Source organism: Tachyglossus aculeatus, chromosome 10, assembly GCF_015852505.1.
Source record: "Tachyglossus aculeatus isolate mTacAcu1 chromosome 10, mTacAcu1.pri, whole genome shotgun sequence".
Taxonomy (NCBI): domain Eukaryota; kingdom Metazoa; phylum Chordata; class Mammalia; order Monotremata; family Tachyglossidae; genus Tachyglossus; species Tachyglossus aculeatus.
In genome coordinates this window covers 46618932-46691020 of record NC_052075.1, presented here as the reverse complement: position 1 = coordinate 46691020, position 72089 = coordinate 46618932, and the positions used below count along the sequence as shown (strand labels likewise).

General features: G+C 43.2%; 1 protein-coding gene across 2 annotated transcripts; it reads left to right on the top strand.

The window, feature by feature from the left end:
• The first annotated feature begins 40242 nt into the window (after window positions 1–40242).
• On the top strand, window positions 40243–71128 carry SLC35B4 (solute carrier family 35 member B4). 2 transcript variants are annotated; one of them, XM_038753183.1, is made up of 10 exons: window positions 40243–40340; window positions 49409–49522; window positions 52556–52658; window positions 54425–54474; window positions 57377–57458; window positions 59303–59363; window positions 62500–62609; window positions 65052–65127; window positions 66981–67056; window positions 67969–71128. In XM_038753183.1, the coding sequence occupies exons 1-10, from the start codon at window positions 40264–40266 to the stop codon at window positions 68213–68215; spliced, it is 996 nt and encodes a 331-aa protein (XP_038609111.1). In that variant the 5' UTR covers window positions 40243–40263; the 3' UTR covers window positions 68216–71128. The 2 variants fall into 2 exon arrangements, with proteins under 2 accessions (XP_038609111.1, XP_038609110.1); XM_038753182.1 differs by lacking the exon at window positions 40243–40340 and adding an exon at window positions 51822–51945 and having other exon boundaries at window positions 49458–49522.
• The last annotated feature ends 961 nt before the right edge of the window (window positions 71129–72089 follow it).

The window sequence follows — 72089 nt, the reverse complement described above, 5'->3', positions numbered from 1 at the left end:
TTTATTCATTCCCCACTCCCATGATTTTAGGTAAGTATTTGTGGCTCAATTTCCGCATCTGTCAGATGGAAATATAATAATAATCCTTGTCCTGGGATGAATGAGATTTTGAGAAAATGCTCTGAGCTCAAGATAAAATTAAGAACAAACTCTCATTAGCCCAGTACATTTGAAAGCTGCAGTCATCTCATCTGTTTCCTGCTGCAGGGGCAGTTTGTGGTCTTTTAATAGCCCAGCGGCTAATTACTCTATCTTTAGTGCGGACAAGTATAAAATTTCTCATGTTTACTGTCCTCTTCATTTTGAAGCTGGAAATCCGGCACTGAATCAGGACCATTGCAGGCATCAACCTGGCAACTGGAATGATGGGGAGAGAGATTTCTTCTCCATCTCACAAAGTCTTAGAAACCGAGGACTTCCGAACTTTATCTACTTAGCCATCAACTGTTTCAGTGACCATTTTGCTCTTCTGTCATAAGTACTCTCTCTCTCTCTCTCAACAGTCCAGGTTCCAATCAATTTGGAAACCCTGCATAACAGAACTGCCTTCCCATTCAGTTGAAATTTAGCTCTGGGTGGAAATTAGTGGTGCAGTAAATGGCCCCTTATTGGGGAATCACCATTTCCAAGGAAGAGATGCTTTTGTGAAGACTGGCCTTCACTCAGTAAACTGCATCACGGCAATATAGTGAGAGAAACATATTTTGTTTTTAGGAAGAGAAGATGTGTGCCTCACTGAGTCAGGCCCAAAACTGCATCCCCCACAGTGGAAAAGAGAACACTTTTGTAGATTGTAAGCTCGTTACGGGCAGGGAGCCTGTCTACCAACTCTGTTGCATTGTACTCTTCCATGAGCTTAGTACAGTGCTCTGCATAGAGTAAGCACTCAATAAATATCAAGATCAGCCTGCGGGATTCAGGCTAGTGAGGGGTGGATTTGAGGGAATTGCGGGGGGCTTGGCCACTGAACCACCCTACAGTGGCTCTACATATGAGATGAACTGTGCATACACAGACGTCCTTTTGCCTCTTTTGGTATTTCAAGTCCCAGAAACCTTCAGGACCATTGCACCTATGAGACACTGTGCCTGTGTGATCCCCTTTCCCTCTCTGGGAAGTGAGGTGGGAGGGTTGGCCGAGAGGTTCGTACTTCATACTCCTGGGACTCAATCAGACTGGGCTCTAGGATTTGGGCTCATGAGAGAACCTTCCTGATTGGTCTTCGTGTTCACCACCACATTTAAAAAGTTAGACTAATTACGAACAACTAGAAGATCCTGAGAGAAACAATCTTTGTATTTTATAAGATACACCTGGGACCCTTCTTGGTCATGCTGAAATCCCTCGGTGGCCATATTTGATAAATATCACTCTCCTGACAACTAGGAAAGGGTGGGTGACTCCTTAAGGAAATTAAACCAAAAAAACTATTTCGATTGTATTTCACTTAATATATTTTTCTCATTTTGTTTTTGTGATTTGAACTATCTGCAGGGAAACTAGATATTGGTTTCACAGTTCATCTGTTCCTGCTGTTTATGCTTCACCTCTCATCCTGATCTTTTATGTGACAAGGCAATTAGTTGCTGTGGAGATGACTGTGAGCTTCCAGAACGGAAGATTTCATAATTTCAGGTGCGGGATGAGTAACAAGAACAAATGAATAGCTAGAAATAAAACAAAAAAGAGAACAATTCCACCCCACTCCAACCCCACCGCAGAAGCCCCACTGGAAAAAGATGCCATAATAAGAGCATTACTCTAAACAGGGATTTTTCTCTTCTGTGATTCTTCTTTATTTCATCTCCAGATAAATGAAGGCCTCCATCATTCCATAGGTAGTTGATAATGCCCTCGGATAGGAGGATTGGGTCAGTCCTGAGTCATATTCTGGGGTGTCACTCATCATCATCAATCGTATTTATTGAGCGCTTACTATGTGCAGAGCACTGTACTAAGCGCTTGGGAAGTACAAATTGGCAACATATAGAGACAGTCCCTACCCAACAGTGGGCTCACAGTCTAAAAGGGGGGAAGGGAAGTTGTCTTGTCTTGTCTTATCTTTCCTCCTTGTCTTGGGGGGAAGGGAAGTTGCGGTCTTCCTTCCCCATTCCAAACTGGAGGTTCTGATAAAAGCCAATGAGGATTTAGAATGAGTAGGGGGGATGTCTAAATGCCTCACTGTGCCTCAGGACCCCCAGTTGAATTTCAAGACTACCCAGATGCCTCAGAGGCCTCTCAATCAGACAATGGTATTTATTGAGCACTTACTTTGTGCAGAGCACTATACTAAGCACTTGGGAGAGTACAATACCTTTGTAAGGGGAGTGGCCCAGTCCAGTAACTGTACAGGAATGGAGTCTAATCAAATTATTTCATTGTCTCCCCTATTAGAATTTAAGCTCCTTGAGGGCAAAGATCACATATACTGACTCTGTTGTATACTCCCCAAAATGCTTCGTATGGTGTTCTGCCCATAGTAGGCACACAAATCATCATAATAATAATTATGGTGGTATGTTAAGCGCTTACTATGCGCCAAGCACTGTTCTTGCTATTGCTTGATAAAAATTGGAATTTCCCAGCAGAACCCATGATGTAGGAGACAGATCTTATTCCTCAAACCTAAGCTCCGTCACCTTCCCCGTTCCTCAGATGGTGGGCTTCCAGCTCTTCAGTAGATTCATTTTTTCCTGCCTCATCCCAAGGGGGAGGGGATTTGGAGCTTCTCTCAAGCTGCCACCCCACCGCTCCACCCCAACACCCAACCGGGCTGCCCCTGCTGCCACGGACAGAAACTTGTTCTAGCCCGGACTGTTGATCTGGAACTGCAGCTGCTGCTCGAATCTCTTTGCCCTCCTGAGTCATCCTGCCTACTGTGGGTGGATGGACGTGAGCCGCGATAACATCCCAGAGGACTGTTTCCAGGACGTCCCTCAAAAATAGGTCAACCAACAGACCATTTCTGAATGTTACAAGGATCCACCTCTGCCTCAGACGGTGAGTCCTGGGTGGGATGGGCACTGTGTCCGATCCGATTATCCCATATCTACCCTGGGGCTTATACACAGAGAAAGGGCTAATAAATACCACTACAAAAAATAATAAACCCACAGAGATCAATTAAGGGTTTTTACAGCAGGAGACACGACAACAACCTCCATGTTATGCCATTTCCTTTTCAGAATTTATGAATACTGCCCTCTACCATTATGCTAATCCTCTACCATTAATAATCCCTCTCCAATATATAACTGTTCTTTGAGTTTATCAGTGTGTGCGAGTAGGGATGAAAGGATCAAAATGCAATTAGATGATCCCTTCCACAGTGAACACAAGAAAATTGCAAAGATAATGCTATATGCCGACCAACAGCTTTGACTGATAAAATTCTGTATTTTTATAGCACGTCTGCACTGACGAATGCTGAAATTAGTTCCTGTCATTTGTCCTCTCAAAGGAGCCATCTCCATCTTCCTGAAGCAGTGTGGCTTAGTGAATAGAGCACAGGCCTGGAAGTCATAAGGACCTGGGTTCTAATCAAGGCTCGGCCACGTTTCCTGTGTGACCTTGGGCAAGCCGTGTAACTTCTCGGGATCTCAGTTACATCATCTGTAAAATGGGGATTAAGAGTGTGAGCTCCATGTGGGAAAGGGACTGTATCCAACCTCATTAACTCATATCTACCCCAGTGCTTAGAACAGTGCTTGGCACATAATAAGCACTTAAGAAGTACCATTATTATTATATTATTATGAGGAAACAGAACAAATTACAGGAAGTGACTAATCCAAAGTTCCCCAGGAAACCACTGGCAGAGCCAGAATCCAATTTGTCCTGACCATCACACCCCCATCCCATTTATCTTCGGCCAAATGAGGGACTCTTGTCTGATGAATTAGCTATCCAATGAGCCATTTTATTGGGTTTAATAGCTTGGAAAGTGCCCTATGAACACTTCTATGGTACTGGCCAAACAAGAGACTGTACTACAACCCCATCAATAAACACTTTCATTGTGAGTGTGAATAGCAGAGCAGGTATGAGTAGTTCTTCAAAAAAATGTGCTGCCATGGCCCATTGAATCAGTGGAACAAAGAAAGACACAAATGAATTGAATCTTAATTCAGGGGCAAAAAGGGGTGTTCTAGTGTGTATTTAGGACATCCCGTCCCCAATGGAATTTGAGACATCTGGATATTTCTTAAGGATCTGGAAGCTCTGGAGGATTAAGAACATGCTTTGATCTCCTTGGAAGATACCTGCACTATTAACTATAAGTCTCCTTTTCCCCTTTCCACCCCCGCCTCCGAGAGACAGGGACAGTGCCTAATTTTTCACGTGGGTATCTTTCCCAGCACTTGGCACAGTGTTCTGCACACAGTAGGTGCTTAATCAATGATATTTACTGAGTGCTTACTATGTGCAAAGCACTATACTGAGCACTTAGGAGAGTACAACAGAATTTAGCACACACTTTCCCTGCCCATAACAAGCTTACAGTCTAAAGAGAAGCTTACTATTACTACTTCTTAGTAAGAGGCCCTGATAACCTTGCCCAAAATATATGAGCCACTTTCTGTGTAATTCCTCTTTGCACAACCTTGTGAAATTACAATTGTTGAGTCCTCGGATGAGAGGGCTGCCCAGAGAAGTCAAGACACTTGACCAAAGTCACACAGCAAGTTGGTGATAAATTTTCCAGCTATTGTTAGGAACCCAAAGCCTCCCCAGTTCCAAGGCTCCACATCTGGGGGCCTATATGCAGGTGGCGGTGGAACCCTCACCAATTGTTTTCGGCTTTCATTTGAGGACAGAGTCTTTAGCTTAAAGACAACCATTTTTTTCCTACAACTTTCAGATTCTTCTTCTAACAATTCCAGGAACAAACGGAAAGCAAAGGAGCAGGTTAAGAAAACACCATCCCTACCTAAGGTTGTGGGCAGAGGGTCGGTAGTTATGGCAATCCAAACAGTAGTCATCCTCACCCGGTGACACCACCCCCCGCCCCCCAGGCACCCAGGAATGTATTTGCTCTGGCTTGCCTCAGGTCATGACATATTAAGGGTGGATTTGCGGCACATGGGCTTGGTTACCCCAGACACAGTTTGGATTTAATGGGCTCGAGGACAGCTAGAAGTACACATGGCTGGCTACTTCACCAGGGCTGAGACGGAACCACTTAAAAAGTTTGGAATTTACTAGACTGCCCTTCCCTGGGGGCCCCACCAAGGACCTTTTGGCTCCAGTTGCAAAGCTGGCAGGATGCTAAACCATAATGTCCTCACATATGTGGTCTGTGTGAATTTTATTTTTACTTTTTGTTAAAAGGAGGGGAAAGGACTCCATGGAAAATGGTAAGGTAAGCTGAATATGTTTGGCAGTCCCCTGCTGACCCAAGCCTGTGTTCTAGGCTTAGGAGAGCCTGAAGGCACAACAAATCTTTCTTTTTTCCTGGCCCACACCTCTGTTTCTCCCTTCTCCATGGGCAACTGTGTCTCTCACATCTGCCTTTTGGTCTGGGTCTAAAAACTCAGCTGCCACGAAGGTTGTTCAGTGAAACCTCTCTAAAGTGTGTTCTTCATTTGCTCTGCTGGGGCCACCTATGGTCCACAAGAACCATCTTATGGGATGTACTCTCACTTTGCTTCTCCAGCCTTCACTTCCAAGCTGGGGGAAGAATTCCTTCCACAATCCATCTTTCTTTGAAGGGCTCCCTAATGACTGGATGCAGGGGGCAGTTGGTACAGGCCCACTGACCTCAGGTGGAACATCTCAGTAGTCAGGGGACTGGCCATAGAACCAGGTTTTATTTCTGGTTTGGCCTCTTTCCATACCTTTACAAAGCCCTGAAGGCTTCAGTCAGTCAGTGGTATTTCTTGAGCATTTACTATGTGCGGAGCACTGAACTAAGTGCTTGGGAGGGTACAATTGTGGGCAGATATTTCCTGCCCACAATCAGCCTACAGTCTAGATCTTTCTAGGTCATTCAGGTGAAGTTCCCAGTTGCTCTTCCATTGGATGCAAGGATTCCAGGTTGTCCAACGTGGGGTTCACAGCTTCATCCCCATTCTACAGATGAGGTAACTGAGGACCAGAGAAGTGAAGTGACTTGCCCAAAGTCACACAGCTGACAAGTGGCAGAGCTGGGATTTGAACCCATGACTTCTGACTCCAAAGTCCGTGCTCTTTCCACTGAGCCATGTTGCTTCTCTGATTCTCTAAATAAAGGCCTAGGTTGACTTAGGTCACCTATCATTTTCTGATTTCTTATCCCCCAGCCACGCATAGCAGCTTGGACTAGTGGATAAAGCATAGTTCTGGGAGTCAGAAGGACCCAATTTCTAATCCTGGCTCTTGCAGTGGCTTGCTGAGTGACTTTGGGTAAGTCACCTAATTTCTCCATGCCTCAGTTTCCTGAACTGTAAAATGAGGATTCCTATTCTCCCTCGTACTTAGATTGTGAGCCCCATGCGGGACAGGGACTGACTCTGAACTAATTCATTTGTACCTTCCCCAGCACTTAGAACAGTGTTTGACACATAGTAAGTACTTAACAAATACCATAAAAAATGTCACATAACCTGTCTGATCTGACATCTCTTCATCTGCAATACGGGGAAAATCCAACTGTCATGTTCCAGCCCCCTCAAATACTAGAGGAGAAGGAAAAGGAGAAATGGAAGAAACTGAAAAAAATCAGCATGGGACACGTTTAAATTCCATTGCTATGGGGCAGTCTAGTGGAAATTGCCATTCCCTGCTGCTTACAGATTCATTTCAGCCGGAGTCCTTGAGCTGCTTTTCCTGAAATTGCACATCAGTATTGTCACTGAAAAGTTGTTGCAAGACAGCTTCAGAGTCATTATGCCTTAGTCTGCTCAACATCTGCCCTCCTAACCAGCTTTCTCTGCTGGCAAGGAAGACCACTGGCCAGCATGCACTCAATGACACAGCACAATAATTCCCTGAAGTTTACCTCCGTCCCTGCTATATCAGAGGCCATCGCCTTCCAGGGAAGCATGCAGGGGAAAATGATGGAGAAGTAGCATGGCCTAGAGCACAGAGCTGGGTGTCGGAGGACCTGGGTACTAATCGTAGCTCCGCCACCTTTCTGCTGTGTGACCTCGGGCAAGTCGCTTTACTTCTCCGTGCCTAGGCTACCCCATGTGTAAGATGGGGATTAATACTGTGAGCTCCATGTGGGACAGGGACTGTGTCCAAACTGATAAGCTTGTATCTACCCCAGGACTTAGTTCAGTGTCTGACACATAGCAAGCGCTTAACAAATACCTGCCCAAACCAAAAAAAAAAGACCAAACCAAAAAAAAAGAAACAATCCTTAGCTGGCCTCACTCCTCTTCCTCTTCAAGATCAGTGGGAGACACAGTGGGCCAGGTGATCAATCCATCGCATTTATTGAGTACTTACTGAGTGCACAGCACTGTACTAAGCATTTGGGAGAGCACAGTACAACACAGTAGGTAGATATGTTCCCTGGCCACAACAAGCTTACAGTCTAGAGGATGCCTGAAGAGAAGGCATGTCTCCTGTCAGGATCTGACCAAACTCTGGCCACAAGTTACATGAAACAAAGCAGCTAGGCACAATTTGGTTCAAGAATTTCCCATCCCCTGCCCATCCTGAGAAGCAGTGTGGCCTAACAGAAAGAGCACAGGCCTGGAAGTCGGAGGACCTGGGTTCTAAACCCAGCTCCACCATGTATGTAACCTTGGGCAAGTCATTTAACTTCTCTGTGCCTCAGGTCCCTCATCTACAAAATGGGGATTCAATACCTGTTCGCCCTCCGACTTATTCTGTGAACCCCACGTGGGAAATGACTAACTTGTATCTATCCCAGCACTTAGTAGAATGCTTGATACATAGTACGTGCTTAACAAATCCCACAATTACTATTATTATTATAATTACCCTGCTTCAGATTTGACAGCACTTGTAAAGTCTCCACCAAATCCCAGCACCTGAATTTTACAAATCCCCATACATGATTAGACATTCCCCTCTCTCTTGGGATACGAGCTGACGGCAGAGCCAGAGACTGGAGAATGAACTCCCCTCAGGGATCAAGTGATCTCTCTCCCGGCATGACACTGATTATTCCAGCATATGTTTCAACCCTTGGGCTCTGGAGAAGTATCATACCATCTTTGCCCAGACCAAGTTCTAAGAAAATACAGTACGTTTCTCTCGCATCAAATGAAGCAAATGCATTTTCTATTGAAAATAGCTCTTGAAAAAAAGCAATCTCAAGGGGATAACAGGAAGACCATTAAAAAAAAAAGGTGGCTTCAATCCATTTTTTATTAATCAGTTACTGCTTAGATTATAAGTCTCTCCACCCACTACCAAGGCACAAGGAGTATGTCTACCTCCCATCTCGGTGTTCCTTCCCAGGGCTTAGTACAGTGTTCTGCACACAGTTGGTGCTTAATAAATACTACTGCTACTACTACAGGCTTAAAAAAACTACTAGGTCTGAGATTCAAAATTACCAAATTAGAAACTTTCTGTGGGCTTGACTGATCCCAGGAGCCTGGTGGCTTCAAAGGTTGAGATAGGATTATGACTCTTAATCTCTGATTTTCCAAGATGCCTGTGGCACTTCTGGAAAACCCATGGCAAGGCTTGGGGGCTAAATGGTGTTGAGTGGGTGAGCAGCGTGAGTTGGTTTGTTACTGACTGAAAGGCCATTGTGATGATGCTCAAACTTGTGTGGTATCATCAGGGTGATGAAAATTGAACAAATCCAATGGATTTGAGGGTTTTTTTTAATGCTGTTTGTAAGCACGTACTATGTGCCAGGCACTGTACTAAGCGCTGGGGTAGATACAAGCTAATCAGTCCATGTCCCACATGGGGCTCATAGTCTTAATTCCTATTTTAAAGATGAGGTAACTGAGGCACAGAGAAATTAAGTGACTTACCCAAGGTGTGTCAGCAGACAAGTGGCAGAGCTGGATTTAGAGCTGTTTCTCTAATTAAGGTTCTCTGAATTCTGTTTCAACATTAACAAACATTTATTGATGCAAATTACTATAGTGTCACAATCTGTATGACTCCAGAAATTAGGGGGAGGCTAACAGAGAGGCCTTCCCACCTTCCATTTCTTATCTCTCTCCCTTTTTACCACCGAGAACTCTCTGGCCAGCAGTTGCAAGCTGAACATACAACATCTATCATCTCTGACTATCCTTAGGGGAAGTCTTTGGAGAGAGATTTTAATCTCCAGAAGCCTATCTCTAGAACTCTCTGGGGGTGGGGTGAATATATATGCAACATCAACATTCCCTCACACATACAAAAAAAAAAAAATGGGTTTTGAAAATTCTGCTCAAGATATAATCATCTCAAGACTTTCTGGGGTTCAATAGTTTTGAGTGACTTAGAAGAAAAATCTCACCCACAACCTGGAGACTTAAGTCTAACAATTGGATCCTAATGAACTATATAAGCATAATGAAGCTCTGAAAGCATCATTAAGAAGCTGAATAGATGGTTAAATGCAATTATCATTGTATCCACATTTACACAATTATGCCTATTCATATATATGAATAGTAGTTGTGTAATTGGGATCCATTGATGGCGTCCAGTCTAAACACATCTAAACCAAATGGACTGCAAATTTCTATCACCCACGACAAAAGCACGTTTTGCCCAACTCAGAACTTGTTCAGCTCCAGAGAGGTTGGCATGCTACATTTTTTTTATGCTCAAGTAGGCTTACGGTGAATTCATCACACCTTCCCATTTCCAAGTCATAAAACTTCATCGTACTCACCAGCATTTCAGAGTCAGTATTGTGTTGTAACAGAAAAAGTTGGAAAAATTAACATGATTCTACATTTTTGGCAACCACACTTCATATAATTTCAGCAAAGCACACATTGACCTATTGAATCTTCCATTTAACCTACTAAGTGACAGTAGTATCTTTTTATGTTATTTGTTAAGCTCTTACTATATGCCAGGCCCTAAACTATGTGTGGGGGTAATAACAATAATAATGATGACATTTGTTAAGCGCTTACTATGTGCAGAGCTCTGTTCTAGACAAGCTAGCTGGGGTAGATACAAGCTAATCAGTCCATGTCCCACATGGGGCTCACAGTCTTCATCCCCATTTTATAGATGAGATAACTGAGGCACAGAGAAGTTAAGTGACTTACCCAAAGTCACACAGCTAACAAATGGCATAGTAGGGATTAGAACCCAGGTCCTCAAACACCCAGACCTATGCTCTAACCATTAGACCACACTGCTTCCTTCTCCTACCATGCAATACTACGCCATGGAGCTAAGTAGAAATGCATCAGCATCTGCTAGATGTTGTATTTCTTGAGGCACAGGAAATTCATTCAATCAGTTGTATTTATTGAGCGCTTAGTTGTATGAAGCACTGTACTAAGCTCTAACAGGCACATTCCCTGCTCACAACGAGTTCACAGTCTGAAATGAAAATGGGTTTCAGATCCATTAAGCCAACACAGTAATGGCTACTTACCAGAGCCATTTATCTCCCCTGCTAGATGGAAAGCTCCTTGAGGACTGGGATTCTTTTTACTTACTCTACCATCCTCTCCCAAGCACCTTGTACAGTGCTCTGCACACACTAAGTGCTCAATAAGTATCACTGACTGATTGATCAAACTCCCAAAGCAAGAGGGCCTTTCAAGACCATACAGTTTACTGCAAAACAGGCCACAAGATTTCATGTGCAATTCATGTCAGGTTGGAAGCTTGGAAATCTAAGTCCCCCAAACGACAAGTACTGCCCAAGAAGTGTCTTCCTGGGACCCCAAATAAACTGATGAATTTTAGCCAGCTGCAATGAAGACGTAACACCAAGGCAAAGTCCAAGAACAATATACACAGATCATGTCACCCAAGCCCTTGGACAGTGCTTTGTATCCTGCATTGACAAACAGAAAGTTCTTCCTTTTAACTAATCCCTCCCATTGCACAAGGCTTTTAATGTCTTGAAAGACATTTTCCTGGCTTAAGTCTTCACGTCCCTTCACTGGAACCTGGGATAGGTGTGAAAATCAATTTCTGGATTGATGACCCTTTCCGCAAGCATGAATCAAGTACCTCCCACAAGGAGTTGGTGCAAGATTGCAATCATATTTCTCAAAGGCTATCCAACCCTCAACGCACAGACCATGAGACAAAAGATAACATCTGCCCCTCCATCCATCCACCGATTCCTCCTTGCAACTTTTAAAAATCTTTATCGAGGGAATCCATAATTTAAAAGGGACATGGAGAATTTGGTGGAGTCCAGAGGAAAATAACAAAAGTGATGAAAGTGTTGGATAGTAAGGCCTCTGAGAAATGTTAGAATAATTGGGTAATTTAGCCAGTGAAAGAGAAAGTTGAGTGATGATTCTCAAATTAAGAATTGTCCTAGGGAGGATGCTGACCATCTGCTTCCCATTTCTACAGAGATTAGAATTAGAGGGAAATGTGCTTAGAACTACGGTAAGAGAGGTTTTGGATAGATAGAGGGAAGAACTTTTGGACTTTCACAGGAGGGAGACATTATAATGGGTTGCCAAGAAAGGTTGTGAAATTTTCTTCCCTGATGATCTCTAATTGGTGGACAAATATTTGTTGGGAATTGTTCAGATACCTCCATGCCTAAAGCAGCAGGAAGAATTAGATCAATCCATCCATCACGCGTATTCATTAAGTGCTTTGTGCTTTCTATGTGTAGAGCACTGTAATAAGCACTTGGGAGGGTACAGTATAACCGGGTTGGTAGATGTGTTCCCTGCCCACAAGTAGCTCACAGTCTAGATAGGGAGACAGACATTCAAATAGATATGTACGTACATAATCAATCATATTTATTGAGCACTTACTGTGTGCAGAGCACTGTACTAAGCACTTGGGAAGTACAAGTTGGCAACATATAGAGACAGTCCTTACAGAACAGTGGGCTCTCAGTCTAGAAGGGGGAGACAGAGAACAAAACCAAACATATTAACAAAATAAAATAAACAGAATAGATATGTACAAGTAAAATAAATAGAGTAATAAATATGTACAAACATATTTACATATATACAGATGCTGTGGGGAAGGGAAGGAGGTAAGACGGGGGGGATAGGTAACACATAAGATGACACTGAGGACCCCTCCAAGTAGAGGATCCTAGGAGTAGAAGTTAAGGCTCAAATTGTTCAGAATCTGGCATTCAGACACACACGATGTTGAGCCCAATCATGCTAGGCAGAGTTCCTACAGAAAAACATTTTACTCAAACAACCGGCATTACTTCCAAGGGATCTAGAACACACTAAACACATCAACCTACTCCTGCTTCGGGGTTGACCTCTAAGAAGAGGAAAGGACATTCAAGAGAAATACATTTCCTATTAAATTGTTTATCCAAATGCTTGATTCCAAATTTGAAAGAAGCTCGGCTAATATATTTGGTACCAAAAATACACTAGGAAATGGAGGGGAAAGAGAGTACCAGTAAGTGATTTGCTTTTGCCCTCAGTAAAAAGGGTGAGCTCTTGTCCTTTGCAACTGCTGAGAGAGGGGAATTGCTACAATTTTTTTAATCGCATAAACGCCTGACCTACCAGAATACTACCTGGTTCTGGCTTTGGAATGAGAGTGAAGGAGCACGTGACCTCATGAATTCCTGGGGTCTAATAGGACTCACTGCCTCTCCAGCATTCTGGGGAGTCAGAAGGCCCAGAATATGGAAAAAAAGAGTGAGGAAAGGGGCAAGGCAACATAGCTCAGGTTTGCCTCCTGAGAAATGTAAAGCAAAAACAACCTGGGCATTTAAAACATTCTTCTAGACTGTAAGCTCATTTGTGGACAGGAAATGTGTCCACTAACTTTGTAATACTGTACTCTCCCAAGCACTTAGTCTGGTGTTCTGCATATAGCAAGAGCTCAATAAATACCATCGATTGATCGATACCTTTGCCCAGTGAACCACTGCTGTCAGAGCACTTGCCTGTCTGTCTTGTTGCCTGTCTTCCCCTCTAGGCTGATTTTCTAAATTGTAAGCTCGTTATGGGCAGGGAACATGTCTACCAATTCTGTTGAATTGTACTCTCCCAAGCACTTAGCCCAGTGCCCTGCACACAGTAAGGACTCAATAAATACCATTTATTGACTGATTGAGCCAGACAGGAGTGTGGGGACTTAGACTCTGTAAGACATGGATTTCCTCAACAAACATTCATTCCCTCGCTGTCCATAACTCATAGAGAAAGAAGTAGGTAGGTTTCAACAGGCAGCCCTATATTCCCCCTTCACACCCCCAGCTTATCCCTGTGAACTAATGTTTTGGAAATGGATAGGCATTCTGAGTAAGTTCATGATCAGTTTAGGAATTTCAGGTGACATTTTGAGTTGTCGTAAAAAATGAGGCACCTCAGTGTTAAATTGTTCTCTTGGTCTCAGATGGGTGGGGTCAAGGGTTTGATAGCAGCCAGGCTGCAGCTCTAACCTCCTAGAGTACACTGAAAGAACATATTAAAGCACACCTAGGTTAGCCATCAATGCACTTTCTTTTAAAATATTGAGTTTTGTTGGTGGGGGAAGTCCATGTCTACCAGAGCAATTCATCTCATATTCGTGTTACTGGAATTTCATTTAAAGATCTGGGCCTGCCCTGAAGCACCAGAGGGGAAAGGAATAGGGCCGCCCACAGACAGACTATCACAAAGGATTCAGAAACACCCCCAACACAGACATACAGAGACCTCCAAGAGTTCAGCGATCCAGAGATTTAAATCAACCGTACTTACGGAGCTCTTACTATGTAGAGCACAATACTAAGGACTTGTGGGGGTACAATATTTTAAACCCCGAAACAGACATAAAGAGACATGGGAAAATGTCAGTCATGGAGAAAGACAGAGGCATGTAGGCTGACTGAATTAGCCAGAAAAATAGAAAGAGAAATACAGAGGCAAACAGAAAGAAAAAATGAGTAAAAGCAGGGTCCTGGGTTGCCACTGACACATTTGAACAGCAATGCGCAGTCAAAGTGAGATAGCCAGTGGTAGTTTAAGACAAGGGACTGGGTCCAAACACATGAACTAATTAAACTGTTCTGGGGATGGCTTGGTGAGGCAGATACAGGTAGAAACCCAGAGGGAAACATGGGCAAAGTGATTCATCCATTTATTCAATCATATTTATATGTGCAGAGCACTGTACTAAGTGCTTGAATTCAGTAACAAATAGACAATCCCTGCCCAACAACAGGCTCACAGATTCAGAAAGAGAAAGCAGAGAGACAATAAAGGGAGAGAAACAAATACAGAAAGGGACAGAGGCAGAGTGCGGTAGATGGATATGGGTGAGAGAGAAAAATTGATTGAGATACATTTTAAAGAAACTCAGATAATGATAAAGTACATCTATTCTTGAATGTGCTGAACATACCAAAAGGTACTTTAACAAAGGAAGGGAAAAAAAAATCCAAGAGCACAACAAGAAGTGAGTCCCAGGAGACACAGAAAACTAAGGTTTGAGCTATAATAAAGATGTTAGATTTTGAGTGAATGACAAAGGAGAGGATTGAGGAAAAAAAAAAAGATAAAAAACTTTAATAGGTGAAAAAACACCTGGCAGGAATGGCACCCAAAAGACGCTTTTATGCTGTCAGTGTTTCATAGGTTTTGGCTGGTTTTTATCGCTGCACATAATTTCATCAAACACATAATATGCATTCATCAACTCGTATCAAATACTCTTTGAAAAATACAGGTGTATGCAGCTGCTAGCTCACTGAATACACCATCAGGATGAAGAACAAAGGATATTATTCCCTACTTGGAATGTGAGCCCCCAAAGGGACAGAGACTGTGTCCAACTTCATTAACTTTTATCTACTCCAATACTTACAGTAGGGTTTGACACTTAGTAACTTCTTAAATACCGAAATAATCATATTATATAATTCTAGAACTGGAAGGAAATTAACCATTTAGTCGATTCCCCAGTCTTCAAGTGAAGACATTCCTTAACTATTATTACAAGCAAATGACAATCTACTGCATTTTCAAAGTCCTTCCCACAAGATACTTTGGTAACCCTGATAGTCTAATATTTAATAATTGTTGGGAAATCATTCACTGCAGCCAAGAAAATCTCTCCTACTGCAGTTTAAGACCACTTCCTTCTGCTCTGTTCACAGTAGAAATTAAGAACATTTACATGTCATCTTTCAGACTTCTTCTCTCGTTCACTCATCCATCTATCCATCCATTCATGTTTGCTGAGTATCTAACAGGTACTGGGCATCTGGGCTCAGAATCTCAGGGATTGTGTCTCGGGACTCCAACGGCAGAATTGCCCAAAAATCAGATCCTGCATGGGGATCTGAGAAGGAGATGGGAGGGGAAGATTGTAAGAAATATCTTAATAGGAAAAACCGGAACAATAACTTTCCTGGAAGCCTTTCATTTTTCATGGGAGTTGTAGATTAACAGGCCTCAAATCTACCAGGTACTTGGGTAAGGGTACAAGAATCAATCAATAGTATTTATTGAGCACTTACTGTGTGCATAGCACTGTACTAAGCACTTGGGAGAGTACACTATAACAGAGTTGGTAGACATGTTCCCTTCCCACAAGGAGTTTGCTGTCTAGAAGGGAGTTTCATTCTAGAAGTATGACAATTCAGTCACAAGTCCTGATCCACAGGTTAATAAAAATAAAAGATGGAGGTGGTTGATGGTCTCTCCTGTGGGCCTTGGTGGGCTCCAGAATTAATTATCCCAGAGCCATTAGCCTTTCCTCAGAGAACCTGTTTCAATTCTTTACTCATCTGCTAGTTGTCCTCTGAATTCCCTCCAAGTTCTCCATGATTGTCTTAATTGTGCATCTGTAATAAGAACACAAGCCATCCCTTCATGCTTTACTTTTATTTATACCTCCATCTTCTTAACACTACAATTTTGATTCATGTTCATTTTGGATCCATTGAGACCTCAAAAACTTCTTCTCCCATGTTATCTAATTAATCATTCTTGATCTTGTATCCGTACACTTTGTTTTTCCTCTTTCAAGGACTCTCTCGTGCTTGTTTCTCCTGAGCTTTGAACTTGCTTCTGTTCGTTTTTGATCACTTCTCCGATTTAACACGGCCATTTTGAGGTCTGATCTGCTACAGTTTGGAGTAGGTCTGGACAAAATGCTTTACTGCTCATCACTGAAAACCTGCACTCATAAATTTGTCTAAGAGCCCTGGTAGATGTTGGAAGTGGCTGTGAGAGGCAAGGAAGAAAAAAGAATGAAGAGAAAAGAAAAACTAAACAAGCCTGATAGAGCATTCCACCTCTAAATCTCAGGAATATATGTTTACGTGTTAGTGTTGCACAGCACTCCCTATTAATTTTATGAAACACAGGGAGGAGAGGAGTATTTGATATTCTAAAAAGCTACAAGCCACTGAATGCAAATGTGCCCTACTTGGCAATTCTAAGTTACAGAACTGCTGGGAATTCTTTGACTAGTCAAGCAGAGTCTTCCTCCCACCTCCTCTCCTTTTAAGGTGTATTTACACTCCAGGAACCACATATCCTTAAGCAAGAAAATTCAGACATACATCATTTTCAGCAGGCAATAGAGCAGCACCGCCCTTCAGATGAAGGAAATATAAAATCCATCATTGCCAAGGACAGCTCCTGCTGAGTGTGGGAGCCTGGGGGTTAGGAGTAGTTTCTATTCCTGGCTCTTCCACTCACTCCCAGTGTGGCTTCATCACTCTGTGCTTCCGTTTCACCAACCACAAAATAGAGGAAGATCAAAATCTCACTCACCCTCTTCCCTTTCAACTCTAACTGGCCACAACCCAGCTGGAAGAAAATGTGGGTTCTCTGCCCTCCTTTCTGATCTCAGTCCTCTTTGTCTACATGCCTGAACTCCTTCGGCAGTGGAGTAGTTCATGGTCCTAGACCAAAATACACAAGCATAAAGGTTCACTTATATCCCATAAGGTCTTCAACGCAATAATAATAATAGTGATATTTGTTAAGTGCTTAATATGTGCCAAGCACTGGGATAATAATAATAATAATAATAATAATAATCGCATTTATTAAGTGCTTACTATGTGCAAAGCACTGTTCTAAGCACTGGGGAGGTTACAAGGTGATCAGGTTGTCCCACGGGGGGCTCACAGTCTTAATCCTCATTTTACAGATGAGGTAACTGAGGCGCAGAGAAGTGAAGTGACTTGCCCAAAGTCACACAGCTGACCATTGGCAGAGCCTGGATTTGAACCCATGACTTCTGACTCCAAAGCCCGTGCTGTTTCCACTAAGCCATGCTGCTTCTCTAGATACTATACAACCAGATCAGACACAGACCCTGTCTGCCATGTGGCTCACATTTTAATCAGAAGGGCGATGTCCCTCAGAGCTAGGGCAATTAGGCAGGATGATGGTCAGATCTTGGAGATTTCCTCTTTTTTTATAGTATTAAGCACTTACTATGGGCCAAACACTGTTTTAAGCACTGGGGTAGATACAATCAATCAGTTGGGTCACAGTCCCTGTCCCACATAGGGCTCTCAATCCAAGTAGGAGGGAGAACAGGCATTCAATCCTTACCTTATAGATGAGGCAACAGAGGCACTGAGAAGTTAAGTGACTTACCCAAGTCACACAGCAGACATTTGGCCGAGAGCCCAAGTCCTCCGATTCCAAGGCCCATGCTCTTTCCACAAGGCCACACAAGTTCTCCTGGAATCATGCAGTGCTTCCTGCCTCAGCCAGATCAGCCCCATTCCCCTGAGTTGGTAACTATGGCAGAAAAGTTAACTGTGACATCAACCTCAGGTGTAGGGCATATCCTTCTGGTCTAGGGCTTACTAATTGATGTGTTACTGGGAGTGTCTCATTGAAATTTAGCAGATGTGGGAGGAAAGAAGAGCCTCTTAAACCCCTCCCCCAGACAGGTCATTTGAATGTAACTGATGGAATTCCTAATTTATATTCCATAAGTGCTTACGAGGTCCCAGACATAGTGCTACGTGCTGGGGGAATTAACACCAGAAAACAAGATTGGGCAAAGCTGCTCCCAATTTAAGAGATAGAGCATGTATCTTATCCCCATTTTACAGCTGAGGAAACTGGGGCACAGAGAGGTTAAGTGCCTTGCCCAGGATCACACAGCACACCATTGGCAGAGCTGGGACTAGAATCTGTGTTTCCTGTCAGCACCTGCTCTTTCCACTAGGCCACTTTAATCTCCTCCAATTTGCCAAGGTTGATGAGGCCCATTATGATCCTTGATTTTGCATTTGGGTTTGTTTGTCTTCACCGGGTCTTCTAAGCTCTAGAAACTCTTCGAAGATACATTATTATTATGATCAATCCCAAAAAGACAAGAATAATCAAACTTTTCACAATCAAGGGAGAGTAAATTATTAGTCCTTAATTCCAAAGTACCCATGCTTGGTCTGAGATCAAACTAGGCCAATCTAGATAGCATTTGCCCATTACTCTTGCTTTCCTCCACTTAACAAGGCTTCTTTTAGCATTTTCATTTGCATTTTCTTTCAGTTTGTCAGCATGAAAAGCAGCAGCGAAGTGATGCCTTAAAGGTCAGCATGGTACTTCACAAAGACTGATGAGACTATTTTCTAAACAGATTAATCTTTTGTGTTAAATGTGAGAGTTAACTTCTCTTGCTCCTCCTCTCCCCCTCCCCCCCACCTTTCCCTCTATCATTTCTCCCTCTCCAGCTACCAGGAATAGCTTTTCAGGATTCTTATCCATAATTGACTCCCCAAGATTTTCCAGACACTAATTCTTTATAGCATTCTTTTTCCCCTTCCTAAAACAAACAAGCATCTCCACCCATTCCTGAATTTCCCTAGAATATTCAATGTCTACCTGCGTTAGAAGGATAATACCTGGTTCATTTCTTCAGCACTGCAAAATGTCACACCTCCTTTAATTCTAATCCTGGTCACCTGCTGGGTGACCTTGCCAGTCACAACTTCTCTGTACCCCAGTTTCTCCTCTTTAAAATAAGGATTAAATAGCTGTTCTCCCTCCTATTTAGACTGTGAGCCCCATGTGGGTCAGGAACTTTGTCCAACCTGATTATCTTGCATTGAATCCAGCATTTAGTACTGTGCATGGCACCAAGTAATAATGATGATGATGATGATAATAATAATGACATTTGTTAAGCGCTTACTATGTGCCAAGCACTGCTTTAAGCATTGGGGGAGATTCAAGGTGATCAGGTCGTCCCACTTGGGGCTCACAGTCTTAATCCCCATTTTACAGACGAGGTAACTGAGGTACAGAAAAGTAAGTGACTTGCCCAAAGTCACACAGCTGACAAGCGGCAGAGTCGGGATTTGAACCCAGGACCTATGACTCCCAAACCCTTGCTCTTTCCACCAAGCCATGCTGCTTCTCTAGTAATAATAATTATGATAGTAAGCGCTGGGGTAGATCCAAGCAAATCAAGTTGGACAGAGTCCCTTGTACCACGTGGGGCTCAGAGTCTTAATCCCCATTTTTACAGATGAGGTAACAGACACAGAGAAGTGAAGTGACTTGCCCAAGGTCACACAGCAGACAAGTGGCGGAGCCAGGATTAGACCCTAAACAATAATAACAATAATAGCATTTATTAAGTGCTTACAATGTGCAAAGCACTGTTCTAAGCACTGGGGAGGTTACAAGGTGATCAGGTTGTCCCACGGGGGGCTCACAGTCTTAATCCACATTTTACAGATGAGGTAACTGAGGAACAGAGAAGTTAAGTGACTTGCCCAAAGTCACACAGCTGACAATTGGCAAAGCTGGGATTTGAACCCATGACCTCTGACTCCAAAGCCTGTGCTCTTTCCACTAGGCCATGCTGCTTCTCTACTGAAAGAAGCTGAAGTTGAGGTACTGGCTGGCACTTTGGGTGAGGTTTTGGACCATTTTTACTACTTAGACCTGAATGGGAAGAGCTCAGAGGAGAATCTTAATGGGACTGAATGACAGTGCTCCTCTACCTCCTCCTGACTTCCATTTCATCCCCCTCCCAGACTTAGGAGTGGTTTTTGAGAGCACCCCTACTCACTGACCAGGGAAGCATCTGACACTACATTTACCATTTTTATATCCCCTTCCCTTAAACTTTGATTGCAACAAATGAGCCAATTCCATATTCTAGGCCAAGTGATAAATCAGTCAGGGAGACATCTTTAGGGAGTAAAACTGAAGTGAGAGCTTGGCACATACATTTTGGATTTAGCATTCCCCAAATTTCATCTCCACTATCATGGCTCTTTCAACCCTCTCCCCCAGCTCAATGCACGGCTTGGCTGACAAAACCAGAGTGAGGCATTCATTCATTCATTCAATCGTATTTATTGAGCACTTTCTGTGTGCAGAGCACTGTACTAAGCGCTTGGGAGAGTACACTACAACAATAAACTGACACATTCCCTGCTCACAACCAGCTTACAGTCTAGAGGCTGTAGAGGCTTGAAGGAAGATTAGTGGGACAGAAATGACACTGCTTCAATCTCAAGCATGGTTAAGGCCCAACTAAATATCCACTGCTCACCTCCCTGACAAAGCACTACAGTTTCTGGTGAGAACTAAAATTGACTATCATCTCTAAAGGAAATATGAGGAGGGATTTCAACTGGAGCGAGAACACAACTCGAATGAGCCACGTGAGGTTGAATGCCAGATTCTTGGGCTTAATTCATTCAATCGTATTTATTGAGCGCTTACTGTGTGCAGAGCACTGTACTAAGCACTTGGGAAGTACAAGTTAGCAACATATAGAGATGGTCCCTAGCCAACAGTGGGCTCACAGTCTAGAAGGGGGAGACAGAGAACAAAACAAAACAGATTAACCAAATAAAATACATAGAATAAATATGTACAAATAAAATAAATACATAGAGTAATAAATACATACGAACATATATACAGGTACTGTGGGGAGGGGAAGGAGGTAAGGCGGGGGGATGGGGAGCGGGAGGAGGGGGAGTGGGAGGGAGAGGAGAGGAAGGAGATGGGCTTAATCTACTCAGAAAGAGAATTATGAGGAGTGGTATTTATTGAGCATTTACTATGTGAGGAGCACTGTACTAAGTGCTTGGGAGAGTACAACAGAAACAGCAGATCCACTGCCTGCCCATAACAAGCTTACAGTATAGAGGGGGAGGCAGACATTAATAATAATAAATAAGACTGTCTTCTCCACTTTGTTCAAAAAATTGAGTTACTAACAGTCTCCAATCTCCTCTAAGAAGCCCTGCTCTTTCAGGCTGGGCTTATGTTAGGTTAATAATATATTAGGATAATAATAACAGGTTCCTAACTCCTGACAGTCTGGGGAACTTTATCTCCAGCAAAAAATAAGCCTTCATTCATTCAATAATATTAACTGAGTGTCTGCTGAGTGCAAAGAACTGTACTAAGCACTGGGGAAGAGTAGGATAGAGGATAAACTAGGCAGGCTTTGGTCCGCAGGAGGCTCTCTTTGTAAAATCTAAGCTTCATGAGCGAGTTTGAAAATTCCCAGGATAACACTAGCCAATCATGTGTACGGAAGGATCAATTCGCTCCATTCTGAGCCAGCAAAGTTCTTCCCAGTGTAGATGAGGAAGCAACTTGAAAAAAACTACACCTGGCTTGAGGGTCCCACAGCCAGGTTCTCTCTGGAGTGGGGAGAGGATGGCTCTGTCAAATGACCCTGGCAGCTGGCCCTGCTGAATAAACAGCAGGTTGAGAGTAACACTCTTCACAAAGACAGAAGGAAATCAACCTCAAACGTGCTTGCATAACCCGAAGATGAATACGGGTACTATTTCTCCCTAGTGTCGTCGCAGGTCCATGATAAAATCACCAATCGCACTTGCTGTACCGCTTACCTAGTAGGACTGATAGCATTTATTAAGCATTTCCTGTGTGCAAGGCACCATACTAAGCACTGGGAAAGAATGGGGAAATTAGACACAGTCCCTGGTCCTCAAGGGGATCACAGCCTTAGAATATACAGGGGGAGAGAAAGATGTCGACAGACACAAAAGGAGAATGAAACCATAAAACAGATATGTATGCCTCCTTGGATATCACCCATTCAGCATCTACTTAAACCAGGTTACTCTAAGAAAGGTAACTGGGCATTATAGACATATGGGTCACTGCTACAGCAATCAAACAATGGTATTTATTGAACGCTTACTGTGCGCAGAGCACTGTAATAATAATAATAATGATTATGGTACTTGTTAAGCTCTTACTAGGTGCCAAGGACTGCTCTAAGTGTTGGGGTAGAGAAAAGTGAATCAGATTGGACACAGTTCCTGTCCCACATGGGGCTCACACTCTTATCCCCATTTTACAGATGAGATAGGCACAGAGAAGTGAAGTGACTTACCCAAGGTCACACAGCAGACGTGTGGAGGAGCCAGGATTAGAACCCAGGTACTTCTAACTCCCAGGCCTTTCTAACTCCCGGGTCCGTGCTCTATCCACTAAGCCATGCTGCTAGCTCTTGGGAGAATACAATCCAGTAGAGTTGGTAGACACATTCCCTGCCCTCGGTTTTATACCAGGATGTAGTCCCTGACAACCCGCTCAAGGTCCAATTGGGTAAATGGTTTTCCATACTGACACACACCATGGGACACAGGAAATAGAGCTGATTCCCTTAGCTAGCTAACCAAAACCCAATTTTACTCTCAGGAAACACCTCTACTGATTGATGGGTTCTCTGGACGGGCTCACTACCATTCCTCCAATCTTCTCCTGGGCTGTGGGGCCCACTGTCTGTGGCAACATCCCTCTCCCCATTCCAATGTTCCAGCTGGAAGGATTAGGACCCCTCCGATTATAGTCCCACCTTCAGGGACACTAGGGAGAAATGCAAAAATCAATTTCGATGTCATTAAAGACCTACCAACCAACGCAGGCCATCTTGATACACTCCCCAAACCAGATCTTTACAAAGAAATCACTTCTCGTATGAATACAGAGCTTCCAGTTTTAAAATGTTCATCCATCGATCATTTTTAAATCAACAGATATTTGCCATTTTTTCCCCTATGAGCGTATTTATTAGTGAAGCCAGCTGGAGGGCAGAATGGGCAAATTAGCATGACAAGGGGACCCCAGGTCGATTTTACTAAAGTGAGAGGGAAATTCCCTTTTGGGGGAGAGTTTTTAACTCCGAGTAGTCTCAGAGGCCTTTGAGCCCAGTTATTAAGGCCATCACAGTCCCCAAATCAGATAAGAGAATTATTCATTCATTCGAGCTGTGACATAAACCTTTAACTTTAATTTTAAGATTCAATTCCTGGGACAAACAGCAGTAGGAATAAGTGTATGCCTTTATGTGTCTTCAAGCACAGAATCCTAGAAAATAGCCCGAATTCCCTTATTTCAAATGCAATCTGTTCAAATCCAAGCACTAGCCAGAGGGCTTGAAAGCAGAGAACTGGATGAAAAAGAAAGAAAAGAAAATGGGACCATTTTTATCATCACTCAAATCAACAAATCAATCGTGAATGTCCTTGGCTTGGCTCAGAAACAGGTTCTCTTTGATGCTTTATTTTCAGAATGGTATTTTCACTTGCTCCATGTTTTCTTTCCCTATATTTGGGATGGAATATTTCCGGGTGAAATAATAGTATGATACCAGGGGTTGGGGGGGACCAAGTCTCTGGGGCCTCAGTTTCCCTCTCAGAAATGTGAGATGCAAGCAATGGTAAACTGTAAAAAATTAAGCAAATGTTCAACATTGCTGATCTTAGAGGCATATAGTCTTCGGCCACTGACCAAACTGGAGGGATGTTCTTAGTAGTTGTAACTTTCTCATTGATCCATCCCATGCCATTCTCTCTTAAGTGGCTCATTGTCCCTGGAGAAAGCTTGAGAAATCTGTATTGTATGAGGAAACTTCAACTGATGGGAATGGATGACAGCCTCACTGCAGAAGTCGTGGAATAGCTGTCACATGGGAAGTGGCGTGGCTTAGCAGAAAGAGCGCAGGTCTAGCAGTCAGAGAACGTGGGTCCTAATACCGGCTCCGCCATTTGTCTGCTCTGTGACCTTGGACAAGTCACAATTTCTTTTTGCCTCAGTTTCCTCATCTATAAAATGGGGATCAAGTTTGTGAGCCCCATGTGAGAGACAGACTGAGGCCAACCCGATTATCTTGTATCTACCCCAGTGCTTAGAACAGTGCTTGCCACATAGTATGCTTAAATATCACAGTTATTATTATTATTATTATCATTACGTGCTTGTATCTTTAGTTGTAAGCCCTCTGGCCATGTGCTGTGTCACGATTTGGTGTTTGGGCACTGCAGTGCACTCTGCCATCAATCAATCAATCAATTACAACTGCCCAATTATTCAGAATATCCATGTGTCCAGATTGGTCAAAGTTCCTGCACTCTGGATCCTTGAGTTTTAACTACCTGGTAGTAACGATAACTCATTCGATCACTTAGTTTCTTGGAATAATGGACTTTGTAACCAATTCATATCATTCTATTAACCAATGACAGAAGATCCCAGGCACCCAAAATTAATGGCATGAGAGGAATTGGTTCTTCCTGCCAGGCATTTTTTATTGTGTCATAGATCATTACCTTATACAGCTCTCCATTTCTGCCTGGAGGGTCTCCTCGAAATCTCTTAGCCGTTCCCGCAAGTCTCTACCATGTGGAGAATGAAATCTCTTTAATATCCTGGACCCCAGGAGACGATTCCTCAAGAGATTATTATTATGGCTCACTAGGCAAAGCCAGGGCCTGTTGATATAGGGGCCCTAAGATCAAATCTCATTTCTGCCCCTGACATATAGCATGGTAGTTGCTTTACATCTCTATGCCTGTATTCCCATCTCTAAATCACTGCAATACCAGGGGTCTTGGGATCTCTAAGGCGGTCAAGTCCTACAGCTTCCCTTAGGGTGACCACTGATAGCCCTTATAAATGCTGGATGGCAGAAACAGGACACGTATAACACTGACAGCATGAGAGGTAGTGTGAACTGGGAGCCAGAGCACCTGGATTGTAATCCTGCTAAGAGTCAGGGAAAATGCACTCTAATTTCCAGCTCGGTTGAGGCCTTCCCAGGTATCTTTGAACAAGTCACTGACCTTTTCTCCACCTCAAGTGTTCCCCATCTTAAAAATGGGAGAATACCACGATCGCTGCAGTCCTCTCGGGAGTTTTGCACTTGGGAATTAGTGAATCATGGCTCTAATGGCTTCAAAAAATATGAAGCTTCAGTTTGCTGCTATTGCTTCTATGCTGAACATAGTTCTGGACTCCTATCTTCTTTGTCACAATGTGAAGACACTAGCAAAATAGACAAGAAAGGGGTGAGGACAGCAGTGGCAGTGAATGTGGAGCTAGGGGATGGTAAACTTCTTTACGAACACCTCTCTACCCCCAACCCTCAGGGAGGTGGGAAGGTACGTTGCTAGTGATGTCACTGATGACAACTTATCTGTTAAAGTAGTTCTTTAATGGCATTTGTTAAGCTCTTGGGTAGTTACAAGCTAATCAGGTTGGACACAGTCCACGTCCCACATGGGACTCACAGTCTTAATCTCCACTATACAGATGAGGTAACTGAAGCACAGAGACATGAAATGACTTGCCCAAGGTCACACAGCAGACAAGTGGCAGAACGGGAATTAGGTCCCTCTGATTCCCTGGCCTGTGATCTATCCACTCAACCCCACTGCTTCTCAACAAGACCCCTGACTGTCATGATATCGTGATTACTGCATTCTGCGGCACGAGACGGTTTCATAAATTGCAACCACCTTCCAACAGAGCTTTCTCTCTCCTGTAGTCGGGTATGCTTTTACTTGTTTGGAGGTAAGACGTCTGCAAGACTGAGGGAGAGCGCCACTTCCGCGAGATTCTCAAAAGGAAAGAGAGCTCCAGTTGTCAGCTCCCTTAATTCATTCAGGGTGACGTCAAGTTTAAGAATCCTGGTCAACTGGGGAAACCACCAAAAAATGAAATTCATTTCATTTCTGGAGCTCTCAGTTCCTTACATAACCACTCAGGCTGACAAGCAGCGACACAGAAGGGAGCTGTAGGTTGGGCTCATTTAAGACATTTGACTTGGAAAACAGCCCCCGTGACCTTTTCTCTGAGACCAGGGACTAGGCAACGCCACTCATGAGGATAAGCCGACTTCAAATTTCAGTTCTGAAATTTTTTTAGCAGAGCCTATCCGTATTTTTCATTCAGCTGCTCTCTCACTGCACTACATAGACTTTTGGAGGCAACTTCAACTCCTAAATATTGATCACTCTAGCAGGCTTTGTTGCTTCTGAAACCAGTTGACAGATTTGGGGTCCTTGGGGTGTTTTCAAACAAAAAAAATTATTACCGAATGAAATAAGAAACGATGCCTGAAGAAGGTCACCTGTCAGGGATATATAGAAACTATGTAGAGTCATTTATTTACTCAGTCATATTTACTGAGCATTTACTCTGTGCAGAACACTGTACTAAGAGCTTATTTATGGTTTCATGGTGTCCTGCTGATTCTTCTGCACCGAGATGCTGAATGAATACCGAGAATTTGAAGGTTCATAGGTACATACGTAAGATGGGAAATTATTCTGCTAATTTTGGGAAAGGTCACACTTTAGCTAGACCAGAACACTCCTTTAGTGAAGCAGCATGACCTAGGGGATAGAGAAAAGGCCTGGGAATCAGAAGGCCTTGGGTTCTAATTCTGGCTCTACTACTTGTCTGTACTGGCCTCTGACTCCAAAGCCCGGGCTCTTTCCACTGAGCCTCACTGCTTCTCGCTTCTGCTTCACGCTGCTGCTTACTATTCATTCATTCAATAGTATTTATTGAGCGCTTACTGTGTGCAGAGCACTGGACTAAGCGCTTGGGAAGTACAAGTTGGCAACATAGAGAGACGGTCCCTACCCAACAGCGGGCTCATGGTCTAGAAGGGGGAGACAGACAACAAAACAAAACTTATAAACCAAATAAAATAAATAGAATAAATATTGTACAAGTAAAATAAATAAACAGAGTAATAAATATGTACAAACATATATCCATATATACAGGTGCTGTGGGGAGGGGAAGGAGGTAAGACGGGGGGATGGGGAGGGAGGAGGGGGAGAAGAAGGAGGGGAGTACTAGCACCTACCATGTGCAGAGAACTGTATTCAGAGTTTGGGAGAGTACAAGGGTATTAGTAGATATGTCTCCTGCTCTCAAGGAGTTAACAATCAAACAGGGGAGATAGTATGATTAAGGTATTTGTTAAACACTTCCTAAGTCACAAGTACTGTTCTAAGCGCTGGGGTAAATACAAGTTTAATCAGGTCAGACATAGTCCCTGTCCCAACTGGGGCTCACATTCCAAGTAAGAGGGAAAACAGACACTAAAATTACAGATAGGAGGAAGTACTATCAATCAATCAATCGTATTTATTGAGCACTTACTGTGTGCAGAGCACTGTACTAAGTGCTTAGGAAGTACAAGTACTAGAGTATATAAGTAGAGCTAAGCACATAAGTGTTATGCGGGGGCGGGGTGGGCCTAATGGTTGACGCGGTTTGAAAGTCCAGATGTGGGAGCTAGGGGGATATCAAGCAGGGAGATGAGAAATTAATCAGAGAAGGCTTCCTGGGGGTGATGTGATTTCAGAAAGACTTTGAAAATAGAGCAAAGGCCCATCAGATTTGAAGGGGAAGGGGCTTCCAGGCAGGAGGGAGGCATGAGGAAGGGGTTGGCAGGAGCGAGATAAGAACAAGGTGTCCTACAGAACAAAGAGCAAATACAACCTTTACTCCAGTGAAATAGAAGAGATATTACAAATCTTTCGGCCCGACTAGCATACAACTGTTCCTTATAGAACACTTCCAAGGGGATATAATTGCAATCACTATTATCAGTATACTAAAGTTTTACAACCACTAACTGTGCTAGGTTCTTGTGCCTATAGTAGCCGGATGTACAGCTATTGATCCAACCTGCCTAAGGTGTACCAAAATTCCTTCTCTCCTCATTTCCCTTGGGGAGAATAGCTACTCATTCTAGAAAGTTTTTGTTTTCAAATCATCTAAATTTTCTTCCCATCTGGACTGTGTTAGAGAGAGGCTAAGACTGGAAGCTCAGCAAGCTGAATTTTATTTCTAGATAGTCCACTGATTCTGCACTTGACTTCGGTCCTTTCACCTCCCCCGGTCTTGTTTTCAAAGCCAACCCCAGCTATTGGGGAATGACTATGGAGAGAGAGCTCCTTGAAAAAATCACTGAGGTTCCCCTGTCCTGAAGGGAGTAATTGCTCTTTTGAGAGGTCACCTACCCCAAATCCGGAACTTTCTGTTGAAAAGCCTGCTGGATAATCATGGCACTTGCGATTAACTGGGACAAGTGTCATCTCCATAGCGATGTTTGCACTGGTTAATTCAGGTCTGTGCACTGTAATTGCCGTTTACAATTAAGCCCTGGTATCGCTCTTGATAATGGTGATAGTGGTGCTAAAAAAAACTTCAGTGCTAAAGCCCCAAAACGTTCGAACCCACACAAATATCTGGTAAACTGAGATCTTGGAGACAGGAAAACTGGGATGCCTCATCTTTGAAACCTGGCTCTTCTGTCTTGATCTTTAAAATAGAGACAATTAGATAAGCTCTCAGATGATGCTGGCCAAAAACTGTAGACGTGGTCTTATTTGTATGAAGTAGAATAAACCTCCACTTCTACTGCAAACATCAAACTTTAAAACAAACAAAACCCTTAAGATCTGGCACTCTCACTATGCATTTTCCTCATTTTGTTTTCCAGAAAGGCTGAAGCTGAATTTTCAGCTAACTCAAAGGGGGATACTCTACAGAGTGTACGGATTATACATGGGCGTAATATGTTTCTTAAATTTCTTTTGAGAAGGGTATGCTCTAGGTGTGATATGAATACATTTAGATTATTCATTTCGCTTCGTAACTCCCAGTTCTATTTCTCGGAGAAAACCTAAACAATTTTTTTCCTGCTGGCTGTTTATACCTTTTGTGATCTCCACAGGAGTCCCTAGATTCCCCCTTAGTCATCATTTAGTCAAGTGACATTTATTCAGCCCTTTTAATCTTTCCTCATAAATCAGCGCTTCCTCCTCCTCCATCTTTCTTTAGCTCTTGCCTTCACTCTGCTCCCATTTGTCTTTATCTGGCTGGTAACGAGGAGTTCAGAGCTTGGCCTAGCATTCCAGGTGTGCTCTCAGCAGACTCATACATTACTCCAAGTGTTGCTTAGCAGAGTCATTTCCATTTCCTCCTGGGCACAACTTTTCAAACAAGGCAGAGAGAGTGCAGAGGAGGACAACAAAGATATTACCAAGGCCTGGAAAATAAGAGCTAGGAGGAAAGATTACGTGTTCCCCGGGGGAGACCTTAGGGTTGTCAGCGGACGCTACTCTAAAAGAAGGCTGGGACCAATTCCGCCCAACACTCTCAGAGCGGGCAGGAGGAGCAATGGGTTTAAACTTAAGTGGGAAAAATTAACCTTACGTGCTATTAAAAACTTGCCCCTGGGCTTGACCCTTTCTGAAAGTTATATTTTCTCCCACTGCAAGGAAATCACTACAGGGCAGGAGAAGCTGGCCTCATATTTGCAATGCATGTTGGACAGCCAAGCTCCCCTTGGGTTGAGCAGAAATGGCTCCTGTCTGTACAAATGGATGCAACCACATAGACACAGAAGCAAGGGAATTGACATTCACGCTTTGCAACTCGGTCCAAGGAGGTTTCTTGAGGAAGCATAGCACTGGTGAACTAAGAAGCACAGGTGATGAGATCTGAGGGGCCAGTCTACGGTCCGACAACCCATGATCCCACCAGGGACTGGATAGAGAGCTCCCAGAAGAACAGGAAGCAGTGTTGCCTAGTGGATAAAGCGCCTGGGAGCCAGGGGACCTGGGTTCTAATCCTAGCTCTACCACTTGCCAGGTATGTCACCTTGGGCAAGCCATTTAATTTCTCTGGGCCTCAGATTCCTCATCTGCAAAATGGAGAGTCAGTACCTTTCCTTCCCCCTATTTGATTGAGTTCCACCTGATTAACTTGTACCTCCCCCAGTGCTGACAAATAGTAAGGACTTAATAAATACCATTTAAAAAATAAAAAGCAGGATGCTTTGCCCAGTATGAGACTACTGACGGGATGGGACAAACGTAAAGCTCGGTGGAGTTGAGCAGTTAGTTGCCACGGCCTTCTCTTCCCTCGCCACAGAATTGTTGGCTAAACAAGCCATTAGGTAAACTTTCCTTTTTAGGAGGGTCCAATTCAGAGTGGATCTTTGGTGGAATTTTACAAATATTGGATCTCCCTCTCTACTAGCTAGTCAAAGGCCCATACCTGAGTTTCACTATTAGCTATAACAGCAACTATTGTTATTATGGTATTTGTTAAACACTTACTATGTATCGAGGACTGGGGTAGCTATAAGATAATGAGGTCAGATAGAGTCCCTATACAACATGGATCTCACACGATAGCAGACCTGAAATTCCTTTTGCTCAAGTCCTAATTAGAAGGGCACTGTGAAATAATCATTCCCGGGGTTACTCTTCAAAATGTCAGAGATGGAGAAATCCTGCCTGGATGAAAAGGGACAGACTGATGGTCTTTAAGGATGTGGCCTCAATATTCCTTATAACAATCTCACTGCTGCTCTTTCTTTACAACAGGAATAATAAAAAAGACAGGGAGGTTAAACCAGGGAGAGAATCCCATCTCCTGACAATCTCACTGTTTGTATCTGTCATCATCTATGCATTTGGAGCTTGGACATTTGGCGTTTGCCTCAGCCTCACAGCACTTATGTACACAGCTACAAATTATATTATAAATTATTTTATTTGTATCGACATCTGTCTCCCCCTCAAGACTGTACGCTCATTGCGGGCAGGGAACGTTTCTACGCATTCTGTTGCACTGTACTTTCCCAAGTGCTTTGTACAGTGCTCTGTACACAGAAAATGCTCAATAAATACCACTGATTGATTGATCATATAGCTTGGGGAAAATAGGATGGGGGGAAGAATCTGGAAGTGTGCAGTCAGTCTAAACTGGGCCTTTAGCGAAGTGAGAGAAAGAGTTCAGAGCGGTACTTGGATCTGCCTCCCAGAGGGAAGAAGTTACAATATTTGAGGAATCATTTCTCCCTCTTGATGTAATATTAGTGCTCAACTCCCATTAACATTAATGGGAGTAATGAGCCTGCAGTAAAAGGGAAATAAACCCCCTAGTGTTTAATGAACTGAAAATAAGACACTTCCTTTTATTTTAGATATGTAGCGAGTAAATTTGAATAATGATATTCATTTGCGGAGCATAAGATCTTTCCAGCCACTTAGTATTGTCTCAGAGGCTCCCATGGAACTAACTAAATGCACTGTGACCAGTACGATTAGTTCTTAGGATAAGACACTTAAAATGCTGAGTTGCTGTATCTTTGGGTCACCGGGGCAGATGCTAGAAAATGGAACTGTCGCAACACACTTCATTCATTCAATCGTATTTATTGAGCACTTCCTGTGTGCAAAGCGCTGTACTAAGCACTTGGGAAAGTGTACTACAACAACAGACACTTTCCCTGCCCACAACGAACTCACAGTCTAGAGGGGGAGATAGACATTAACATAAACAAATAGAAAAACAAATACATTACAGATCTACACAGATAGATACAAATGTGCTGTGGGGATGGGAGGGAAGATGGATTCATTCATTCAGTCGTATTTATTGAGCGCTTGCTGTGTGCAGAGCAGTGTACTAAGTGCTTGGGAAGTACAAATTGGCAACATATAGAGATGGTCCCCATATAGAGACAGTCCCTACCCAACAACGGGCTCACAGTCTAGAAGGGGGAAGGAGCAAGTAAGAGCGGTGCAGTGGGAGAAGGGGGAAATTAGGGCTTAGGGAAGGCATTCTGAACAAGTTTTATTATCACCAATGGTATTTAGTGACATAGAAATTTTAAACCTAATACAAAATAGAAATCAGTCTGGAAGGAATCACTTAAAAGGATCCCAACATGGTGATGGAAACAGGACAAATCTTCCTCAATTTATAAGATGCTGTTTTTACCAGTCTGGGTCTGAAAGATGTTTTAGACATAGACTAGTATTATACTGCAGTCCTGAATGGACACGATATTAAACCTTATTCTGTTCATTAACTGTAGAAAAATCCATTCTACGATGATAATGTTAGAGAAGCAGCGTGGCTAAGTGGAAAGAGCACGGGCTTGGGAGTCAGAGGGCATGGGTTCTAATCCCGGCTCCTCCACTTGTCAGCTGTGTGACTTTGGACGAGTCACTTAACGTCTCTGTGCCTCAGTTACCTCATCTGTAAAATGGGGATTAAGACTGTGAGCCCCAGGTGGAACAACCTTAATCTATCAATCGTATTTATTGAGCGCTTACTGTGTGCAGAGCACTGTACTAACCGCTTGGGAAGTACAAGTTGGCAACATATAGAGACAATCCCTACCCAACAGTGGGCTCACAGTCTAAAAGGGGGAGACAGAGAACAAAACCAAACATACTAACAAAATAAAATAAATAGAATAGATATGTACAAGTAAAATAAATAGAGTAATAAATATGTACAAACATATATACATATATACAGGTGCTGTAGGGAAGGGAAGGAGGTAAGATGGGGGGGATGCTTAACCTTAAGCGCTTAACAAATATCATCATCATTATTATAATGTTAAGAATTATGAAATTCGCTGGACACGGTCTACCACTGGTTGGCCTTCTGTCTGTCTGTAGAACCAGTCTGCAGAAGATCTGACCCAGTCCATGAATTAGTATCTGTCTACAAGGGCAGCAGCTAAAACCCATGTACAAATCATCCATTAAAGTCTTTTGGATGCACAAACAGAAGCTCTTACCATCTGCTTGCTCCCTCTTCTTCTTTCAGGCGCAGCAATTACTGCCAGTCAGCCATATGCGATGTCCAGGGATCAGTGAATAGGCAGGAGTAGAGAGAGGGCACAAACCGCATTCCAACCTATTTTCAGGAGGTTGGCTGGAACTTTCAGCAGCTATAACAAATGAAACGAAAATGAATTTGCAACAGCTGCACATTACCGAGAATCGGATCAAACCTCAAAGAAAATTTGGAGAACTAGTCTGCTTGGGAACAGTTTTGATGGTCGGGTATATATTTTTCCAGCTCATTTTCAAGCAAGACGTAAGTAGGAAAATGAGATTTTTCCCGAGTAACGCATTCTTCCAGCCTTCCTTCTCATTGCCCACCGACTTGTTTATTTCACAGCCCGTTTCAACTGGCTGCTTTGGAACCTCACTTGACGTTCTGCAACATTTTCTTATATACCCACCTCCCAGTTGTCAAATCCTTTTCACAGGGGTCTTATGAGGAAAATGGATTAAAATGAAAAATAGATAGTGGGGTTAGAATGGAAAGTGATTATGATGGGAATAAGTGACTAAGTGCCAGCAGTCAACATTGGCAAGATGAGTGATTTCCAATAGTTTGACAAGTAGAGCGCTAGGGAGAAGATCAGAGAGGTGGTTAAGGAGGGAGGAGTCGAAACTTTTTGGTTTTTCTACCAACTCTACCTACTCTATTGGACTGAATTCTCCCAAGTGCTTAGTACAGTGCTCTGCACACAGAAAGGGATCAAATTCATTCATTCAATCATATTTATTGAGCGCTTACCGTGTGCAGAGCTCTGTACTAAGCGCTTGGGAAGTCCAAGTTGGCAACATATAGAGACGGTCCCTACCCAACAGCGGGCTCACAGTCTAGAAGGGGGAGACAGACAACGAAACAAATTAACAAAATAAAATAGAATAAATATGAACAAATAAATACACAAATAGAGTATACAAACATATATACATATATACAGGTGCTGTGGGGAGGGGAAGGAGGTAACGCGGGGGGGATAGGGAGAGGAAGGAGGGGGCTCAGCCTGGGGCACTCAAATATTATTGATCGATCGATTAACAATCAATCAATCAATCAATCGTATTTATTGAGCGCTTACTATGTGCAGAGCACTGTACTAAGCGCTTGGGAAGTACAAATTGGCAACACATAGAGACAGTCCCTACCCAACAGTGGGCTCACAGTCTAAAAGGGGGAGACAGAGAACAAAACCAAACATACCAACAAAATAAAATAAATAGGATAGAAATGTACAAGTAAAATAAATAAATAAATAAATAGAGTAATAAATATAAATAAATAAATAAATAAATGCACAAGCAAAATAAATAAATAAATAAATAGAGTAATGAATATAAATAAATAAATAAATAAATTTATTCATTTAAGGATAGAAATTTAAGGATAGAAATGTACAAGTAAAATAAATAAATAAATAGAGTAATAAATATAAATAAATAAATAAATGCACAAGTAAAATAAATAAATAAATATAAATAAATAAATAAATAGATAGATAGATATAAGTAAACAATGATTATTTTGTTTATTAACTGCTTACTGTGTTACTGCCAGTCAGCCATATGTGTTGTCCAGGGATCAGAGAAGATTAGAGAAGCAGCGTGGCTCAGTGGAAAAGAGCCTGGGCTTTGGAGTCAGAGATCATGGGTTCAAATCCCGGCTCCGCCAATTGTCGGCCGTGTGACTTTGGGCAAGTCATTCCACTTCTCTGGGCCTCAGTTACCTCATCTGTAAAATGGAGATTAAGACTGTGAGTGGTTACTACGTGCAAAGCACTGTTCTAAGCGCTGATAATAATGATGGCATTTATTGAGCACTTACTACGTGCAGAGCACTGTTCTAAGCGCTGGGGGGGGGGGGATACAAGGTGATCAGGTTGTCCCACGGGGGGCTCACAGTTTTAATCCCCATTTTACAGAGGAGGTCACTGAGGCTCAGAGAAGTAGTGTTAATACAATACACTACACTACTATAGAGAAGCAGCATGGCTCAGTGGAAAGAGCCCGGGCTTTGGAGTCAGAAGTTGTGGGTTCAAATTCCGGCTCCGCCAACTGTCAGCTGTGTGACTTTGGGCAAGTCACTTCACTTCTCTGGGCCTCAGTTCCATCTGGAAAATGGGGACGAAGACTGTGAGCCCCCCGTGGGACAACCTGATCACCTTGTAACCTCCCCAGCGCTTAGAACACTGCTTCGCACATAGTAAGCGCTTAATAAATACCATCATTATTATTATCGAGCAGCAGTGGGAATGGGAGAAGTCGAGAGGGGAAAAGATAAATTATCTATTTCATTTCCCTTTGAAATAATAATAATAATAATAATAACAATAATGGCATTTGTTAAGCGCTTACTATGTGCAAAGCACTGTTCTAAGCGCTGGGGGGATACAAGGCGATCAGGTTGCCCCACATGGGGCTCACAGTCATCATTCCCATTTTACAGATGAGGTAACTGAGGCTCCGAGAAGTTAAGTGACTTGCCCAAGGTCACACATCAGACATGTGGCAGAGCCGGGATTCGAACCCATGACCTCTGACTCCAAAGCCCGGGCTCCTGTTGCTTTCTCTCTAGGTAGGTCAAATTGATTCAACTCCTCTCCACAACCAAACTGGGGGCAACCAACCGAGGAAGCAGTGTGGCTTAGTGGAAAGAGCCCGGGCTTGGGAGTCAGAGGTCATGGGTTCTAATCCCGACTCCACCACTTGTCAGCTGTGTAACTTTGGGCAAGTCACTTCACTTCTCTGGGCTTCAGTGACCTCGTCTGTAAAATGGGGATGAAGTCTGTGAGCCCCAAGTGGGACAACCTGATCACCCTGTATCCCCTCCAGTGCTTAGAACAGTGCTTGGCACATAGTAAGCGCTTAACAAATACCATCATTATTATTCTCTGTGCCTCAGTGACCTCATCTGTAAAATGGGGATGAAGTCTGTGAGCCCCAAGTGGGACAACCTGATCACCTTGTATCCTCTCCAGCGCTTAGAACATAGTAAGCGCTTAACAAATACCATCATTATTATTATTGTTCTCTGTGCCTCAGTGACCTCATCTGTAAAATGGGGATGAAGTCTGTGAGCCCCAAGTGGGACAACCTGACCACCTTGTATCCCCTCCAGCGCTTAGAACAGTGCTTGGCACATAGTAAGCGCTTAACAAATACCATTATTATTATTATTCTCTGTGCCTCAGTGACCTCGTCTGTAAAATGGGGATGAAGTCTGTGAGCCCCAAGTGGGACAACCTGATCACCTTGTATCCCCTCCAGTGCTTAGAACAGTGCTTGGCACATAGTAAGCGCTTAACAAATACCATCATTATTATTCTCTGTGCCTCAGTGACCTCATCTGTAAAATGGGGATGAAGTCTGTGAGCCCCAAGTGGGACAACCTGATCACCTTGTATCCCCTCCAGTGCTTAGAACAGTGCTTGGCACATAGTAAGCGCTTAACAAATACCATCATTATTATTCTCTGTGCCTCAGTGACCTCATCTGTAAAATGGGGATTAAGTCTGTGAGCCCCAAGTGGGACAACCTGATCACCTTGTATCCCCTCCAGCGCTTAGAACATAGTAAGCGCTTAACAAATACCATCATTATTATTATTCTCTGTGCCTCAGTGACCTCGTCTGTAAAATGGGGATGAAGTCTGTGAGCCCCAAGTGGGACAACCTGATCACCTTGTATCCCCTCCAGTGCTTAGAACAGTGCTTGGCACATAGTAAGCGCTTAACAAATACCATCATTATTATTCTCTGTGCCTCAGTGACCTCATCTGTAAAATGGGGATGAAGTCTGTGAGCCCCAAGTGGGACAACCTGACCACCTTGTATCCCCTCCAGCGCTTAGAACAGTGCTTGGCACATAGTAAGCGCTTAACAAATACCATCATTATTATTATTCTCTGTGCCTCAGTGACCTCATCTGTAAAATGGGGATTAAAACTGTGAGCCCCACATGGGACAACCTGATTCCCTTATATCTACCCGAGCCCTTAAGCAGCATTGTGGCCTAGTGGCAAGAGCCCAGACTTGGGAGTCAGAGGATGTGGGTTCTAATCCTCGCTTCCCCACTTGTCTGCTGTGTGACCTTGGGCAAGTCACTTAACTTCTCTGTGCCTCAGTTAACCTCATCTATAAAATGGGGATTAAGACTGTGAACCCCATGTGGGGCAACCTGATTACCTTGTATCTACCCCAGCGCTTAGACCAGTGCTAGGCACATAGTAAGCGTTTAATAAATACCATTACTGAGAAGCAGCGTGGCTCAGTGGAAAAAGCCCGGGCTTTGGAGTCAGAGGTCACGGGTTCAAATTCCGGCTCCGCCAATTGTCCGCTGTGTGACTTTGGGCAAGTCACTTAACTTCTCTGTGCCTCAGTTCCTCATCTGTAAAATGGGGATGAAGACTGTGAACCCCACGTGGGACAACCTGATTACCGTGTATCCACCCCAGTGCCTAGAACAGTGCTTGGCACATAGTAAGCGCTTAACAAATACCAACATTATTATTATTATTATTCTCTGTGCCTCAGTTCCCTCATCTGTAAAATGGGGATGAAGACTGTGAACCCCACGTGGGACAACCTGATTACCTTGTATCCACCCCAGTGCTTAGAACAGTGCTTGGCACATAGTAAGTGCTTAACAAACACCAACATTATTATTATTATTATTCTCTGTGCCTCAGTTCCCTCATCTGTAAAATGGGGATGAAGACTGTGAACCCCACGTGGGACAACCTGATTACCTTGTATCCACCCCAGTGCTTAGAACAGTGCTTGGCACATAGTAAGTGCTTAACAAATACCAACATTATTATTATTATTATTCTCTGTGCCTCAGTTCCCTCATCTGTAAAATGGGGATGAAGACTGTGAACCCCACGTGGGAGAACCTGATTACCTTGTATCCACCCCAGTGCTTAGAACAGTGCTTGGCACATAGTAAGCGCTTAACAAACACCAACATTATTATTATTCTCTGTGCCTCAGTTCCCTCATCTGTAAAATGGGGATGAAGACTGTGAGCCCCACGTGGGACAACCTGATCAACTTGTAACCTCCCCAGTGCTTAGCACAGTACTAAGCGCTTAATAAGTGTCATTATTATTATCCTCCCCAGCGCTTAGAACAGTGCTTTGCACCTAGTAAGTGCTTAACAAATGCCGCCATCATCATCATCATTGTAGCTACCCTGGTGCTTAGAACAGTGCTTGGCACCTAGTAAGCGCTTAACAAAGGCCATCATCATAATCATTATTATTATCATTATAATGATAATAATATATATCGTTATTATAATGATAATGATAATATATCCTCCCCCTTTTAGACTGTGAGCCCACTGTTGGGTAGGGACTGTCTCTATATGTTGCCAATTTGTGCTTCCCAAGCGCTTAGTACAGTGCTCTGCACATAGTAAGCGCTCAATAAATACGATTGATGATGATGATGATGATATTATATATAATTATAATAATATAATAATAATAATGACATTTGTTAAGCACTTACTGGGTGCAAAGCACTGTTCTAAGCACTGGAGGGGGATACAAGGTGATCAGGTGGTCCCACGTGGGGCTCCCAGGCTTCATCCCCATTTTACAGATGAGGGAACTGAGGCTCAGAGAATAATAATAATAATAATGGCATTTATTAAGCGCTTACTACGCGCAAAGCACTGTTCTAAGCGCTGGGGAGGTCACAAGGGGATCAGGTTGTCCCACGTGGGGCTCCCAAGCTTCATCCCCATTTTACAGATGAGGGAACTGAGGCTCAGAGAATGATAATAATAATGATGATGGCATTTATTAAGCGCTTACTACGCGCAAAGCACTGTTCTAAGCGCTGGGGAGGTTACAAGGGGATCAGGTTGTCCCACGTGGGGCTCCCAGGCTTCATCCCCATTTGACAGATGAGGGAACTGAGGCTCACAGAATAATAATAATAATAATAATGATGATGGCATTTACTAAGCGCTTACTACGCGCAAAGCACTGTTCTAAGCGCTGGGGAGGTTACAAGGGGATCAGGTTGTCCCACGTGGGGCTCCCAGGCTTCATCCCCATTTGACAGATGAGGGAACTGAGGCTCAGAGAATGATAATAATAATGATGATGGCATTTATTAAGCGCTTACTACGCGCAAAATACTGTTCTAAGCGCTGGGGAGGTTACAAGGTGATCAGGTTGTCCCACGTGGGGCTCACAGGCTTCATCCCCATTTGACAGATGAGGGAACTGAGGCTCAGAGGATAATAATAATAATGATGATGGCATTTATTAAGCGCTTACTACGCGCAAAATACTGTTCTAAGCGCTGGGGAGGTTACAAGGTGATCAGGTTGTCCCACGTGGGGCTCACAGGCTTCATCCCCATTTTACAGATGAGGGAACTGAGGCTCAGATAATAATAATAATGGTGATGGCATTTATTAAGCGCTTACTGCGCGCAAAGCACTGTTCTAAGCGCTGGGGAGGTTACAAGGGGATCAGGTTGTCCCACGGGGGGCTCCCAGGCTTCATCCCCATTTGACAGATGAGGGAACTGAGGCTCAGAGAATGATAATAATAATGATGATGGCATTTATTAAGCGCTTACTACGCGCAAAATACTGTTCTAAGCGCTGGGGAGGTTACAAGGTGATCAGGTTGTCCCACGTGGGGCTCACAGGCTTCATCCCCATTTTACAGATGAGGGAACTGAGGCTCAGAGAATGATAATAATAATGATGATGGCATTTATTAAGCGCTTACTACGCGCAAAATACTGTTCTAAGCGCTGGGGAGGTTCCAAGGGGATCAGGTTGTCCCACGTGGGATTCCCAGGCTTCATCCCCATTTTACAGATGAGGGAACTGAGGCTCAGAGAATGATAATAATAATGATGATGGCATTTATTAGGCGCTTACTACGCGCAAAGCACTGTTCTAAGCGCTCCGTAGGGCACCCACCCGGCCGCGGTGCACGCTGGGAGTTGTGCCCACCCGGCCGCGGTGCACGCTGGGACTTGTAGTCCGGCCGGCGCCCACCCGACCGCGGTGCACGCTGGGAGTTGTGCCCACCCGGCCGCGGTGCACGCCGGGACTTGTAGTCCGGCCGGCGCCGGGGCGCCCCGGGGAGTGAACGGAGCCGGGTTGGAGGGCGAACTACAGCCCGTCGGCGGAAAAGGAAGGGGGCGGCCGGGCCGGGCCGGGCCGGGGGGGCGCGCTTCGAAGGGGGCAGAGCCGAGCGGTTTCAGGAGGCGGCCAGCGGTGTGTCCGGGCCCCCCCGCCCCCCGTCGGCCATGCGGGCGGCCTGCGCCGTGGGCCTGGTGTTCGCCGGCTGCTGCAGTAACGTCATCTTCCTGGAGCTCCTGGCCCGGTGAGTGACGGACCGCCCGCGCCCGCCGTACCTCCTCCCGCCCGACGGGGGCGCCCTCCCCATCACCCCCTCCCACTCTGCGCCGCCTTTAGAATCATTACGGTAGTTCGCCTTTAGAATCATTACGGTAGTTCGTCGTCTTCTAACCGTCGCCGCCTTCATTCATTCATTCGTATTCATTCATTCAATCGTATTTATTTACTTCGTCTTATAAGTCACCGCCCTTATTCATTCATTCATTCGTATTCATTCAATCGTATTTATTTACTTCGTCTTGTCACCGCCTTCATTCATTCATTCGTATTTATTTACTTCGTCTTATAAGTCGCCGCCTTCATTCATTCATTCGTATTTATTTACTTCGCCTAAGTCGCTGCCTTTATTCATTCATTCGATCGTATTTATTTACTTCGTCTTACAACAGTCGCCGCCTTCATTCATTCATTCGTATCCATTCATTCAATCGTATTTATTTTGTCTTATAACAGTCGCTGCCTTCATTCATTCATTAGTATCCATTCATTCAATCGTATTTATTTATTTTGTCTTATAACAGTCGCCACCTTCATTCATTCATATTCATTCATTCAATCGTATTTATTTTGTCTTATAACAGTCGCTGCTTTCATTCATTCATTCGTATTCATTCATTCATTCAACCGTATTTATTTACTTTGTCTTACAAGTCGCCGCCTTCATTCATTCATTCGTATTCATTCATTCAATCGTATTTATTTCGTCTTATAACAGTCGCAGCCTTCATTCATTCATTCGTATTCATTCATTCAATCGTATTTATTTACTTCGTCTTATAAGTCACCGCCTTCATTCATTCATTCGTATTTATTTACTTCGTCTTGTCACCGCCTTCATTCATTCATTCATTAGTACTTATTTACTTCGCCTAAGTCGCTGCCTTTATTCATTCATTCGATCGTATTTATTTACTTCGTCTTACAACAGTCGCCGCCTTCATTCATTCATTCGTATCCATTCATTCAATCGTATTTATTTTGTCTTACAACAGTCGCCGCCTTCATTCATTCGTATCCATTCATTCAATCGTATTTATTTACTTTGTCTTATAACAGTCGCCACCTTCATTCATTCATATTCATTCATTCAATCGTATTTATTTTGTCTTATAACAGTCGCTGCTTTCATTCATTCATTCGTATTCATTCATTCATTCAACCGTATTTATTTACTTTGTCTTACAAGTCGCCGCCTTCATTCATTCATTCGTATTCATTCATTCAATCGTATTTATTTCGTCTTATAACAGTCGCAGCCTTCATTCATTCATTCGTATTCATTCATTCAATCTTATTTATTTACTTCGTCTTACAACAGTCGCCGCCTTCATTCATTCATTCATATTCATTCATTCAATCGTATTTATTTATTTAGCCTTATAACAGTCGCCGCCTTCATTCATTCATTCGTATTCATTCATTCATCCGATCGTATTTATTTACTTCATCTTATAACAGTCGCCGCCTTCATTCATTCATTTGTATTCATTCATTCAATCGTGTTTATTTTGTGTTATAACAGTTGCCGCCTTCATTCATTCATTCGTATTCATTCATTCATTCAATCGTATTTACTTCGTCTTATAACAGTCACTGCCTTCATTCATTCATTCGTATTCATTCATTCAATCGTGTTTATTTATTTTGTCTTATAACAGTTGCCACCTTCATTCATTCATTCGTATTCATTCATTCATTCAATCGTATTTATTTACTTCGTCTTATAACAGTCGCCGCCTTCATTCATTCATTTGTATTCATTCATTCAATCGTATTTATTTTGTCTTATAACAGTTGCCGCCTTCATTCATTCATTCGTATTAATTCATTCATTCAATCGTATTTACTTCGTCTTAACAGTTGCCGCCTTCATTCATTCATTCGTATTCATTCATTCAATCGTGTTTATTTATTTTGTCTTATAACAGTCGCCGCCTTCATTCATTCGTATTCATTCATTCAATCGTATTTATTTCGTCTTATAACAGTCGCTGCCTTCATTCATTCATTTGTATTCATTCATTCATTCAATCGTATTTATTTACTTCATAACAGTCGCCGCCTTCATTCATTCAGTCGTATTCATTCATTCAATCGTGTTTATTTATTTTGTCTTATAACAGTCGCTGCCTTCATTCATTCATTCGTATTCATTCATTCATTCAATCGTATTTATTTACTTCGTCTTATAACAGTCGCCGCCTTCATTCATTCAGTCGTATTCATTCATTCAATCGTATTTATTTATTTTGTCTTATAACAGTCGCCGCCTTCATTCCTTCATTCGTATTCATTCATTCATTCAATCGTATTTATTTACTTCGTCTTATAACAGTCGCCGCCTTCATTCATTCATTCGCATTCATTCATTCAATCGTGTTTATTTATTTTGTCTTATGACAGTCGCCGCCTTCATTCATTCATTCATATTCATTCATTCGATCGTATTTATTTACTTCGTCTTATAACAGTCGCCGCCTTCATTCATTCAGTCGTATTCATTCATTCAATCGTGTTTATTTTGTCTTATAACAGTCGCCACCTTCATTCATTCGTATTCAATCGTATTTATTGGGCGCTTACTGTGTGCAGAGCACTGTACTTAGCGCTTGGGAAGTACAAGTTGGCAACATATAGAGACAGCCCCTACCCAACAGTGGGCTCACAGACTAGAAGGGGGAGACGGACAACAAAACATATTAACAAAATAAATAGAATAGTAAATAGGTACAAGTAAAATAGAGTAATAAATCCGAACAAACATATATACAGGTGCTGTGGGGAGGGGGAGAGGAAGGAGGGGGCTCAGTCTGGGAAGGCCTCCTGGAGGAGGTGAGCTCTCAGTAGGTCCTTCTGACTCCTGGGCCACACTGCTTCTACTTACAGTGCTCTGCACACAGTAAGCGCTCAATAAATACGATTGATTGATTACTGTGCTTACTATGTACCAAACGCAGTACTTAGAGCTGGTGTAGATATACTCCGCAATGTCCCACGCATGGTGCAGGGTCTGAGGAGGAAGAAAAACATTTTACAGATGAGGAAACAGGCCCAGAGGAGTTACTGTAAGCATTCAATAAATCAATCAATCATCATCATCATCATCATCAGTCGTATTTATTGAGCGCTTACTGCGTGCTTACTGAGCGCTTGGGAAGTTCAAGTTGGCAACAGATAGAGACAGTCCCTACCCAACAGTGGGCTCACAGTCTAAAAGTGGGCTCACAATCAATAAATCAGTCAATAAATACCATTGATTGGTTGGTTAAATGACCTGTCCAAGGTTACATCGCAGGCATGTGGTGGAGCGGAATTAGAACCCAGGTTCTCCGGCCCCCAGGCCCAAGGTCTTTTCACCAAGCCTTCCCCATTTGCCCACTGTTGGGTAGGGACTGTCTCTCTATGTTGCCAACTTGTACTTCCCAAGCGCTTAGTACAGTGCTCTGCACACAGTAAGCGCTCAATAAATACGATTGATTGATTGATTTGCCCCCTACCCTCACTCTCACCCAGAACACCCCAGAAACTGTCTCTATACGTTGCCAATTTGTACTTCCCAAGCGCTTAGTACAGTGCTCTGCACATAGTAAGCACTCAATAAATACGATTGATGATGATGATGACTCAGGCAAGGAAAGAATTTGAAGTAGCCGTGTACACCAGTTGTGCCCGTGAATTACTGCCGGTGTCTGAGAAAACGATTGGGGAAATCAGATTTTTATTTGCCTCATTTTCACGGAGCCAGTGAAGGGTTGAGGGGTACAAGCTTTGTTCTGAAGCACCCGAAAGTGTGAAACAGAAAACGGCCAGTGTCGCAGGAAATGTAGAGGGCCAGCACCGTGTGTACAATTAGTTGTACACACTAAGCGCTTAGTACAGTGCTCAGCACGTAGTAAGCGCTCTATAAATACGATTGATGATTGACGATAGTTGGAATTCAGTAAAATTTACTGCCCTGGCTCTTGCCAAACTTACCGATTATCTTCAGAAATTCGGGGGGCATGGGAGGGCTGCCCGTGGTAATGACGGTGACTTCTCCACATGCTGGCCATGGGGATGGAGGGGAAGGGGACGTCGCTGGTGGGTTAAAGGGGGCTCGTGGGGGATCATGGTGCTTTGCAGCAAAAAGGAAAAGTCTTCTGGCACCAGGCAGCGGCCTCGGGAAAGTGAGTGCCTGTGAACTGCTTTTTCAGTCAATCAATCAATCAATCAATCAAAAGAGCTGCATTTGACTTACTTCAGCATTTTGTCCATCCCTGAATCTCTGAACGCGCCTCACCTTCAGTGATGTAATGTGTCACTCAGTTTGTTAAAATCATCATCATCATCATCAATCGTATTTATTGAGCGCTTACTGTGTGCAGAGCACCGTACTAAGCGCTTGGGAAGTCCAAGTTGGCAACGTCTAGAGACAGTCCCTACCCGACAGTGGGCTCACAGTCTAAAAGGGGGAGACAGAGAACAAAACCAAACATACTAACAAAGTAAAATAAATAGAATAGATATGTACAAGTAAAATAAATAAATAAATAGAGTAACAAATATGTACAAACATATATACATATGTACAGGTGCAGTGGGGAAGGGAAGGAGGTAAGATGGGGGGGATGGAGAGGGGGACGGGGAGGAAGGAAGGGGCTCAGTCTGGGAAGGCCTCCTGGAGTAGGTGAGCTCTCAATAGGGCCTTAAAATCAATCAATCGTATTTATTGAGCGCTTACTGTGTGCAGAGCACCGTACTAAGCGCTTGTAAATCGTAAAATGATTTATGAAAACAATTTCCCAGAGAAGGAACTGTGCCTTCTATATTTGCTCCTCACAGTCCAACAACGGGCTGTGAGCCCACTGTTGGGTAGGGACCGTCTCTCTGTGTTGCCAACTTGTACTTCCCAAGCACTTAGTACAGTGCTCTGCACACAGTAAGCGCTCAATACATACGATTGAATGAATGAATGGAATCAATCGCTCAATCAAGAGTATTTATTGAGCAGCAACTGTATGCAGTGCACTGTACTAATTGTGTGGGAGAGTGAAATACAATAAAGTTGGTAGACACATTCCCTGCCCACAATGAGCGTACAGTCTATAGAGCACTTTAGATGTGTAATAACTGTCAGTCAATGGCATTTATCAAATGCTTACTATGTGCAGCATACTTTACTAGGTGCTTGGGAGAGTAGAATTGAGACAGCTGACATAAACCTTACCCTCTGGAGCTTAGAGAATAGTGGGTGAAATAAAATGTGACATAACGTTCTCAAGAAAAAATCTGAGGATTCAATGGTGTCGCAGTGCATTTGGTGGAATTGAAACCAAGAGTTTGAAGACTGTTTTCTGATCATTTTTTAGTTCAGTGCTCGGCACACAGTAAGCGCTCCGTAAATACGATTGAATGAATGAATGACTTTTTCTTCTCTCCTTATTCTCTCCCAATTCCCCTATCTGTATTTCATTTTAATGTCTGTTTCCCTTTCTAGACTGTAAACTCCTTGTGGTTAGGGATTGTGCTTACCAACTCGTTTATACGGTACTCTCCCAATTACAATAAATGAGAACTGAATGGAGTTTTGTGGGAGTTAACTTTGCTCTTCTGAGTAAAGTAGGTTTCTGAATCTAAACTGTCCATACAAGAACAGGACACCTTCCTAAATGTATCTATCTGCCTCCCCAAAACTTTTCTTATATTAGAAGTTGGATTCTTGCCAAAGCCTCACCCATTCAAAGGGTGATTTGGTTGTCAAACATATGCGGTTTGGTTAGAGTCCACAAACTCTAGTCTGAGCGGTCTGTTTGGTATCTTCTTAACAGTCTAATCTTTGGTTATCTTTATGACCCATTATGATCCTGGTATCTGTTAAGAAGGTATTCACAGTTAAAGATTACCTGATACTGGTCAGAGAAAGAAGGTGGCAAAGGGTTTTTACTCAAATTTTGAAAGTGGATAGTTCCTTTGGATCCTTTGATTTTCATCTATGGGTGTGCTCCCTTTTATTTCAGTGTTTTGCAGTGCTAGTCATTTTGTTGCTAGGCTAGATTCTTTAAAATGCACACACCTGGGGAAATGAACATCAAGGAACACCCTGACCCCATCTGATAGGAACCTTGTGTGTGGAAACCAAGGAGAGAAAATCCCTAAAAGTCATTTAGAAAAATGGCAGCAACTATACTTTGAGCATTATTCTGTTTGGACCTAAAATTGCTTCTCTATAATGAGTTAGGGACTTTCGGAGGAGTATAAACTCTTTCCATTTTATTTAGTATTTGTTAGTCGCTTACTATATGTCAAACACGTTTCTAAGCGCTGGGGTAGATACAAGTTAATCAGGTTGGACGTGGTCTAAACTGTTGATACAAGAACAAAAGAAATCCTCCCAAATTTATGTTTATGCCTTCTCAAAACTTTTCTTATATTAGAAGTTGGATTCTTGCCAAAGCCTCACCCATTCGAAAGAGGATTTGATTGTCAAATATATGATGTTTGGTTAGTACACAAGCAATAATCTGAGTGGTTACAGTCTAAGGGGATTTACCATCTAAGGGGGAGGGAGAACAGGCACTGGATCCCTATTTTACAGATGAGGAAACTGAGACCCAGAGAAGTTAGGTGACTTGCCCAAGGTCACACAGCAAGCAGTTGGCAGAGCTATGATTAGAACCCAGATCCTTTGAGTCCCAGCCCTGGGCTCTTCTCACGAGGCCACACTGCTTCTTTCAAATTAGGAATATGTGGACACTACGTAGGCTATAATCCACTAGTCTTTAATGAAAGAATATTTCTAGTTTACTACTGCTAGGTAGTAGGATAACTTGAGGATAATTGGAAGACTTGAACTCAGTGTATCAATATGTTGTATTATACTTTTCCAAATGCTTAGTGCAGGGCTCTGCAAACAGTAAAGTGCTCAATAAATCTCATTGATAGCAGGGGCAGCCAAGTTTCAGTTAGTCATGGCTGTCCTGTGGTTGCCCGAAGTGACCCTGGGAATGTGGCTGCAATTGCTGGGAGAGGAATGTTTCCCCCTTGGATAACAGTCTTTTCTAACCATTGCCCTGGCTGGCCGACCTCATATTGGCCCTCCCTGTACTTTCACGTTGTTTCATTTCTGGATGGCTGCCTTGCAGGGTGGCTAGTCCTCCTGGGCTTTGCCCTGTCCCTTTCTGAAAAGGGGGTGGCACACAAGTCTGATGGGACACATACACAGTTGGTGTATGAATATGAATGTGGGGTGGTACGCCAAGGAGTCCTGGATTCCTAAGCAGAATTCTGGTAATAGATGTGGCCCTGGAGAAGGGAAGACTTCAAAAAGATTTTTTTTTAATGGTATTTAAGTGCTTACTAGGTGCCAGACACTGTTGTAAGCCCTGCAGTGGATGCAAATAATCAGGTTGGGCACAGTCAGTGTCCCACATGGAGCTCAGTCCTCCGTCTTTTCTTTTTAGAGGTATTTGTTGAACGCTAACTATGTGCCAGTCACTCTACCAAGCATTGGAGTAGATATCAACTAATCCGGTTGCACACAGTCCGTGTCCCAAGTGAGGCGTACAACCTTAATCCCCATTTGACAGATGAAGTAATTGAGGCCCAGAGAAGTTAAGTGACTCACCCAAGGTCACACAGCAGACAAGTGGCAGAGCTGGGTTAAGAACCCAGATCCTCCTCTGACTCCCATGCCTGTGCTCTTTCCATGCTTCTCTATGTCCACAGAAGGCTGAAGAGGAGAAAAAAAAAATAATAATAATAATAATAGCATTTGTTAAGCGCTTACTATGTGCAAAACACTGTTCTAAGCACTGGGGAGGGTACAGGGTGATCAGGTTGTCCCATGTGGGGCTCACAGTCTTAATCCCCGTTTTACAGATGAGGGAACTGAGGCTCAGAGAAGTTAAGTGACTTGCCCAAGGTCACACAGCAGACACGTGACGGAGCCGGGATGCGAACCCATGACCTCTGACGCCAAAGCCCGTGCTCTTTCCACTGAGCCATGCTGCTTCTCTGAAAAAGGGCTCAAATAGTAGCAAGATAAAGTTTGACTAGGTAGGTGAGCACATCTTGGTTCAGAATGGTTAAATATTGAAACAAGCTACCAAGGGATGCCGGAAAATCTATCCCTGGAGGGCCAAGCATTCCTTTGCCTGGAGGCAAGGAACTGGATCAGATATGTCCTCTTGGTCTTTTTTGCTCTGGGGGCCTAAGATTCTTATCAAATGCCAATTCCCAGGCAAATGTCCTTGATAAAGGTGGGATTCTGTAGAAACTGGTTTTGCCCAGCTATTTGGCAGCAGTGTGGCTAGCCCCTGAATGATGTCCGGACAATTCTGCTATTCATAGCGAAACCACGGATGTATGAGGTTAGCGTATCCAATTTCCTGATAGAGCTACTCTATGCAGCGACATTCCAAAGTAGCGCACTCCGGGTTCCTGTTATTCAACAGCTGTTCATAGACCTGTAATACAGTGAGGTCCAGGAAGCAGGCAAAGAAAGGGTTGAGGACTACTTCTGCATTTTAGAAAGGTGACCGACAGCTGGCTCCTTCTTATCTTTGGGAATTCCTGGGGTCCAGGTGCACTGATGGAGGATTAGACACACTCCCACCCAGGCCATCCCGGGAATTTTGTGCGTTAATACCCCTCCCTTAAAGCACTTTTTGGCGATTTCTGTAAATGGCAGCAGCGCTAGAGATTCTTGATCAGGGCGTGAGGTTAGTGAAAATCTCTTGGCCAAAGTTGACCTCCACCCAGGGTCCCTAATGAGGACCAGTTGTCAGTTTTCTGAGTCTTTCCCAGCTGGGGTTCTAAGACACCAGCTTGGGTAACACCTCCAATATTAAGGTGGTTCTTTGCAAGCACAGAGCTCCATAACGCTCCTGGGCCAAGAAAGCCCAGATGAAGAAGGTAATGCGTCTTGCTCACGTAACCTGGAAATTTACTCTCCTTATTCCCAATTCATTCAGATCTCATTAGAGCCCTGAATCGAAGTGTTGCTCCTGCTTAAATAATTTCCTTTCTCTTTCATCTCCCGTGTCCTCGATTCAGGAGGTTTCCAGGATGTGGGAACATCGTGACGTTTGCACAGTTTTTATTTATAGCGGTGGAAGGTTTTATCTTCGAAGCTGACCTGGGAAGGAAGCCGCCAGCCATTCCAATAAGGTACAGCAGATAGAAGTTCTCTTCCTTGTATTTTATTTTCATTAAGGTATTCATTAAGCACTCACTAGGTGATAATAAATACAGACAGAGTCTCTGTCCCATACGGAGGGCTACAGTCTGATGGAGTCCTTTTCAGGAAGGGGGGGTGAACCCTAATTCTGAGACTTCAGGACAGGGACTCTGCACAGAGTATTTGATCGTAGTTGGGGGCATGGAATGCCTCTGCCTACTCCCTTGTATCGTACTCTCCCAAGCGCTTAGTACAGTGCTCTGCACAGAGTAAGTGCTCAATAGATACCATTGATTGATTGTTAATGATCTGCACAGCATCGTTTGCACTCGCTCGATGGGCCACAGAATAATAATAATCTTGGTATTAAGCGCTTACTGTGTGCCAGGCACCATACTAAGCGCTGGGGTGGATACAAGCAAATCAAGTTGGACACAATCTCTGTCCAATGTGGGGCTCACAGTCTCAATTCCCATTTTACAGATGAGGGAACTGAAGCACAGGGAATAATAATAATAATAATAGTAAGTGCTTACTATGTGCAAAGCACTGTTCAAAGCACCGGGGAGATTACAAGGTGATCAGGTTGTCCCACGGGGGGCTCACAGTCTTCATCCCCATTTTACAGATGAGGTAACCGAGGTCCAGAGAAGTTAAGTGACTTGTCCAAAGTCACACAGCTGACAAGTGGCGGAGCCGGGATTTGAACCCACAACCTCTGACTCCAAAGCCTGTGCTCTTTCCACTGAGCCACGCTGCTTCTCAGTAGAACAAGTAACTAGACAAGGCAGCAAGGCAGCCCATTTTGAGGCCCAGGTGCTGCCTTCACCCCCATCAGTCTGCTCCAGGCAGAATTGGGACTAGAATTTAGAATACATCCCCTGATCCCCAGATCAGAAAGGGACACATGCCCACCATCTCAGAGATAGGGAGACGGATCTTTTATCCCCATTTTACATATGAGAAAATGGAGGTCCGGAGAGATTGAATGACTTACCTAAGGTCAGCCAGCAGCCCAGTGATAGAATTGAGATTTGAACTCAGATCTCCTGGTTTCCATGCCTTTCTTTGGCGTCTGTATTTCTTTTGTTAAAGGGCCAAGGGAGCCCTTACATTTATGGGTAACTGAGGTCTTAATTCTGAACATTTATGGCAAATATATTGATGGCACAGCATTTTCCTGGCCCGATTGGACAAGATTTTGGGTCCATTTTGCAGCAGATTGGAGCCAGATTCCACTCTAACACTTATTTTTATTCCACGATTTGGGTATAACACAGCGGAAATGTTCTTTCCCACAAAACAGATCTGTTTTGGTTACAACACAACCCACAAATTTGTTGGTGATAGAAATCAATCTATCAGTTGTATCTTGAGCACTTACTATGTGCAGAGCGTTCATTCATTCATTCAATCATTTATTGAGCACTGTGCTAAGCGCTTGCACTGTACTAGGAGCACTGTACTAAGCACTTGGGAGAGCACAATATAGACACATTCCCTGCCCACAAAGAGCGTATGTTTAAAGGGGAGAAGAAATTGTTGTCCAGTTCAATACTTGGGGACGTAGTCAGGACTTTCATTTATTCATTCATTCAGTTGTACTTATTGAGTGCTTACCTTATGCGGAGCGTTTGGAAGGGAACAATATAACAATAAACAGACACATTCCCTGCTTTGTTGTGCATATGCATGTTGTTTCCCCCAAGCTCTGATGATGTTATGCTTACAGTAAAATCACAATGTGTGGCAAGGTATGGAGTGTTCCAGTAGTGATGATCATAACAATAATATCGGAATTTGTGTTGAAAAATGTCAGTCCCCTTCATATCTTCAAACCTCAGTGGTTAATAAGATTTTCCCGTGACACAAGATTCCATGGGAGGCCTTGTACCTCAGTACTGCCTGAATAACTTACAGTGACAGTCAACAACATTATATTTTGTAGCAGGGTGATGTCAATCTTTAGTATTTGTAAAGCCAGACATCATCTTATATCTTGGAGGAGAGAAGGGAAACCAAGCTAAGATGAAACTTGATTAATTCCAGAACAGTCTTTGAGAGCTTGCTGACAATCAAAGTACCGTTTTGATCTTGTTATTCACTCTGAGCCCTTGTTTGAAAACTGCGTCCAGTTCCCTTCAGGAACAACATGATTCTTATATTATTAATGTTTACAAGTAGTGAAGACAAGCTTCAGATTTTAAGATGGGATTTTGGTGTGTTCTACTAATTTCACATATTTCCCTATGGTTTCAAATAAACCAACTCCTTCTCATTTTTCATTAGATTTCTCTTCCAGAAACTTTCACTTCTTGCTTTTGAGAGAGTCATTCATATTCTAAAAATGACTGCAATTTAATGATATGATTGGTCCGTGGATAGCACAGATATTGACCCAATTCGTCAGTCCGTAAGTAATTGATCTTTTCAAACACTGTCCGGAGGATTCTAGTGGAAGTTCATAAATATTCCCACTCCCCATTAGACTGTGGCCCCCATGTGGGACAGGGAATGTGTCTGACGAGATTATTTTGTATTAATCCCAGTGCTCAGTGCACTGCTCGGCACATAGGAAGTACTTAACAAATACGTCACCGCAAATAGTAAGCACTTAACAAATACCTCACCACAGTTATCGACAGTCTTTTCCCCAAAAAGTCAGGGCTGGCACAGGACAACAAAAAAACATTGCCTCCTGCGCTGAAGGAGGCAATGGTAAACCACTTCCACATTTTTATCGAGAAAACTCTATGGATACATTACCAGAACAATTGCAGATGGAGGTGCAGCATTCTGAGAGAGACGTATCCATGGTGTCGTTTTGGGTCGGAGACGACTTGATAGCATAAGACGAGACCTGCCATTTATACTGTTAGTTGTTAATGATAGTGTTTGTGGCCTATAGAAAGGGTGTTGGCATATGTGAAAGGCAAACACCCTTTTTTTGTGAGAAATATTGTCTTTGGTGAGTGTTCTCAAATGGACCGACTCTATAACCTGCTCTTCTATTTACATTTCAGGTACTATGCCATCATGGTGACCATGTTCTTCACTGTCAGTGTGGTGAATAATTATGCCCTGAACCTCAACATTGCCATGCCACTGCATATGATATTTAGATCGGTAAGTATGCTACTTGTCTTTCTCTGCCCCTCCCCAAAATAGGGTGTAAAATATTACTGGTATGGGGAAAAGAAGGCACCTGCACTTTGTTGGACGAATCTTGGACTTGTTAAATAATTAAACCTCAAGTAAAATTCTCTAAAATATGTTGGAACAAGTTTCCAAACCACAAGAGTGCAGTTTCTAGCCATGTGGGATACAGTGAAAGCTGACCTAGCAGGAGGAACTAGAAAGAAAATCTAGAAAATCCACGTATTTCCAGACATTTTAAAACAAGCAAAGCTCAAACAAAGGAGTTCATTTAAGCGTCCATTCAATTTTAAGCTACCTTTGGTCAGGGAATGAATGCTTTTCTGTGGCTGTTCTTTTCCAAATGCATACTACAGTGTGTGACCCTTGGCACTCAATAAATACCGTGACTCCTAGTGCAATACGTAGGGTAAGAGGAAAGCTAAACCATATTCGATGCTTTCATTTCACTGACGAAATAGCTTAAGAAACACAACTCCTCAAAGCTGACAAGTCAACTAATGTAGATATTGAAAATTAGATATCAGCTTTCAGGGGCCTGAGCACAGATCTCCACTTGGCAGTGTGACCGTCCTAGGTGGTTTAATAGTCAAGAAGAAGGCCTGAGGCTCTTCTTCACTTGTTAATTGGGTCATATTCCCAGAGCAATCTGGAAATGTAGCGCTCAGGCAGTGGGTACTAAGAGGATATGTTTCCTACTTACCCTTCAGACCCCCTGACCCAGTTTTGTCTCCCATAGTAGCCTTAACATTCCTACCTTGGCACTGTTGATACTTGAAATGTTGAAGTGGATCTGGTTGATGTAGAGGTGAGAAAGCAGGTGTCCACAGCCACAATCCCAAATGCATTTAGTGTGCTTAATTCCGGAATTAGCACGCTGTTATCGGTTTGTCCTAGTTGGTCATCCTAGAGCAGTGATATCCAGCCAATACGCCATGTTTAATTTATCGCATGTGTACTTTGAGCTCAGGGCCTTTTTCTTTCTAAGGCTGATCGAAGACATGGACGATGGTGGGTTGATAGTCTTCTCTTCTTATTGCTGCTCCCACGAACTTGTGATGGGAAAGACAAAGATATAAGTGGTGACACCCAATGGTTCAAATAATCTTTTTAAAATTCTAGTTAAATCAGCTCTCTCCCCTACCTAGAAGTCTACAGTGGACCCCATTTGCCATCCATTAAGGAGCTTTAACTCCTCACTGACTTCTCCCCATATGTCCAAGAGCTCCCTAGCACTGGGATTCCCAGAGCCTCCCTTCATACCTGCTGCCAAGATCTCCAGACTGAAGGAAATTCCAAGTCCTATGCCTACAGGTGCAAGCAATCGACCAAGCTGGCTATTTCCCCTGTCTCACCTTCTGGATTATTTGAGCCTCCTTTCCTTTTCAAAATTAAAAAATGGATTTTCTTTGAGGAGCCCTAGGGGTTCGTTATGAAGGTTGATGGTAATTCCATCAATCCGTTTTCAGGGATTGAGGTGAAGTTCAGTTTATCACTGGCTACTCATTTCAATCCTTTTTCCTCTGACTTCTCTTTCCTCCCTTGAGTTCAGAGTTGTGTTAGACTGTAAGCTCATTTGTTGGCAGAGAAACATATCTACCAACTCTGTTGTACTCTCCCAAGCACTTAGTACAGTGCTCTGCACACAGCAAGCACTCGATAAATACCATTGAGGATGATTGTGCTGATTTTTCCCTACTGCACTGATCTTTTGTTGCTATTCTTTCTCTTTGCAGGGTTCTCTAATTGCCAACATGATTCTAGGCATCATCATTTTGAAAAAGAGGTAAATAATTGAACACAAATGCAATTTTTATTTACTACCTTGTTTTGTGCTAACAGCTCTGAGACTGTCCCAGACACAGAATGGACTAGGTAGGATGGCAGGGAAGTTGCACAAATAAAAAAAGGAAATTCTTACTAAAAGACATGGTATTTCGGGTTCTTAGGGTGAGGTCAGTTAATTGCTTGGAGGCGATGTAATTGAAAAGCATATCTGCAGAGCTTTTTGTCTCAGTACGATTCCTCAAAAGGGATGTGATGAGAACTTTCAAGATGAAGTTAATTTTAAAAATATATGCCAGTGTCTACAGTATATGGAATTTCTTCCCTCATTAGCCAGCAATTTAACTTGTGAATTCAGATTGTGGAAATCTTGTGCTGTGGTGATAGAGTTTGTGCCATGAGCCTTGAAAGGACAGTTTCTTTGCCTTTCCCTCGATAATTCGGCCTTGTCTTAGTGATAGTCTTTAAAAAAGCAGTGTGCCATGTTTACCTGTTTGGTTTTGCTGTAGTTTTGTTAATCTAGTAAAACAGACATTCCTACCTCAGGTGTCTATCAATCCAATACTTTAATGATAGCAATAGTCTGCAGTAGAATTAATTGAGCTCTTATGGTACACAGAGCACTCCTGGGAACAGCCCCGTTTTTGGGTAGGGACCATCTCTATATTGCCGATTTGTACTTCCCAAGTGCTTAGTACAGTGCTGTGCACACAGTAAGCGCTCAATAAATATGATTGAATGAATGAATGAACAAGAACCTAAAAAGACATAAAAGAGACAGCCCTGCCTTCAAGGATCGTGAAAAACAGAGTGGTGTAGTGGAAAGAGCCAGGCCTGGAAGTAAGAGGACCTGGGTTCTAATCCTGCCTCCATCACTTGTCTGCTGTGTGACACTGGGCAAGTCACTTAACTTCTCAGTGCCCCAGTTGCCTCATCTGTAAAATGGGGATTAAACCTGGGAGCCCCACGTGGGACAGCGGCTACGTCCAACCTGATTAGCTTGTATCTCCCCGAGCACTTAACAGTCTTGACACAGAGTGAGCGCTTAACAAATTCCATAAAAAAGGAGCCTCCCTCTAATGGGGGAGTCCGTGCATATAAATTGATGAGTATACAATATTTAGGAGTGAGAGAATAGATACGAATAAATAAGCAAATACATGAACGTGGAGGCAGCTATTGGGATAAACAGCATGTGGGGATAAATAGGGTCTCCTGGGAGCTTTGATATCTGGATTTGGGGAGAGGGATGAAACATTCAGGAGGTAACTCAGTGACTTGCTTTTGGAACAGAAGGCACATATAAAATGGCACAATAAAGATACCGCATTTGCTCATAAAAATGCCAGCACCACATAATTGTCCCAGCCTGGGATTTAAGGAAATAAAAAGCTGATTTTTTTGGTATTACAGAGTTGTAACCAATGCTGGCCGCTTGATGTGGGGCGGCGTGTTTGGAGGAGTTTTAATTAAGACTAATGGGGAGGAGGAATAAAAGGTTGAGAATACATAAAATACATAACCAAGCAGGTGGGGGTGTTAATTCATTGAGGGCACATGTTGTATGCAACAGTTGGGAGAGTGCAGTAGAAGACACAGTTTCAAGTTCTCTCTTGCTTTCTGCCTTCTCCCTCCTTTTCTCCTCATTATTCCCTTTTTTCTTCTTCCTCCCTTTATTGCTTAATTCACATAATGGCCCTCCCCCCCCCCACACTTTTTTTTAAATGGAATCTGTTAAGTGCTTTTCATGTGCCAGGCCCTGTACTAAGTTGCTAGGGTAGTACAAACTAATCTGATTGGACAGAGTCCATATCCCACATGAGGCTCACATGAGATAACTGAGGCACGGTGAAGTTAAGTGATTTTCCCAAGGTCATACAGCCAAGTGTTTTACAAAGTTAATAAAGAGTCACACAAATTATGGAAAAAGCAGAACAATTACACAAGTAAATATGGTAGGTATAATATCAGTCAGGCTGTAGTAATAATAAAAATAATGATGGTATTTGTTAAGCGCTTACTATGTGCCAAGCACCGTTCTAAGCGCTGAGGTACATACAAGGTAATCAGGTTGCCCCACGTGGGGCTCACAGTCTTCATCCCCATTTTACAGATGAGGTAACTGAGGCACAGATAATTTAAGTGACTTGCCCAAAGTCACACAGCTAACAAGTGGCGGAGCTGGGATTAGAACCCATGACCGCTGACTCCCAAACCCATGCTCTTTCCATTAGGCCACACTGCTTCTCATTCTCACCTTCCCCTTGTCTCAACTGAATCTCTTAAACACAATTTAATAAATCATTGATATTGGGCTCCCAATTATAAGTATGCTGAGTACTAAACAAAATAAACTAAAAATACTCTGTCAATACTTTTCCTTTCCCACCCCAGGAGCTTATGTTATATGCAGAGCCACACTGATTCAGACATACAAATAAACATTTAATATATGGGAGAAATAGCATGGCCTATTGGATAAAGCATAGTCCTGGGACTCAGAGGAACTGAATTCTAATCCTGACTCTTTAAATTGTGTGTTACATGACTCTGGGCAAGTATTTCACTTCTCTGTGCTTCAGTTTTCTCTCCAGTAAAATGGGGATTAAGACTGAGCCCACTGTGGGACACGGACTGTGTCCAACCAGATTAATTTTTATCTACCCCAGTGTTTAGTACAGTTCCTGGCTCATAGTAAGTGCTTAAATACCATAGGAAAGATGTACATATACTTCAAACAACTTTGTTTCTTCAGAAATGCCTTCACTGCAGAGTGTTAAATACATTAAACTTTTGGGACTGTTACTGGTGTTGAAACTTCGGCAATTTCAGGCTAAAAATTCCAGGTTATAAGTAGATTTGTATCTTTGGAACCCTGAAGTGCTGTCATTCTTATTGTGTAGGTACAGCGTATCCAAATACACCTCCATTGCTCTGGTGTCGGTGGGAATTTTTATCTGCACTCTAATGTCTGCAAAACAGGTGGTAAGTGTAGTTTCATGCCTTCTCCTGCCTTCAGGATATCTCCATCTGGATGTCTGCCCACCACCTAAAACTCAGTATGTCCAAGACTGAACTCCTTGTCTTCCCTCCCAAACCCTGCCCTCTCCCTGACTTTCCCATCACTGTTGACGGCACTACCATCCTTGCCGTCTCACAAGCCCGCAACCTTGGTGTCATCCTCGACTCTGCTTTCTCATTCACCCCTCACATCCAAGCCGTTACCAAAACCTGCCGGTCTCAGCTCCGCAACATTGCCAAGATCCACCCTTTCCTCTCCATCCAAACCACTACCCTGCTCATTCAAGCTCTCATCCTATCCCGTCTGGACTACTGCATCAGCATCCTCTCTGATCTCCCATCCTCGTGTCTCTCCCCACTTCAATCCATACTTCACGTCACTGCCCGGATTGTCTTTGTCCAGAAACGCTCTGGGCATGTTACTCCCCTCCTCAAAAATCTCCAGTGGCTACCAATCAGCCTACGAATCAGGCAGAAACTCCTCACCCTCGGCTTCAAGGCTCTCCATCACCTCTCCCCCTCCTACCTCACCTCCCTTCTCTCCTTCTACAGCCCAACCCGCACCCTCTGCTCCTCTGCCACTAATCTCCTCACCGTGCCTCGTTCTCGCCTGTCCCGCCGTCGACCCCCGGCCCACGTCATCCCCCTGGCCTGGAATGCCCTCCCTCCCCAGATCCACCAAGCTAGCTCTCTTCCTCCCTTCAAGGCCCTACTGAGAGAGCTCACCTCCTCCAGGAGGCCTTCCCAGACTGAGCCCCTTCCTTCCTCTCCCCGTCGTCCCCCTCTCCATCCCCCGTCTTACCTCCTTCCCTTCCCCACAGCACCTGTATATATGTATATATGTTTGTACATATTTATTACTCTGTTTATTTTACTTGTACATATCTATTCTATTTATTTTATTTTGTTAATATGTTTGGTTTTGTTCTCTGTCTCCCCCTTCTAGACTGTGAGCCCTCTCTTGGGTAGGGACTGTCTCTATATGTTGCCAACTTGTACTTCCCAAGCGCTTAGTACAGTGCTCTGCATACAGTAAGCACTCAATAAATACGATTGATTGATTGATTGATTTCATTTTAGATGGTAATTTTAACCACCTCCCCCACCAAACCCTCTTTAAGCAGTTACCATTTCATAGCAAAGCTAACCGATTGCAGTGTCAGATTATTCCCCACCTACTCTCTTTGAATGTGAGAAAATGTGAAATATCGAAGAAGGAGCCAGCTAACAGGTGGAATAGGAGAACTGAGAGACTTAAAAAAATGTAGAGAACCTACCAAACGGATAATGAACTCCAAAAAGGGCTAGAGTTGACTGGGTTAATACTGACAACAGTATATAGTATATATCCAGTATAAAGTATATATTATACTATCACAGTACAGTGTAGCTCAAAGGGACCCTGGCATCTCACCTGGTGTAGCTTCCTGCCCCTAAGTATTTGAATAACTAAATCATCCAGGATTTCTTTCTGTGTCTGTGTGTGTATGTGTGTCTCTCTCTCACACACACACAAACACACACACACACAGTTCAAAGTTAGCCGGACTGTTTTAGAAAGCCTTTTCCCCAACTTGCTCTTGGAATTTTATGAAGTTGAAAGTTAACTTTGAATCTTTTAACACCCTTAAGACATAGAAGAAAAAAGATGAACTGGTATGAAGGGAGGATAAATTTGGTTGTGGTGTGGTAGAGAAAAGTGTGAGGGTAAACTGATGAATGGTTTCCAAGTGTTCTATTTCTGTCAGCAGTCGTCTTGTGAATAATTCATTTTTTTCATTTTTTTTCTCTTTTCTATTACCTCTTAGGCTTCCGAGTCCAGTTTGAGTGAAGCTGATGGGTTCCAAGCATTTGCATGGTGGTTATTAGGTTAGTACTGTTACTTAAAATAAAGGGAAATTGGGTCTATAATTTTTAGCATTTTCTCAAGTGGAAATTCTCAAGACAGAGTTTTTTCCTAACCATGGTATGTATTAGATGAGGAAAAAAACCTGGGATTAGTGAACCCCTAGTTTATCTGTCAGATGGTCTGAAAGACAAACAAAAAAAGGCTTTCTTCAGTCAACTAGTCTGTTACTTGAGAAAACCAGTTCCTATCAACTCCCCAAAATAGGCTCTAGATAACTTTGTCTTATGATCTTTTGCTGCTGCAGCAAGGAAAGAAATATTCCTCTTTTCAATTGCACTTTTCAGTAGCAGTGTCTGGAATATGATCTATACATTCAGTGCTCTTTTGAACTGAGATGTCCATCCTGGCATTGGGTGAGACTCGTTTATTCTTTGATCTGGCCCCTCTTTGCAGGGTAACCGTTCCAGCACTGACTCTTAGATTTATTCTCTCCTGGTTTACGGTACTTCAGCAAAAGCTGGGATACATAAAACCTCTTGGCTTAGATATTGGGAAATCTTTTTTTTTCCCCCTCTCGACATTTCTATATAAACCTTTCAGAGAGCTTAAAGTATTTGCCCATCCTGAAAATTAAGTTTATTCTTAACTCATTTTATCCTTTCTAGGCTCAGTGGCCAGAGTCTTTCCTGATAATCCTTGCATTAGGGGAACACTGTGCTTGGTTGTGATAGGTGGTAGGAAAAGCTGATTCTTGGGGATTTGGACCTCTTTGTGCAACTAAAGAAGACGGTGAGCAACCTGGCATGTGTTCTGTGCACACAGGCTAGTTCTGGCTAGGTCAGAGAAAAATCTGGCTACCTTTAGGCCAAGCTTAGCCTGCCTCCTGGGACTTCCCCCTTTCAGGGCCTTGTTATATTGTACTCTCCCAAGTGCTTAGTACAGTGTTCTGTGCACAGTAAACACTCAATAAGTACAATTGATTCTAGGGCCAGGATGATTGTAATGTAGTGATTGAGGCACTGCCTCATATGCACAGAATATTTGCAGTTGTTCCTTTGAACCTCTGGAATTACAAATCCCAGAAGCCATTAGGGCCAACTGGCTGTGTGTGATTGCCCCACACATGTGCAGCAGCATCTCCCAAGGAATGAGGCTTCCTTTCAGCCTCCAAGGATATGGGCCATGGATTGGGGCTCAGGCTGGAAACCAGGAAGAAGAGGGTTGGTTAAATGGGCCACGTGTCATAAACCCTAATCCTTTTTCCCCATCCGGCTGACTGCGCTGAGGCACAGACAGCCAGAATATACTGAAGCTGAGATGATGATTTAATTCGTATCTGTGGGCCTGCAATATCCAGAACACTTGGGGGATATTTAAAAATCAGACAGCTTAATCCACTGCTTGTTAAAGGAGAGAGGAGTTGTGTTATCCTGCCCAGGAGGTTCTAAGTGAAATTTAAGTTCTTGGGGAAACTGGAGAGGTAGGTAATGGAGGAATGAAGGGAATAGGAAAGATGACTACAAGAAAACAAACAGAGCAAGAATGGAAAATGAATGCTGAAGATCTGTCAATCAGTCAGTCAATCAGAGATACTTGAGTGCTTACAATGTGCCCCCTCTAGACAGTAGGTTCATGGGCTGGGAACATATCTACCGACTCTGTTGTACTGAACTCTCCCAAGTGCTTAGTACAGTGCTCTGCAGACAGTACCTGCCCAGTAAATACCATTGATTGATTGAATGCTGTACTAAGAACTTGGGAAATTACAATACAAAAAAGTTGGTAGACACATTCCCTGGCCACCAGGAGTTTACAGTCTAGAAGAATACATAGTTTAGCCGGGGAGACCGAAATTAAAGTATGCACCTAAGTGCTGTTGGGGTAGGGGGTGGACTGAGTACCTAGAGGCCGAGGGGGTGACAATCTAATGATCAGTACCTTTTTCCTCAGGAACAAGACTAGCTTTCAGCAAGGAACAGCACTGTAATAATCATCTAAGAGCAGTGGATTTGGCAACTATCAGAGTATTGAAGGAAGCATTGGCATGAGAGATAGTTTTTAATCTTTTAAAGTTGAGATTATCCTGAGTGGAAACCATCAAAAAAGAGCAGGAAATTGGGGTCAGAGGAGAATAAGCTGGTGCTAAATGTGTAGTTGCATTAGCCACCTGAACACATGAGGCACAGTTCCCATGGCAAAGGGAAATTCTGAACCCGTGACCCAAAGAGAATTCAGGCCAGGTATGGTGGTGTCAGTCGGCGGTCTTTGTTTAGTGCTTTACTCTGTGCCAAGCCTTGGAAGGTTACACTAGAGTAATGAACACTTACAGGAACTTAGTCTAGAGGGAGAAATAGGAGCTAATAATAAAATAATATAGACAGGAGAAAGAAGGAAAAGGGATTGTGTGTTCATGAATTAGTGCTTAAGAAATAGGGTAGTGCTTCTGAGTGGAGCTATAAATCCTGAAAATGTAATGTGAGGAGAGGCGGCTTTGCAATCTTTATGAGTTCAGCTGCACTCTGTACAAATATTTGGAAGTAGGCAGCAATCTGGAGTAGATGAGTAGAGATGAGTTTGGGGACGGGGCTGGGACTGAGAAACAGTATTTCCTCACCGTCTCCTGACAGAAAGGGTAGAGGCAGATAATGGCATCCAAGTTCAGGCCCTGAAAACAGCCGCTATCGCCCCTCCCCACTCCCTACTAATTAAAACCTTTTTAGCTACTGATCTTTGACAGTATCCCCTGGTGGAACACTTAATCCATAATCTGAGCCCGTACCAATGTTGTGGATCCTTTCTTTTTCTAATGGATGTGCAGATCTTAACTAGTCCATCCACATAATGTCCTTGCCAGGTAGATATACCCCCTTTTATAGGTGGAGGTTTGCAGACAAAAACAAGGTGACATAAAGATGTGAAATAATGTTTTAGGCCACGGAGGGAGGCATTATTAAAGATGAGGACATTAGCCTAGGGCTTTCTGGTTCTTAATCTTCTGAATATTTTATTTTATTTTAAACTCTTCCATGGTTAGAAGTTATTTTCTTTCACGAAGAGCCTAAATTTAAGGGGTGGGGTTGAAAGAGAGAGCAAGGCACTCTTGTAAAATGCTTCTGAAAGGATTATAAAGGTGACAGCACTGTCCTTTCGTCCCAGGTATATGTGCACTGACGTTTGCCCTTTTGATGTCTGCCCGGATGGGGATCTTCCAGGAGACGCTATATAAGCAGTTTGGAAAACACTCCAAAGAGGCTTTGTTTTACAACGTGAGTAACTCCTTAGTGTTATGGCAGGCTTGCATGCTGGGTCACGTAAACTATCCAAGGTACGGGGCTTGGGTATCAGTTTAACCGTACGTGGGCTTTAATATTCTTCAGAATGGAAAGATACAATATTGTAAATATACTCTGTTTACTTGCTGTGTAGTGCAGTAGACTTGCTTATGGCATATTTTTTTTCTTTTTTTTTTAATGGTATTTGTTAAGCACTTACTATGTGCCAGGCACTGTAATGAGCACTGGGGTAGATCAATCAATTATATTTATTGAGCGCTTACTATGTGCAGAGCACTGTACTAAGGGTTTTGGAGAGTACAAGGCAAACAGAATTAGCAGACACGATCCCTACCCATTAATGAATTTACAGTCTAGAGGGTTAGACAGACATTAATATGAATAAATAAGTAATTAATAATTTACAGATATGTACATAAGTGCTTTGGTGTTGAGGGTCGGGGGAATTAGGTTGGAGACACAGTCCATGTCCCACATGGGCTCCAAGTCTTAATCCTCATTTTACAGATGAGGTAACTGAGGCTCAGTGAAGTGACTTGCCCAAGGTCACAGAGCCGATAAGTGTGGAGCTGGGATTAGAATCAAGGTCCTTCTGATTCCCAGGCCCGTGCTCGATCCACTAGGCTATGCTGTTCCTCTTGTCTCTAACTGATTCTTCTCAGTCTCTTATCTCCTGCTCTACTTCTGCCTTCCACCCCCTAACTTGGGTTGGGGGGTTCCCTTAAAGCTCTGTTTTGGTTTCCCTTGGGGGTCTCATCCTTTTTCATGGTTTCAGTTACCACCTTTGGGTGGATGATTCTCAAATCTCTCTCTCTAGCCCTGACATCTCGCCTCTGCAATCTCACGTTTCTTTATTCTACCAGGACCCCTCTCTGAGGATGTCCCACCATCACCTCAAGCTCAGTATGTCCAAAGCTGATCTCATCTTCCTTCCCAAATCCTCCCCTCCAGCTAACTTTCCCAACAGAGTTGACCACATCACTAAACCCTCCCCCTCCCCAGTTTCTGAAACCCACAACCTTGGCATTACCTTTTATTCTCCCGTCATATTCAGCGTGTGACCAGAGCCTTTCAGTTTTTCCTCCATGAAATGTCTAGGACTCCCCACTTTCTCTCTCTTCATACTGCTACCGGGCTGGTCCTGGCACTTGTCCTATCCCAGCTTGACTACGGAATTAGCCTAATAATAAGAAGAAGAAGAATTGTGGTATTTGTTAAGCGCTTAAAGTGTGGCCGGCACTGTACTAAGCACTGGGGTGAATACAAGCAAATCAGGTTGGTCTTAGTCCCTGTCCCAAATGGGGCTCACAGTCTTAACTCCTCAACTCATCTCTCTCATTCATCCCTCTTATGCAGTCCATCACCAAGTCCTACCTTCACAGTATCTATAAAATCCACCCTTTCCTCTCCATCCAAACTTTTACCATGTTGATCCCAGCACTTATATCCCACCTCAGCCCCCTTGCTGACCTCCCTGCCTCCTGTCTTGCCTCAATCCAATCCAAACTTCATTCTGTTGCCAGATCATTTTTCCAAAAAACCATTCAAGCTGTTTCCCCACTCCTCAAGCACCCCTCCTCAAGCCCATCCACCGCTGCACCAAGTAGAAACTCCTTGCTATTGGTTTTAAGGTACTCAATCAGCTCTCCCTCTCCCACCTTACCTCACAAATTTCGTACCACAGCCCACCCTGCACACTTCACGCCTCTAACACCAACTTATTTATTTTATTTCTATCTCATCTATCCCGCTGCCAACCACTTACCTACATCCTCTCTCTGGCCTGAAATGCCCTCCCCTTTCATATACAATAATCACCACTCTCCCCACCTTCATAGCCTTACTAAAATCACAGCTCCTCCAAGGGGTTTTCCCTGACTTAAATTATCATTACCAGTACTCCCTCTCCTTTCTGCATTGCTTATGCATTTGTATTTGTAACCTTTAACCACTTTATTCATTCACTCTCAGCCCTACAGAATTTAGGTACATATCTGTAATTTGTTTTATTGTACATCTCCTCTAGACTGTAAGTTCTTTGTGGGCAGGGACCTTGTCTACTAAGTCTGTTGTATTCTCCCTAGCCCTTAGAACAGTAGAAAAGTACACTCAGCACACAGTAAATACCATTGATCGATTGAACCTTTCTCCCCTACTCTGTTGCATCCTGGAAAATTTACATGTTTTCTGTATCTTATCTATTTGACTGTAAACTCCAGGTGGACAGAGACCATGCTATTTGCTTTGTGTATCACACTTAAAAGAATGTCATGATAAATTCTGAATATAACAGTATCAAAGTAGCACATTGGAATTACATTGTAAATCCATGTTAGGCCTGCATAGTAAATGGGTTATACATTTTCTAATTATTAAGATTTGAGAATTTATAGCTCTTTCTGTGTGTTCCCATAGCATGCATTACCATTACCTGGCTTCCTCTTCTTAGCTTCGGATATTTATGATCATGCAATTCTCTTCAGCCAGTCTGGTGAGTATGATCTTTAAAAAAAAAATGGTACATGTTAAGCCTCACTATATGTCAAACACTGTTTCTAAGCTCTGGGGTAGCTACAAATTAGTCAGAATTTGGTGGCTTGCTAATCCTCTTCCAAGCACAGGAAGTAATAGTAAAGTAATAATGACATTTGTTAAGCACTTACTATGTGCAAAGCACTGCTCTAAGTAGATAAGTGCAATTTCTGACAGACATAGGTGAGAGTATGGCTGGGGGATTAGGAAGTCTGTTTGGTTTTCAATTCAATTACCACCTCTTTAGAACCATAAGCAAGTAAATTCACTTGTTTTTCAGCTTCCCTAATGCAAAATAATTGCCTTTTTGTGCATCAGGTCTTATGGCATATTGGCTTTGGATAGTGCTGTCAAAGTAAGCAGCTTTTGGCCATCGAAAGAGTTCTCCATTGATCTTCTAGTTAATCAAGGGAGGCTGCAAGAAAGAGATGGCATTTAAGGAAGTCTATAAAGTGCTGGGAGCTGCTCACAAATCGCTTCTGTGTTTTATTGGGCATTCTTACTAAGATAATGAGATCACATTTCTGAAGCACTGTGAAATCCTCCAATGAAATGGGCTATCAAATTAAGTGCCATTATCCAAATTAACATTCTCCATAGGAGCTGGCTCATCTGCTCACTTGCGTACTTTAAAAATCATCTGTATACTTAAAAAAAAGTTTTTGCAGTCTATCTGAGATCATTTTATCCTCTCCCGACATATCCACCTGTTCAGAAATTTTGCTAGCTGTTTTTTCTCCCGTCTCTTGTTTTTTGCCTCGAGGTTTCACTCTCCCAATCTGTCTCAAATTGAATCTATTACCTCATGAATTTTTCAAGAAAATGATTTAATTTATAGTTCAGTTGGAATAAATGGGGCCTTTTTGCCATTTGATGTGCTCAATTTAACTCAAACACTGTCTGCACCATCTTTACTAGTTTCTGATTCTTTCATGAATTCTGCATTGCAAACAAGGCAAAGTTTATGGCATAATATATTTTGGCTGCTAATAGAATTGGGACTTACGTTTTTTTACCCTACTCCTGGAAAGTCCTCTTGGTGTAACCTTCTAACAGAACATCTTAAAATGGTTTTGTTAACTTAAATTGGATAGCTCAGAGGCATATACAGGAGATTAGGATCTGAAAAGCTTTTTCCTGTTAAAGTTGTTCTGATTTTGCTATTCTGCTGAGGGCAGAACTAACTTCACTTTGGGATCATGTCTACCAACTCGGTTATATTGTACTCTCCCAAGTGTTTAGTACAGTGCTGTGCACACAGTAAGCACCCAATAAATTCCACTGACGGTTTAGTTTGAAACATAAAATGGTAAAATCCATGCTTCTAACCAGCCAAGCAAAATCCTCCTTTGCAGCTAGCCACTAATGATAGATTTATTACTGGTACTTTTTGTTGCAGTTCAGCCCAGAAATTCTGAAAATGATTAGGTTCTGATCAACCAGGCAGGGATTTTTCTGATGGGTAAAATGTTCTTTTGCATGGATTCCCAATTGATCTGGCGGGGTGGGGGTGGGGGCAGGGAAAACCCAATTTGCTCCCTGTGTTTAAGTGCTACCTAAGGGTTCCCAAGGCAATTCAAGGGGCAGGATTAGTGGGGCACGGTGCATGCTTACTATTAACTTTGCTCCCAAACTGTTGGGTCACAAATGGAACTTTTGAGAGAGAAATTCCTTTTATAAAGAACACCTGCCCTTTGCAGATCTGACCCATGATCATATGTCTCCCTGCTCCGATAAACCTTTGTCGTTTTATCTGGATAAATGCATGGCATTTGGAACTATCAAATCTCTAATCCCTTTTTTACTTTACAGAACCGTACCAAGTCCCAGTCCTTGGAGTGACTATGCCCATCATGTGGTTCTACCTCCTCATGAACATCATAACCCAGTATCCTTTTAGAGCCTGCCATTGTGCCCTTGCCAAAGTCGGTGCCACTGGGGGATCACTTTATTACTTTTCTCATTAGTGGATAGGTGTTCTCTTCTAAAATGGCATCCAGACTTATCTTCTAAAATAAAGTGATTGAGGGAAGCCTGGAAAAACCTGAATGGGAAGGTCCAAGTGGTTCATACCTTTATTAAAGAAGAATTCTCGAACATAGATGCCCCTTCACTTCAGATCTGCTTTGCCAAGGGTGTAGAACAGGAAAGATTTGGCCTTCTCAAGGTGCCCATTTAATTAGAGGTTTTCTCTATGGTGAGAGAAAACATTGGATTTTTTTGCTTGGAGGGGAAAGAAAAAAAGGATCTCAAAGCATGAAGGGAAAGTGCTGTGTGAAGGGAATGCCGTCTACAGCCCGGGAGATTTTTTTTTTCCTTTGGGAAATAGCGTGGAAATAAAAGTCACTGTAAAGTTAAGTGTGGATAAATAACTTTGTACACCTGTGGAAAGGTTTCAGTATTCACTTCGGTTTTGTCTTTCTTGTATTTTCCCTGTAGGACAAAGCAAAAACTTTCTAATGAGACCAAAAGTTTTGTGTCTTCTTAAATGCAAAAAAGATAGGAAAAAGAAGTCAGCAATTGGTGTTCAGATATGAGAGAGTAATTTAAATCCATCAGTGCTATTTATTGAACACTTACTGCGTGCAGAGCACTGCAGGTTCCTTTTGAACAGAAGCACACTGGTCGCACGTTGGAAGGCCTGGAGAGTAGGGCTAGCTGCGTATCCGCAGGTAGGATCGGACCAAGGCTCAGAGCCAGCATAGCAGGGCAGGCTGAGGCCCACTGGGGCCGGGCACCTAGTCAGGCCAGGGCCGAGGCCTGCTCCACAAAGGGAAACCCCTTAACTCCTCACCTTCAGGTACGTGTGCATCCGAGGAGTGTTCATCCTCACGACGGAATGTGCCTCCCTGACGGTCACGCTGGTTGTGACGCTGCGCAAGTTCGTCAGTCTCATTTTTTCCATCCTCTACTTCCAGAACCCTTTCACGCCCTGGCACTGGCTGGGCACCCTGTGCGTCTTCATCGGGACCCTGATGTACTCAGAAGTGTGGAAGAACCTCGGGGCCGCCTGGGGTCGGTCCCACAAGGAGGACAAGAGGGAGTGAAGGCCACCAGGGAGGGTCAGCTCTCTGACGGTGGGAAGGGCGAGGATGGGGATAGGGTGACCGGCTGGCCCCCGTTTCACTTCTTTGAACGCTTACGCTTTCCAGCGTGGAACAGAACTTACAGCCGGGAATCCTCTGAACCTGAGGAATTCCAGAGCTCTGGCCATGGGAGCAGTCATGCCTCATGGACCACCAACACGGCAGCCCTCAAATAGAGAAGGGCTTTTAGCTCCAGCCTCTTGAACAGCAATTCCTTCCTTTCTTTGCTTTTCCAAAACTATTAAGGAGATTACCTCTCAGTTAGTTTCCGGGCATGTGGGAGGCCCTAGGTTTTTGCCCCTCTCTCAGGTTGTATTACTCATTTTGCTGCTACTCCTCTGCCACAGCTGCCCTAGTCTTGCCCTCTCCTTGCTCCGCCCTCAGCAGCTGCTCCAAAATGTGGGTCATCCCTGCACAATCAGAAGAAACCACCAACAGGTTGAGAGAGTTGTCACCCATTTGGGTTTCCGCCAAGAGACTGGGGAAAAGAGCAGTTGTTCAGTACAGTAGTATGATAGCAGAGTTGGCGACAATCCCTTTGCTTTGTTTCATTCTTTGCATTACCCCTACTTCCCTATATACGAGGAAGATGAGACGATTCCCTGATAATGCTGCTCAACAGCAGGAAAGAATGAAGAGGCATGGCTGGATCTATGGCCACTTATGGGGAGGTCAGGGACTGGACTCTTTACTCGCCCAACGAGAAAAAGTATAAGACTTGTACCAAGGCACAATGCTTGAGGACGCTTTCCCAGACTCAGTCAACAGCTGCACAGAAGCTGTTTCAGAATTTAAAGACTGTTATCCAGCACTCCGTTCTCTGTAAGATGCTAGATAAATGCTTGTAGATTAAGGAGGATCGAACACCGTATTAACTGACCATAGGTAGAAGCGATAAAGCGAGAGTCAGTTAAGTTACTAAATAGACTATAGCCATTTTACGGAAAACCTCGTTGAGTGAAGTCACATGAATTAAGATTAAGTTATTTCATGAAGCAACACTAAGACTTGTTGAGTACTGTTCCTTGTTTTTTCCCTTTTTACTGCCTTTCTCTGGAAGCCTCCTACCCCAAGGGTTCCAAGGTAGGGTATTATGAGCCTCCTTTGCTGCAGATGTCTTTGTGGGGTGCTGGGCCCCAAGCCCAGAAATCCCCTCTTGTCCCTTAACCTGAGGTATTGATTTAAAGGGGTGGAGGTGTGGCCACGTTACAACTCAGAGAAGGGTGTGCCCACCAAACCCACTTAGGGAGATGTTGTTTTAGAGAATATGAGAACTCTGCAGGCCATTTCCTTATGATTTTGGACTTGGGATCTCTCTTCCCATTTTCATACTTGGATTTTTTTAGAAAGAGGCATTAAAGTACTTCATGAATCAACAAGGTATTTTCTTGAATCCCTGAGTCTTCTGGGTCTAGAGGAGGGAACGGGCTATATCAGGAGGCAATATTCTCTCATTAAATCTCTCTCCCTCGATCTTGCTCAAAACAGTCATTTGGTTTCCTGACCATACAAGCCCGTTAACACAGCCTGTGTTCGGGTTAAGGCATCTGAGTTTTTCTTCCTTAGGGATGAAGAAGATCGTCTCTGATCAGCTGTTACCAGTTTTTTGGCAGGTTCACATTGTATGAGCAGAACAGGCTACTTCCCGATGTCATTTCCCCTGTCATTATGGAGTATCAGGGCCCCTTCACCTTGTCTGACCTAGAGGCATTACAGAAGCCTGTCTAGAAGGTAAGAGTTCAGAATCCTTGCCCAGCTATGTCCCTGAATACATGGGTCCCTTTGCCTCTTGGCTTCAGGCTTCTTATCTGAACAATGAAACAGTTTCTTTGTCTGCCTAAATGACAGGGCAATGAGATGGCCTTATATTACTGTTGATGTGAACACCCCAGTGCCAGCAATTTCTGGGGCCAAAAAATTTCAGTATGGCCCCAGGGGGACTCAAAAGTGTGTGGAGATCCTTGGCTACAAAATGATTTTATGCTTTCATTTCAAAGAACCTACAGGGTATTCTTAATGTGAAATGTGATTGAGCTATTCTCTGTGTAGGGGCCAGATTATGTTTAATGGGGTAAACAGCTGAAGAAATATGACTTGCCTCCTCCTCCAGCAGCAGCAGCACATTAGCCTCCATTTAGACAGTTGTAAGTAATACATGTTTACAGAAGTAATTCAAATCTGGGTGTTCTGCATGAATATCATAAACCTGGGTCCATTAAGTTTGCAATTCCATTTTTGGAGCTGAATTTGCTTCCCTGAATCAGTCCACAACTTCCAGTTGAACAGAAACAATGCATACCGATGAATCATAAAAAAGGACTCAAAGCCAGGCTCCACCTGCCCAGGGCCAAACTAATGGCAGTTTGAATATTTTTTTTTCAGCAGGTACATTTGCTTAATGGCTTTGATCATATAGAGTTGGAAGAGATGACGAGAGTTCAAATGGGCCCATCCCCTCTCTCCAGGCAGGTGAATAACTAAGCTGTCAGTGTGATCTATTATCTTTTTAGAAGACCTCTAGTGTTGGAGACTTAACCTACCTCAGTAGTTTGTTTCAGGGTTTGTCACTTTGACAGGACGTTCTTCCTTCGCGGCTAAGGGTACCAACTCTGGGCTGTCTTTGTTTACGCTCTTGTCCTCTGTGGATGGCTGGTCCCGTATCCTCTTCATACATTTGAAGACAGGTCCTACAGGAAAGGTCAGAAGGGTTGTGAGTGGACTAAGGATTGACTGAATATTTCATTTCCGTCCCTTTAATTTCTTTGATTTCATGTCTCTAAACATGATGGTCTCTAGACCCTCCACATTTTCTCCTCCAAGGACAATCATTCAGTCAGTGGTATTTATTGAGCACTTACCTTGTGCAGAGCAATCAATCAATCAATCAATCATATTTATTGAGCGCTTACTGTGTGCAGAGCACTGTACTAAGCGCTTGGGAAGTACAAGTTGGCAATATATAGAGTCCCTACCCAACAGTGGGCTCACAGTCTAGAAGAGGGAGTACTTATAGGCACCGTACTAGGCACTTGGGGGAGTACAATACAACAGAGTTAGCAAACACATTCCCTGCCTATAGCGGGCACTGACAGAAATTGGACCGCATAACACCCTAAAGGGAACTAATTATAGAGTTTAGTAAAAAGATTACTTCCTTGTTCTCACGTGACATTCTTATTAATACCGTGTTGTCTTTTTTTAATATCAGCTTTTTCAGTTATGAGCTTCCAGCCAGATATCCCCCATCTTGTCTTAGCGTGTTTTTTTTTCATCCTTAGGTGCATTACTTTCTATTTACCCCCATTCTTTCTCTATTCTTTTGTCAGACCGTTGTTCCGATTTACCACAGCTCTTTGAATTGCACTGGTGCCCCACCTGATTTCTAGTAATGCTAGAAACAAGACCAGCGCCTTCTGTCCCATTTCAAAGTAGGCCAAGTTGGTGCCAACAGGGAATTTTGCTGTGAGATTACAGAGGGTTTTCTTGACAGCTGCTTTGTGAAGGTGCTGGCATCTCTGTGCCTCCGAGTTTGGCCGGTGGCCAGCCTGCCTGGACTCTGAGGACAGAGAATGGGAACACAAGTTTCCAGTGCTTAGAACAGTGCTTTGCACATAGTAAGTGCTTAACAAATGCTATTATTATTAAGTTGGGGTCTGGAGAAGACAAAAGACTCAGTAATTGAGTAGTGTGCTGCTGGGGAACACCCTAGTGCCATTCCAGGCATTTATTTTTTCTGCAGAGCCTCACTTTCTCCCATTAGCTTGGTACCTAACATTAGGCCTGCGCAGGTTGGGGTCGCCATCCACCCTGAACAGTCAAGACCGGAAAAGTCAGG

Excerpts from the sequence above, each read along its gene's own strand:
- SLC35B4 (XM_038753183.1), top strand. The coding sequence starts at position 40,264 with ATGCGGGCGGCCTGCGCCGTGGGCCTGGTGTTCGCCGGCTGCTGCAGT. Across the intron at positions 62,610-65,051 it reads AAGAGGCTTTGTTTTACAAC|CATGCATTACCATTACCTGG; the intron begins GTGAGTAACTCC and ends GTGTTCCCATAG. Across the intron at positions 65,128-66,980 it reads AATTCTCTTCAGCCAGTCTG|AACCGTACCAAGTCCCAGTC; the intron begins GTGAGTATGATC and ends TTTACTTTACAG.